Source organism: Athalia rosae, chromosome 8 (genome assembly GCF_917208135.1).
Source record: "Athalia rosae chromosome 8, iyAthRosa1.1, whole genome shotgun sequence".
NCBI lineage: Eukaryota > Metazoa > Arthropoda > Insecta > Hymenoptera > Athaliidae > Athalia > Athalia rosae.
This window is the reverse complement of record NC_064033.1, coordinates 3339562-3411650: the sequence shown is the minus strand read 5'-3', so window position 1 is coordinate 3411650 and position 72089 is coordinate 3339562. Positions and strand designations below refer to the sequence as shown.

Here is a 72089-nt window from a genome sequence, read left to right as displayed (position 1 = left end):
TCGAGGGCCCGAGTATTCTTCGGATCTACTTCCGGTTGATAATTTTTTCCTCTCCACCATTCCGCATCGCGTCCTCGTCCTCCGATACCCTCCATAGCTACACGTGTGTACAAAAATCCCTTTTCGAGGCTTCGGAAAAAGGGTGAAAAAAACTTTTCCCGTTCTCATTTATACCTCGGGATACGCCGCTCTTCCAGGTCTCTCCGCGTCTCTTCCAAGCGTATACATATATAGGTATATATTTTTTCCTCAAACGGAGGTCTTCGTCGCGTTGGTGGTTGGGGCTCCATCGTCATTCGTATCACGCGTGTCGCGCGTGAACACGAGGAGGACTATACGATGGGGGGGGACTCTCGGATTGTGCGGAAGGAGTCCAGCGGTAAGCCTTTTTTCGAGAGGACTGCGAAAAGAGGTAGAGAAGAAACGTCGAGTGGACGTGGTACGTCCGTGGGGCTACCCCGTACCGCCTCGGTTTCGGTCCCGTTCCAAGTTCTCTGGCTCTCCCCCCCCGGGCAGGCAACGCCGTGACTGCTGCGGCATTCTCCACGACCGCTACGCATAATCCTGAGATATGAGCGCGCATTATGTGGAATTGTGCGTCTCGCGAGTACCCGCGGGAACTCCCGGGGGGATATATTCCAGAAGCGGTGTGAACTCGCTCCGAGACTCGAGACTCGAGACTCTCGTCTCTCGTCTCTCTCTCGCTTCGGACGTCGCTTCTCGAAAGGGAAGAAGAAAAAAATTGAAATAAAGTAACGACAAACACAAAAAAAAAAAGAAAATGAAAGAAAAGGACGTCGCCGATCGTTCCCAAGGTTAGACCGATCGGGGATCCTTGGAGCTTTTTAGCGACGAATCGTTGGAGCTTAATCGAGTGCGACGTATAATACGGGTGATCCCGGAACATTTATCGCAACGGAGATTGATGGGGTTGGTAAGGGCGAAGAAGAAAAAGAAAAGAAAAAATAAATAAATAAATAAATTAACAATCTACGAGTTCGGAGACTCATCCCGTATAAAACAAAGTATGAGATACGGCCGCGTATAATAATTCGCCGTCTTTGTACGGGGTCCCGAGGGGGTTGCGACGTCTCGTACGTTACGTAGCCGTACGTACGTTACGTAGCCGTGCGCTCGCGCGTTCACCGTGAATGAAAATCCGGATAAGGACTAGAAAAAAAAGCCCCTCAGTTGTCGGGGTATGGGAATATTTTCTGTGACCGCCGTACGGGAAGATAGTCGTACACGGTGCACCTGGCGGTAGCCCCGTAATACCCGGTGAAACCGACTCCTACGATTCGAATGACCGCGGTGCGCGTTGCCGCGCGGGCGAAACTCTCTTTTTGGAAGGATGCGGTTTTTTTGAGCCGGGAAAAAAGACTCCCGGTTCTCCTCCGTTCCCCCCGTATCCCTCCTCCACCCCCTCTTTCGCCCCCGGGAGCGTCTTCGGTCTCTCCCTTTCTTCCCGTAGGACGAACGGTAGATAATATACGAGATAAAGTATCCTCGGGCTTACGCGTTAGCTTGGGTTGCTACCGTGATGCGCGGGGCTCTCTACGCGTACGATCCCTTGTATAGAGAGCGCGCGTAGGTAACGCTCTCGACCTCCACCGTCGATTTCAATGGACCACCCCAGCTGCGCCGGGGATCTTTTCATCGGTTGCTTACCGGTTGCCAGATACACCGGTGTGCGAGCTCGAACATCGCGAGGGACCCCCCGTAGTCGTCCCTCTAGGATTACCACTTTCGGGTAGCGGTGTGTATATATACCTATGTATATATATATATCGCGCGCGCGATACCTGCTGGAATTATCGCTACACAATAGCGCGCGCACTCCTACGCACCCCCCCTTCCTCCTTCTTCTTCTTTCCTTCGTCCGACTCCCGACTCTTCCCGCGGGATGAGGAGGAGGAGGAGGAGGCTCGGGAATCGCGTCTTCGTAGGGATGCGTTTGTCCCCGTTACCTCTCGAGGGGTGGGGGTGGGGGGTGGGGATCCGGCGGGTCCTTAAATATCACTCGAAAACGGTGTTTCTGACGTTCGTAGCCGGTGCAACAACCGCGAGAGTCGAGAGGGGCGAATATCGCGTAGGAAAGAGAAGAAGCGAGAGAGAGAGAGAGACGTGGGGGGCGAAGAAAACTGATACGACGGTCCGAGTAAACGCCGGAATATGGTGTGTTATATCTTAGGGGGGCGGGGGAGGGATGAATAATGCAACGGCTGCGAAAAGGACGGACGTTAGACGGTGAATCGTTTTACAAGGATGTCTCAATCCCGTCGGACATCGAACGGACGTATGATAAAAGCGCGAGCGGTACGATCGTTTTCATTCCTAGGAAAAATGAGGGACGTCGAAATTTTTCCAAAGAGTGGATGCGATTCGGGAGAGAGAGGATCTCGAAATCGTTCCGTCCCGCCTCGGCGAACGCTTTTAGCCGAAAGTGCTTCGACGAAGATTAGAGAGAGAGAGACACGCTCGTCCCGCAGCCCGGAAGTGACTCTGGAGAGCCAGCCGGCGATACCTAGCCTCGGAACGAACCGTCCCGCCGGACACGCGCCCTCACAATTTCCGGTACCGACGGAATATCGAAGGGGGCCCCGTTTGTCGACGAAAATTCCGCAACGCGGGATAGCGGCGAGAAATTTCATTTCACCGCTACTCCGCGTGTAACGTCCGCCGACGGAATACCGTGAACACGGATTTGTTTCTCGCCACCGTTGAATATTTTGCGAAACGTGTACGATTCGCTTTCTACTACCACCACCACCACCACCTGCAGCTGGAGCTGGAGCTGGACGGACTTAGGGTAGACGCGTAGAGCGTGTAAACGTATTTCTGGGGGCAGGGGGGGTTACAGCGAACGTCGAAGGATAGGCGGCGAGATGCGCTTCTACCGTGTTCCTCGTCGCGGAACTCGTGACGCGTCCTCGTCGTGGAAGGCGGCGAGCTCGATTACACAGAGGGAAGTCGAACACCGTAGCGGAGGGCGGAGGGCGAGGGCGAAGGGGGAGGAGGAGGAGGAGGAGGAGTGAGAGACCGAGGAGATGGGAACGCGGGCGCGGACGTGTAGCGGCGGCTGTGCGGTGCCGCGACGGCACGAGAGAAACGAAACCATGCGGAGGAGCCCGCAGCTATACGGCATAATGCGTCCCCCTGTCCCCTGCGACGTCCCCGTGTCCTCGCGTTCCCGTGTCCTCGTGTCCCCGTGTCCCCGTGTCGTCCTCTCCTTCTGACCCGCCGCCCGCCGGGTTAGATTCCTACGCTAAGGTACACAATGCGAGTTATTGCCGGATCGGACGGAGTCCTCTGGCGCCAGTCCACCGTGGGCGCATAAATCCTAACCGCGGAGCCGCGGGGCACCCTCGTCCCGCCGCCGACGCCGACGCCGACGCCGACGACGTCCTCCTCGAAGGGCGTCTTCGAATCGTGGCGGGCGCGCGAAAAACGCCCCGGTGATTCGATGAGGAGAGAAAGAGGAAGAGGAAGAGGAAGAGGAATTATACGCGGAGAGGTCGGGAAAAAAAAAAAGAAGAGAGAATCCCCCCAGGTAGAAAGTTATCTTGGCAGAATAAGTTTCAGCCTAGCCGCTAGCCTCATTTAATATTGGCTTGCGAGGTTCGCACTGCGACATTGGCTTTAGGTTGCTGCTAGGTACAATTGCAGTTCAGGATTTCGAGATATGTTGCTTGGTTATTACCTTTGCATTGTACCTATAGCCGCGACCTAAGTATACGTGATAGCTTTACTTTTGCGAAAAGTGGGGTTAGGCTTACAGTGACATATATGTTTATGTTTAAAATGTTCAGTACACACGTGGTTCATCGATAAAAGTAGTATACGTACGCATCTCACGTATTTATCTTTTTCAATTTTATTTTATATGATTCGATTTATAAAGGTATATGGATGATACTAAGCAATAACGTCTTAGCCAACATTTTGAAAAAAATCGAATTATTATATGATGAACGTATCCAGTGAATGTTAAAATGATAAAATAACGTTAAAGACTCAAATTTGTATTTTTGTTGGTTAGGACGGTATTGGTTAATACCGTCATACACGTATAGATCTTCTATATGAACCATACAATTATATCGCAATTATAAATTTTCCATTGTTATATACGGTGTGTATCTATGCTATGCTAATTTGCGCGAAGCGAATGCGCAAGCGATGGGTATGTTACGCACGTTTTCTGTGTTTGTTTACTTCATATTCATATTTATATTGTGGATATTCTTCGTTGAACGTGATTAACGACCAAATTTAAACTGGTAAGTAAAAATAATATTCACTCTGTTATAATTACTAGTGGAGAAAAGTTTGATAGTTCATTATTCTTGACTTGTAATTCGTAACAATAATTTAGAGGTTAAGTTCAATGATTTCCGACCGGTCTGATTCATTTTTCCATGTGGTTCTTTCTTAAATGTTTTTGTAATTATTGTAATATTTTCATTTTTACAAAGTAACTGTAATTGATACAACTTCTGCGTTATGTCTTTTCTTTAGATATTTCGCTTTTGAAAGTGTCTATAAACTTTAAACAATTTTACTTTGACCTGCAGAAACTTTAACATCCCGGATAAATGCAGTCGAATCGAAAGTCTATGCCGCACTAGGAACAGTCTTTACCAATTCAAAAGATTGGGAAGGTTACAGAATAAATCGGACCAGAAAAGAGAAGATTGACGAAAAAAGTGATATAAGCGAATAAGACATTTTCTTCACAGTTTAAAAGTTTATTGCAGTTATATAATACCCATAATTTATTACTTGTTACTCCACCATAATATTCTTCAGTATATTTTGATAATAAACGTTAATAACATAAATGATAACTGTATAGTGGATTGTTAATACTGCAATTTATTTCACGTTTACCTCTAAAAATCCCGAAGCCTGCTACAACCTGAATTGATCATATTGGTACTAGCTAAATTACGAAGGTTGGCCCAAGATAAGTAATTCAACCTGCTGCTAGCTAAAATGAGCGTTACAAACCGAGCTTGCAGCAGTATAGTTAAGCTATGCCGCACCAAGATAAGAACTAGCATAACTAGATCGCGGTTAGCTTCTGCCAAGATTAAATTTCTACCTGGGCCGCGGGAGTAGGAATGACGATACCGCGGGCGCACGAACGTTGCCACGTTCGGGGTAATTGAAGATCGCTCGGAGTCGGGGTTGTTATCGCGCGGTGTTACGAAATTGTTTTATCGGATCCCTCGATCGCTCGGCGATTGTTAGAGAGGAGGCGTACGCGCGTACGGAGAGGTAGGATATGTTCGCCGGAGAAGGAGATAATGAGCGGCCGCTACGCGGATATAATGGCGATTTCGCTATCGCGTTGACATCTGCTCTTAACGAGGGATCCTCGTCGTCCCCGTCGTCCTCGTCGTCCTCGTCGTCCTCGTCTCCTCTCTACCGCTCGCTCTCGGGACTTCGGAGTAAACGCGTGCGTGACACCTCCTGCAGGACTCCCGTCATAACAAGGAAGGACTCTCCAGGTCTCCGCTTGTCTACGGAATAATTTCGGACTTTCGTTAGCGGTCGGTGGAGCGCACCCGGTTACCGAGGGCGGGGGGGGGGGGGGGGGGGGGTGGCGCCGAGATCGAGACAAACCGATTACGAACGGCGAGCGCCTACGGCAATTAGTGCGGACCCCTCCTCGGCTACTCGACGAACCCGAAGGACCGCGGCGAAGAAAAGGAGAAAGAGGAAAAAATGTAACCGATCCCCGCGCTCTGCACTCGGCCCCTCGGGGATCGCCCGAACGCGGGGGCGTATCTCCGAATCTACCGGCTCGCCGGGCAGCGGCATAGTCGTCGTCGTCGTGGTCGTCGCGGCAGTCTCCCGAAAAAAGGTAGAGAACGCCGCACCCTCGTCTCTTCTTTCTCACCTCGTCGTGGTACTCCGATGAGTTATAGCCGGAAGTATTATATCGCTCGGGTAACATCGGCTTGTTATAATTTCGAGGCATTAACCGAGGCTTATGTCTCGTTGACTCGGTCGAACGGGAGCTTCGTTAAAAAAGGCCTACGGACGAGGGGGCGAGGGGACGACGGCCTTCGAAAATCGGGGTTCGACTCTGAGCGATTATTTCGAGGGTTGATAAAATTCACGGCACTATGGAACAGGCTAGAATAATAAGAGGTGAAATGTAAAGTCTGAAAAGTGCACGAACTACTCCCTCCCTCCCTCCCACCCTCGTTCCCGTCGAAAGCTCGGAGGACCGAAGCAAATTCTCTCATTTCGGAGAAGCGCTCGATTCCCTCCCCCTCTTTACTTATAAACGTGGAACTCGGGAGTGGGTTCGTCGTCAAACACAAGCCGGGATATATTAGGATGCATCTCCATAAAAGTTGGAATCGAGCAGAGGGTAAACATCGTTTCCGGTCCGCCCCGCGTAACGCCGTACGGTATATAGAGAGAGATACCCCGGGTTGACTCTCCTTACGCGAGACTCAGACGATCGTCTTGCGGTGAGCAATCACCGATATTGAGGGTTTCATTTCATCCCCCCCCCCCCCTCCCCGAAAAGCTCGGGAGGAAAAGGTAGGAGGAGATACGGAGCACCGGGGAAAACGGAGAAGAAACGAGAGCGAATCGCTAGTACGAGCTCAACGTTTGCCGGAGAAGGAGAAAAATAGCGACGCCCGAAGGGAGACGGGAATTTGTCCCGGGAATCAGTTCGGAAAGCCAAATTCCGAGGAGAGGGAACAATTTTATTTCTATTTCAACGACGCTGTACTCGAGGGCGGGCAAAAAAAAAAAAAAAACCCAACCTCGTATACCCGAACTACTTTCGACGTCGCGCGAAACTATAAGACGACGTACGTACGGACGGACGTCGACGAGACGCGACGTCGCGTTTCGGGTTGAAACTGAATTTAGCGACGCCAAACCGAAACCGAAATGACAAATTCTTATCACACTCTCGACGATCTTTACCGTTATTTTGTTATTTTATTTTTTTTTCTTTTTCTTTCCGCCCCCTCTTCGTACGTCCGCGATTCAGCTCCGATCCATCGGAACGTGACCACCGGCGGACTTCGAGGTTTCGAAAGGGCGTAAAATGTTGTTCTCAGCTGTGAGTCGGCTTACCACCGAACACACCGATTAATAATTAGTAAATCTACGGTGTTAAGTAGGACTCGTGTTAGTCTCCTCCCGATATCCACGGGGGGTGGGGGAGGGCCCCCGCTGCTTCGACCCGCTTCGAAAACTCCCCCGTAGCCGCAAACGCCCCGTTGTTTACCTTCGGTAAAACGCACTCTGACTTTTACCGATCGTGTACCACAATGGGGATGATCTCGGATTTTTCGTCCCGCCGTTCACCTGTAACAAATGATCGCCGCTTCTTCCGGTCTAACGAGACTCGCCCCACGCGTCCCTCCCGTCGTTCAGGTATAAATATTTTCACCGTAGTCCGAAACGCCCCCTCCCCCGTAACTTAGGGGATTTTTTTTTTTTTAAAAAACTTGCCACCGGATTCGGGGAAAGATCGAAAGAATTTGACACGGGCGAATCGGAAGAGATCCTCTATTTTCTAATCTATATAATAAACGAAGAGCGGCGAAAACTTATGTTTACTCCTAAAATGGATTAGAATCTTATTTCCCGGTGGACGAGGAGGGGACCGGTCGGGTTAATGCAGCGGAGGGGTGGGGGGGGGGGGGAGGGGGGTTTTAAAAATCACGGTATAGCTTTGCTTAATCTGCATTCATCAGCAGTTATAGACATCCTAGGCACAGGGTTAGAGGATAAGCCGGCTGATCCTCGGCTCATCCCCAAAGCTCCGCCCAACAGTTCTAGGTCATCCTCGATCCGCGTATACCTCGTAGCCGTTACCTTCAACCCCGCAGACCTTTACGCCATGTTTCCTCGGCAGTCGTTCGCCTTACGCGTTACCCCCTTTTTGTTTTTTTTCTTTTTTTTTTTTCACCGCTTCGCGACACGAACGGCGACCCCTGCGGAAGTCCTACCGGTCGCCAAGTTCGCGACGTACAGCGTACGCGGAGCGATGGCGGATTCCTCGTATAAAAGTTTAATCATTCTATATATACATATATATATATAACTTCGTTCGAAAAACTAAGCGAGAGAGAGAGAGAGAGTGGTACGAAGTGGACGGAAGAAGAGCGTAAGAGCGATGATCGATCGACGCGACGATCTATAAATCACGTTTGCCTGTGTTGCACCAGCGACGCACCGAGATCCAGAAATCACCCCGGGGAAGGGGGGGGAAAGAATCCCGTAGGATGTCCTCTCCACGGCGTGGTAATTTTCCCCCGCCACGTGTCCAATCGCAAATCCATTTAATTCGTTCACCGTATACCGAAACTATTCGTAAGTTTAATCCGAGTTTAAACTGCGCTCTCTATACTCTCCGTAAATTGTATGTAACCCGGCTATCCGGAACGGATGGAAAATCGCGACCGCCTCGAATTTCTGTACGTGGTACGAAAAACGAATCTCTCACAGAATCGTTGCGATCGAGAACCGGGTGATTTAAAAAATATGTATTTTCCAAAAAATATTAGGGGAGCGTTTGGCGAAAAGTTTTTCTCTTCGTCGATTAGGTATAATTGCGTTTGGGGAAATGAAAAATTGGAAAAACTTCCTTCGAAAAAGAGGAAACGAACGGAGCGGAGAAAATCCGCGTCCACACCTATAGGGATATGCATTCGGTCACGCACAGGCGACGAACGAACTCCCGGATCCAACGTCGCGTTATTTATTTCTATGTATTTCTATGGTACATAAATATATATATATATACATATGCACATGGGTATTTACTTACGTAGAGGGAACTCCGAGTCCGTTACCGATCCGGAAGATCTATAGCTGAGCGGTCTCCATTACCTTTGCGTTCTCTCGTGTCCAATCGCCGCCACGGTAGACAGATAGGTGCCTGGCCACTCCCATTTCGAACTTGATTAATGTTCGCCTATATCTATATCCTTTGGTCTACGTAGATCGGGGATCACGACTAGAGGAGCTAGACGCGAGGTTTTTTCGATTTTTTTTTCACCCTTTCTTCAGTTCGATCATTAGTCGTTCTTGTTTTTTTTTTTTTTTTTCTTTCTCCTCATTTCTATCGCCTCTTTTTCTATCCCAAATCGAGTGTTTTTTTTTTTTTCTTTGCGGTACGCGTGCGAAAAAGGGATAAGAAAGAAAAAAAAAATAAAATAAAATCGGTAATCGCGGTGGATCTCGTACGACATTGAGATTCCGCTGAACGGCCAGCGAAGATTTATGCGTACGGCTGGTTACCGTACAGGTATACATACATACATACGTTATATACTTATCGCGAGTACGGGTAAAAGCGCCGTTGTTGCTCCACGCTCTAAAGTCGCCTTTAACTTCTTCGTGTGCGGCGAACTGATAGCTGAAAGTTTTACGGTACTTTTACTACCCGATGAGCGTGCCGCCGCCGCGCGCGATTTTCTTACATCGCGCTTTGCGAACCGTTTGTGTCAAAGAAAAAAAAAAAAAAAAAAAGGAACGAAACCAAAAGACCTAATAACTGACCGCTCGTCGTCGGTCGCTATCTTTGCTCGTTATCCTACCGAAGTTTGGATACGATTGATTGAAATTTTTTCCAATTTTTCTTTCTCTATTTTGTACAATCGCAACGATCGTTAATCGCGATGCGTAGATTCACGAGGTGTTTGAATCTATTTATTTATTTATTAATTTTTTTCTTGTCGAACGCCGATTACGAAAAACTGAACGTTGATTCGTCGTCAAGTTTTACGTACCAGGTATACACACGTACACGTATGTATTGCCGTTGACCGGAAATTGTGTAGAACTCGCGTCGTAACACAGGTAGATACGTGATACTTCGAACAGGAAACAGCGTTGCAAAACGAGCATTCGAATTACTTATATTACAACTAGGTAAGCACCTTGTATATATACGTCCGTACGGCTAACCGGCTATCATTTATTCACGTGTACAGACCGCGTCGCGGACTCGACGAACTCCGTGATATCGCGGTTTTTTATTTTATTACGTTTCGAATTTTTTTTTTTTCACCCCCGCTCTCCGCGTCTCCTATTACCGATACCGGCGTGCCGATAGTCTCACACCGTCTGTAATCGCGTCGTTTTCAAAAAAATTGGGAAAGAAAATAAACTGTAATGTGAAATCGCTGCGCACAAGTGCGACGTGCGTTTTTTTTTTTCTTTTTCGCCGACACCGACCGATCGCGAGAAATCCTCGTGTGATTTATCGGGGGTTGAATTTCGGTAGTCGTCGACGCGTGGAAAACGAGGAGCAAACAACGCGTGCACGGCGTTCTTGAATGATCGTAAATGAGAGGCACGCGCGTTCACGCAAACTTGTATTACCATTACAGTTGCCGTCGTCGTCGTTATTATTATTATTATTATTATTACCATTACCATTACACACGTAAGCGTGTCCATCTCTATCGAGAGACGGTTTGCAGTTGGTAGCGTAACGTTGCGAAGAGCGTAAGTTTCACAGGGGAGGGCGGTGGTACGGCGGCGCGTATACGTACGTACGTACGTGTGTCCGTAACAACGTGTGGAATTTGGTAGGATGACTGAGCGTGAACGTTGTACGGGGCTTTGTGCACTTTATGGGCACTGCAACGCGCCTGTTATAATTATAATTATTCACGGGATTCTGTGTTTTATTGTTACGATGACGCGGAACCGTACGGATCCGCAAACGTACGTTGCTGGTCGGGAGGGTTGGTAAGGTTTTGTCGGAAGAGGAGAGAAGGGATCCGTGCTCTCTATACGGTGATTCGAAAACCGTGTGCAGCACGCGCGTCGGTGTCAGAAGGAGAGGAGAAATCGAATCGGACGATTATAAAACGCGACGGAGAAAGAGATCCGAACGTATGTACGTACATCCGTGTCGTGTAACTCAAATTTGAACCTTTTGTGCGGCGTCTCGCATACATAGATGTACACGGCGTGTGTATATATAATGTCGCACAATGGCTAATGCTAATTTATTACATTAATTGTTGCGGTAAGTCGACATAAATATTCGACTCGGCGTTCCCCCGCAAAATCCGTGAACTATATCATCGCGGGGAAGACACGTGTATGGGGAATTCAACGTCGAAAGGGCCACTTCTTCTGAAATACTTTGTGAACTTGATCAATTTTTTTCGACGTTTTAGCTGATGTTTGATATTTCTACCCTACAAACAGACTCGGAGAAAATGTTGTTCAAATTAAGAGTTCAATAAGATTTTTTCTGTACTTTCACGCGAGATTATCCTTTTTGTAATCCTTTACATTTTTCGATTTTTGGGCCAAAAGTGAAGTAGTTTGAGAATTGATTGTATTACACTTTTCTGACGTATTTTGACCTCAGGAATCCGAATCTGAAAGAAAAATTGACCTATCTACAAAATTGACCGAGTTATCGCCAATTTTCAGCTTTTTGGGGTCGAAAAAAAAAAATTGAGTTCTTGATGTATTCTTATGTAATCTGAGCTCAGGAATCCGAATCTGGAAGGAAAAGTGATCTATTTACAAAATTGACAGAGTTATCGCCAATTTATCGCATTTTTTTGCATAAAAATGGGGATATCTCGAAGGAAAAAAATCGTAGCTCAATTTGGACGACGGATTCGTGTTCCTGAGGTCAAAATACGTAAGAAAAGTGCCATACGATCAATTTTAAAAAATAAAAATTTTTGGCCAAAATTTGAAAAAATCGTAAGGGGTACCCCTTGGAAAAATCTCAAATTTTGACCAAAAATTTTTATTTTTTAAAATTGATCGTATGGCACTTTTCTGATGTATTTTGACCTCAGGAACACGAATCCGTTGTCCAAATTGAGCTACGATTTTTTCCCTTCGAGATATCCTCAAATTTATGCTAAAAAATGCAATAATTTGGCGATAACTCGATAAATTTTGGAGATAGATCAATTTTTCTTCCAGATTCGAATTTCTGAGCTCAAATTACATTAATATAGACTAAAAAAGGAATTTTTTATTTTTGACCCCAAAAAGCTGAAAATCAGCGATAACTCTGTCAATTTTAGAGATAGATTAATTTTTCTTTCAGAATCGGATTTCTGAGGTCGAAATACGTCAGAAAAGTGTAATACAATCAATTTTTAAACTACTTCACTTTTGGCCCAAAAATCGCTATAAATCTCAATCGGTTTACCTTGGATTCTTTGGATTTTTGGGCCAAAAAGGAAGTTATGACACTTTTGTAATGTATTCTGACCTTAGGAATCGGAATCTGAAAGTTAAAATCATCCAATCAAGCAATTGATCGAGTAATCATCAATTATTCGCTGTTGGAAGCAGAAAAATTATAAGACATATCAAGTGGTTTTAGTCGTAGACCCACTTTTACTCGTCGCAATCCATGGATGGGTCGAAATATTCGAATTTCTCAATTTACCAGCGAGCCCGAGCTTAGCTGGAGTCAGGTAGCCACGAGCGAGGGGGTTTGTTGTGGGGCGTCACCTCTGCTCAGCCCCCAAGGTGACGATTCACAACAAAGCGCAACGCTGCTGGCTGCGCTGACTCCAGCTAAACTCGGGCTCGCTGGTAAATTGAGAAATTCGAATATTTCGACGCAAAGATCTCCTCAAATTCATGGTAAAAAAAGCGAGATAGATTAATTTTTATTTCAGATTCGGATTCCTGAATTCAAAATACGTAAGAAAAATGCCCTACGATCAATTTTAATACTATTTTATTTTTGACCCCGGAACCGAAAATATCAAAGAGGTACTCGCCCCCTTCGAGAGGCGTCAAGTTTTTGATCACCCAAGGCTTGTAAAAATCAGTGGGGTACCAAGGGCTCGAATCGTACGAAATCATTCGGTGATCCGTCGGCGTACGATAGCTCAGGGTTTCCCGTACTTTATCTTCGCCTTCAGTGGAACGTTCGAAACGTTTGTCCGATCGGAATGACGGGAAAATTCTCCAGATATCGAACAGAGTTTAATATCATCGTTCGTCGACGTGGTTTGTTCGGTCTACGGAAGAAGAAAAGGAAGAAAAGAACGTCCCGCCGGTGTTCCCGCGGGATATGCGGCGGTAAGGAACGAAACTCGAGGAATTAGGAAAGACATCCTTTATTGACGATATATATCGGGACGGCGATACCTCTTCGCGGACAAACATACCAATCGGGGGTGGGTGGGGGGGGTTGGTCGGGATCTCGACGTTCGGTCAATTGGGAACCTTATTTCTCGCCACCCAGCCGTCGGGAATTTCGGAATGCGGAACATCTTAACTGATAGGGAGACCCGCGGAATATCGTCCGTCGCATATCACCGATGTCCACTACGCGATATGAGATATACTAGTATTATTGCCGCCATACCTCAAAGCCCTCCTGACATACCGAATGACGCCACTCCCGAACCATTAGTTTTCCTCGCACACACCCCACCCCCCCCAAACCCCGTTTATTTTTCTCTCTCTGTCTCTATTTTTTTTTTCTTTTTTTTTTTTTTGCCAACCGTCATTCCGAACCACCCCTTCATTCTCGAAAGAACGAAGAAAGAGGAAAAAAAAAACAATTCCCCACATTTCTCTGTAGCTGAAACCACAAAAAAACTTCCGCACGATTTTCAACCCCCTCGACGATAACGAACGACGATTTCTTCGGCGTTATTCCTAATTCGCTGCTTGTCTTTTCTCCGAAAAGCTTCCGAGATCCCCGATCGAAAGTACAAGACATACCATACATCGCGATCGGCTTGTAATCCGCTCTCGCGCGCTGAGGGGTGGGTTTTCGGAAATATAACGCGCTTTCGCTCGTCGAGCGAGTAACGTAAGCTCGGGGTTACGGTGCGTCGAATTTTCGGCTGTATCCTGAGTGCGGCGGACGAGGACGGGGGGTGGTGGTGGTGGCGGTGGCGGTGGTTCGGGGGTTGGTTTCGGTTCGGCAGTCGCTGGGCCGACGTCCTATTAATATCGCATATCGGACAGCCGGGGGACTAGCCGGCTCTGTATACCGCGACCAAAATCGACCGATGCCGTCAGCGGCATCACCGCGTAAAATACAACGACCGGCCGACGACGACGACGACGACGACGACGACGACGACGACGCACCCCGTCTACACTCCCGACGCGGCAACGATCGCGCGATCGCGAGAACGCGTACCTACACACGCGCGCACGCACGCACACACTCGCTCGCGAAATCATACCGCGAGTTTTCATATACGCCGAACGCGATATAGGAAGAGCTCCGCAAATATAACGGGAAATAATTGAAATCCCTTGAGCAAACACCGTATATACCATACCACGCGATATACGACCGCACATAATACGGAGACCTCTAATCAATCCACCCACGTCAGATATATGTACATATATATACACATATATATTTCTCTACTTATTATATGTCCACGATTCTTTGACAAACACGATCTCTCCTCGACGTCGACGGATGTAATAACTTCGCCGCGGATCGCGCGCGCGCGGACTATAAGGAACTAAAAATCGAAGGAAGTGAGGAAAAAAAACGTCGATTAATTTTTACCGAACAAAGTTCCACGAGCCGCAACGATCGGACCGGGAAAACTGTATATAATGAGGGGCGGCGGTGATGGGGGGTGGAGAGGGGGAGAGCGAGTCGGAGGAAATTCTTCCTTTCTCAGCAGAATTTCGGAAATTAATAGCGACCTAAGTGGCGGCTAAATTATTACCTCGTAAATATCTCCACGCCCCACGTACGCGGTCCCGTATACCGCGCTCCGCTTTCCGTCGTCCTTACTACGACGTCCCTCCTCCTCCTCCTCCTCCTCATCCTCTTTCTCCGCAACGTCGACGCGGCCCGGTCTATGACAAGTGTACGGGGAAAAGTCGCCCCTGCAACCCCCCCTCCCCTCCTTGTGTCTTTATCCTCTCACGATTCGGAAATGCAACAGCGTTTTTATTTCTCTTTGAAAACGATGGGAAAAAAATTTTCACAAATCGTTGCGTCCTCTTTTTTTTTCAATTTTTTCCATGACGGGGTGTCTTTTTGATTTTTTTCTCATGCGCTCGGACGGACGTTCGTCGTCGCTTATCGAATATCCGATTACCGTGGCAATAATTAGATAGTCGAGTTGAAAATGAAGGTATTTCGAGGGCCCCGAGCTAACCTCGGTGGTGAGTATAGGTACGAGAGGTATAACGTAAGAAAATACCCGCGGTGAAAAACGCTATGACCGTTTTATACATTACAAAGTAAAATCAGATCTTCGTTAGGCTTGCGGAGTGGAACGAGCCGTGCGCTATTATATATACGTATAGGTATAGGTGGAGCCGGAGTTACTCGATTGACGGGGTAGTCGCTAGACCGCGACTTTCCAGCGGCATTTAGAGTCCCTTTATAGTACCTACTAATAGGTAGGTTGATGCATAATATATCTCATTATCGACTGTGGAAACGAGGGGGGAAGAGAAGAAAAAAAAAATAAAAAATATAAGAAGGAGAATAAGAATGAGATTCAAAAAGGAATCGAGTTCCTCGGCTCCTAGAGCTTCTTTTACCGCCGCACACCGTCCTCGTCGTCCTCCTCGTCGTCGTCGTCGTCGGGAACGACGGAAAAGAAATAGAGAAAGAATATCCACACGGATTGAAGCGATGCTCCCGGAGAAGAAGACGAGGAGGAGGAGGAGGAGGAGGAGGAGGAGGAGTAGGAGGAAACGAGGCACGAGACGAAACCGTAGGAGTAAAGAGACCTAGAGACAATACGCTCCAGAAGCGCATTGTATTTAAGATAATTCCTGGCGCCTCGACGGCGGCCATTTTCTCGAGCGTCGCGAGACAATAATTCCAACAATTAGATCCTCTCTCTCTCTCTCTCTCTCTCTCTACGCCGTGTAACTCGCACACGTATACATATAAATATTACCGCGGCGCGCACAACGAATCGCGCGACTTCTTTCCAAGGGTTCGCCGCGCGGAAGGTACCCCGTCGAAGGACGAGGGGAGGGAGGGAGGGAGGGAAGAAAAAGGGTTGCCGACGAGGGGATGAGATCGAAAAAGGGGGAGGGCAGGGGGTTAGCCAGGAATCGGAGGGGTATGAGGAACATGGCCGCACGGCCGCGACGTCTCCACCTTTTTATTGTTGCGTGTGCGAGCGCGATATATACACTCCCTCTCGCCATTGGTATATATATATATGTATTATATGTACGTATGTACACGACGCTGCCGGGTGTTTAGCGAAAGCATAGGAGAACACACAAGCAGAAGTCGCATCCTCGGCACACTTATATTTCGCCTGGACTCGCGGAGGCGCGAGAGAGCGAGAGAAAAAGGGAGGAGGAGGAGGAGGAGGAGAAGAGGGGCTTTATTTATCGACGGTTGTCTCTGAGTGGCGCTAGCCTGGCATTTTAATTGCGCTCTTTATACCAACAACCAGGATCCACGTATACCCGTGCAACTCGAGCGTATATATATATATATACACCTATATATCTATAGGAAATTCCCTCGCCACGTATACGGCGGTGGTGTCCTTCGCAACGGCTCGCATCGCTCCTGGTGGGTGTATATATTATAGTATGTGTTTAAAATTACCTACGGGCTTCAACACTTCCAACTAGCGCTTCCCCGCATGTACATACGACGGATATACGTATACGTACGTACGTACGTGTAATGTGCGCCCCCGAACTCTTCTCGCGCAAAATAAGCGTACGTGTACGTATTTTGCGCCTGACTCCTACGCGCAAAACACCCTTAGTTTTGACCCGGAGGGTCCTTTAGCCCGCTTACGGGGGGAACCGACGGAAAACGCGAATAAGCCGGTGTCCTTATACGTACGCTCCGTGTTTGCGCAACCCCGAGGAAGCGGGCGGCGAAAAAAGGAGCAAAAATTCGTACGAAATAAACAAAAAACGAAAAAAAAAAAAAAAAGAGGAGAGCGAGGGGGATGTACTCGTACGCGTTTTCTTCACCCGCGCGTTCATTTATGTCGGAATCACGTATCCTCCTCCATATATATATATATATAGGTACGGAAGGTACTTTGGCTCGAAATCCCAACACCCCGACCCTTAGCGCGTTTAAAAACAGGAACGCGTATTTCAAACGGTTATCATCAACAGATTTTCGAAGCGAACTTAAGAGAGAAATTTATTTATTTATCCCTGCATAGAATCCACCCTCATTTATTACGACTAGCACCTATGGTGTCACGGGGATGAAGATGTGCTTTGGCTCAGGTACTGAATTTCGTCATTTTTCGAGTAGAGAAATTTTCCGATTTCTGGGAGGAGAAATCCTTGGTCGAATTTTCGACGTTCTAAGATTTTCGATGCAAAAAAATCGAAATCCACGCGTATCGGCGGGTCTCGTATATTTGACATCCGTCTCGTCGGTCGTGTCTATTGGCCAAAGTTTGGGGCGCGAGGTCGCGTCGGCCGAGGGTTGGCGTCGGTCCGTGACGGGGCGCGCGTCGGTACGGAGTGGTCGTCGTCACGCCAAAGAGGTGACAGGAATTGTTTAACGCTGCGGTTTCGTCGATTGGTGAACCTCGCCGAGGCGTCGGAGAAGGTCGGAGGGATCGGAGTCGGAACGGGCGAGAATAGGACGGCGGAGAGGACGACGACGACGACGACGACGAGTGCAGGGGCCCGGGAGAAGAAGTAGGAGGAGAGGAGAGGAGAGGAGAGGAGGGGAGAGGAGGAGGAAACGCGAGGCGCTGACGGTACCGGAAAATAGGTGTAAAGGTGCGGTCGGGTAGCTCGGCGAGTTGGCAAGGAACCCCGATAATCCCGGTGGGAGCGCATTACCCTCCTGGAAACCCCTTTAAAATTTTCACCAAAGAAAATATTTGTCGGGCGTGTCGGGCATTGTGTATAAACAGATTTTACCGCCAGAACCGGCCCCGAGACGTATACGCGCGCACGCACACACCGACGTACTCGATCCCCCGGACTCTTCTTCCCTCCCTCCCTCCCTCTTCTTCTTTTTCTTTTTTTTTTTTACTCTCAACCCCCTTCGAAAACGAGGCGCGAAAATTATTATTACCACCTCTCGGGAAAAACGGAGGTAAAAAAAATTGACGTTCTTTTGTGGGAATAATATTCCTCACCGATTATCGCGAGACGGAAGGACTCTCTTCGAACTGAGTCCCCAAAATTTTGGGTTCATTTTTTCCTTACCATCCATCTCAGGAAGAAATCGAATCTGTTGGGAGATTCAGATTCGCGAGTCGCTCTCTACCGAGACGATTTTATTCCTCTCCCTTTGGATTATTTTTTTGTTTTCTTTTTTTTTCCCCCTTTGGTTTCCTTCTGATCTTCATCGGGCGTAGAAAAAAATGTGCCTTTACACGGCGCAACGGCAGCAGCAGCAGCGGGAGGATGGAAGAAAGGAGCGACAGAAGTGACTGCATGTTCGTTCGTTTAGTTGGCCGGGGGTCCGTCGTAGCTAGGTGATGTCACACCGTCGGCCTGTTCGATCCGCTATCGCGAATTTTAATGATGGTGCAAATGTCTCGCGGAGAGAACTTCTCGCCTCGGTTAATATTATCTCGGGGTTTAGGCCGGATGCGCGGCCGCCCACGCTTACGCTATACATATATGGCCCCTCGCGGTAGTCAACGAAGCGAACCGACCCGCCGGCTAACCCGATCTAAGCTCGCGGTCGCACCTTATAACCGCGACCTTTGCACGTACGTGGATATTTATTTAACGTAGGCTCAAAAATATATTTATAACATTTTTAATCTCGCACTCCGCGGTCGGATGCAGTTTTTTTTTTTTTTTTTTCTCATTTTTTCATTTCTCTCGTTCTTTTTTTTCCTCTTCTCGTTATCACCGGTTTTCGTTAATTATTCGAAATGAATAAACAAATAGATTGCTCGAGAATGTTGAAGGGGGGGGAGAGAACGGGGGCACGTGATTTACCGTATATATTATTTAACAAGTACTTTTACTGCCTGCGCTTGACTTTTATTACCAACTAAAAGATATACTTTAGTAGTTTTCAACTTATGCATGTTTCTCATGCGCAGTAAATGTAAGCAGCTTTTCTTCACTCTTGTCTTATCGTTCCCGGCTATAATATCCGCCATTATTATATATTCAAAGGTGTAATAATAACGACCAACTTCGCGGACAACTAATATAACACGTAGCTCCACCGATAAAAATAGAAAGATAACGAGAGCTTGTCTAGTTCACCATTGTTTTCAACACCTCCGAGGGTTCAAAATTCTGTAAATCACGTAACTTCGAAACCGAAGTAACCCAGATTGAAAAAATGGGTATTCCAATCAGTTCTGAATTACAACGTTTTTTTTTTCTTCCCTCTCTCAGATTTTTTTTCTCCCCGTTTTCAATCCTCGGCGAAAAAAAGCGTTAAAATTCTCTAAGAATTAGGAAATGAGGTGATAATTGTTCCATCGAGGGACAAAACGCATTCAATCGGTGCAACCAGCTCTGTCAGCAGGGTCGACGGGCGCGACAGAAATTGCGTGTATTTTGACGCGCGTATATACGTTTGAATTCCGTCGCGTTGCGTAGCGTCGGACGCGGACTTCGCGCGACATATTCGCACCGGTGTACCTGTGCCGTGTGGGTTTTAGTGCACGCGTGTTCGCGGAATAGCTATAGGAGACACGGAGAAACGACGGCGGTTAGTATAGGAGCGGGGAAACTCGCGTGGTGCGACTTGTTTAATCAGAGTTGAATGTTTTACGTTTAGTCATTAAAGCGAAATGGCTCGTGTAATACCTGAATACATAAACCGAACAGTTAATATCGAGTTTACGCCGCTTTTATTTAAATAAAGTTGCCTTTATCCCGTCCCTCTGCCTTCAACAGCGTTTCGACCGACTCGACGACGACGGTCGGTCGTCAAGTTTCTCGGATTCTCTCCTTCCGTTCGTTCATCCCTGAAAAATCGCGAGACGGACGAACTTCGGGAAAAAAAAAGAAGACGGTGAAGTACGGAGAAACGGGTGGAGAATAGTCTGAAAAAAAAAAAAAATCATCGAAACGGAGTGAATTAAAAATGGGGAAAATGAGAGACCGATAAATTCGCCATAACTCGAATCGCGCGTAGGCCGTCCTAACGAGCCCTGCCGCGTCGAGGTGAGAGAGAGTGCCGGTCTTCTCTTCTCTCCTGTCCGTCCGTCTTCCTCTCGATTTATTTCCATTATTTTATTCGTTTCGTGTGTTCGATTTTATTCGATTTTTCATTTTTTTTTCTTTTTCTCTCGCGTCCGAGTTCCTTCTTGTTTTTTTTTTCTTTCTTTTTCTTTTTTTATTTTTACTTTTATTCCCGTGGCCGAGTAAGAGGGCGAAAGTAGGAGGCGCCCGCCTCTACCTACCTACTCGAGATATCTGGTTCTCGTTATATTCTGTCGTTGGAACAGCCGGCGCTCGTGCTGCGCCTTTAAACGCCGTTAAGGGTGACTCGATCGCTGTATCACATCTCGAGATCCGATGAAAATGCATTATCGTCCAAAAAAAAAGGAGTAGCCAAAATGAGACGAAAAAGCGAGAGCGATCTACAGAACCGGATGTAAATTTGAAAGTAGTTGTAACGCGCACCTCTCACCCTGTACGTAGAAATTTTCCAAAATCTTCAACGACCGACGTCACGCCGTTTCAGGAATTCAAATAACGAAACGAAATCAATCGATAAAAAACGTCGTACGCGATTATAGTATATCCCGTCCAGGCGAATATGTTTGCGAGGTAAAGGATAATTTGAGATTGAAAAAAATGTGGATTTCCAGTCCGGTAACTGTGCGCGCAATATATATACGTCTCAAGTCATTGTCTCGAGTTTTAATATCAAAAGTTGGCATCAAACTCCTTTGAATTTTTGCGCTCTTATATATTCGCCTGACTGTCTGTCCGTATCTCCTCATTTTCTGAAACCTTCAACGATCCGGAAAAAGAGGAGTATTAACGAAACTGTGAAAAAAAAAAAAAAAAAACTTCGAGAGAAGAGATACGACGTCGCGACGTACTTAAAAATCAGATGACGATCTCAGGGAGTATACAGAGGGGCGTGGACTTTCTCAGCGTCGGAATACAAAATACAAGAATTCTTAGCCTGATATTCGAGGCGGAACCGGAAGCGAGACGGAAAATTATAAATAACGATCAGATGTGTACGGATAAAATTCGTTCGTTCATTTTGTTTTTTCCTCTCTCTCTCTCTCTAGCCATTCGAATTTTCGCTTTATGATTTAATTCTTACGACGGACGTATTGTATACGAGATCGTTATGAGATAAACCTCCGGTGCCGGTGTGTGTGCGTGTGCGTGGCCTCAAGATTACACGTACATACACGTCGAGCCGCGCATCGCCAGTCGACTCGTATACAAATGAATATAAATATAAATTATCGCTTAGTTAGCAATGAAAGCGAATTAGAGTTTATACGGTGCTAGCGCTTACGGGGATAATACACACACTCGCGGAGTTAAATTATTGTTTAACGCTCCGTCGGAGATCCAATTACCGATTAGCCAGACAATATTTACTTTCTCGGCTCGGCTCATCAACGGCGAATTACTTCATCGAAATTGATGCGCCCTCCCCGCCCCCGCCCCTCCCCCTTCTCCACCTCCCTCTTCTTCTTCATCTTCATCTTCTTCTTCTTCTGCTTCTCGTTTCACCCCCTGCGTCCCGCTCCCTCTGCTTCTCGGCGCACAACGAGGCGCCCTGTCTGGCGTTACGAATCATTCGCGGCTAATGTATCACGAGAAAACAGCCGCATCCGGTTCTAACCCACATTGCGTGGAATTCTTATCTGACAAAATACACGAACGTATTTATACACCACTCGCGCACCTCGCAACGTCGGTCGCGTCTTCTCCGTGACCGAATGAATCGCCAATTCATCAATTTTTAATCACTCGAACCGCTAGGATAAAAAACGAAAATAAAAACAACATACAACACTCGCTCGTATACACTCTTCTTTGAATCACTCGTCGCGCCTGGTATCATTCTCTCTCCATCGGCTCATAACGATAAAATTACACCTACCAATCGGTGTATCGGCTCACCGTTCAATTCTCTCTCATTTTACATATATGTATGTATTTCGCTTTCGAATCAGATCGATCGTCGCGAGGGAAATGCCTTTTTTTTTTTTTAAGCGAGATCGGCGATCGCTCATTTCGCGAAAAATAATTAGCCGATTTCGAATCGCGTTCGCGACTCACAGGCGTCGCGACTTGTTGCCGAGGATGAATGAAATCTTCGGAGTGACGAGGACGCTTCGCAATTTTTTCACGTAACGCACGCAGAACACCGTATCGCGTACGCGCGTTTCGAATTACGTTATACGGTACGACGTACAGGATTTCTGTTAACACAGATAATTATACGTACGAACGTACGTATATATATATATATGTATATATGTACAGCGAATGGTATAGTTCACATATAGTTAGGGGAAGGTGTAGGTGTTTGTTTGCACCGCACAGTTAATGCGATAACCATGCGTAATATGGTTAGTCGCGTAGCGATAACATGAGATAACGTAGTCGAAACGATCTAACGCAATAATAGTTACAATGTTATACCCCTGTTGGGAACAGAACCAAAATTGTAACACAATACCCGACTACGCGCGCACCAATACACACACCTACACCTACCGCATCCACGCAACGTGTATATAACGTGGGTCGCGCTAACACAAGCGAAGGGATGATACAAGGACTCCCGAACTAATTGCAAACTCCGACTGTATTCCTTGCAGGAATATAACCAAGAATTAGTCTATCGATACACGCGGATTTTCAATTTTTTTCAGAAAAAAAAAACTTCATCCCCCCCTTTTTCCCTCCGTCCGATCATCTTTTCATCTCCGCTCGTCGTAGGGCGAGAAACAAAAAAAGAAAAAAAGAAGGAAATTCTCCGGAGTGAGAAAACTTGAAAAAATTCAGGTGCGCGTACAATAAACGCGGATAAGCGACGAGAGTCCGGTGTTTTAGGTTTTAGGTTTTAGCCATACACGGGAACGGGGTGGAGGGAGGGCGAGGGAGGGCGAGGGGTAGGGGGTGGGAGGTGGGAGGTGGGGGGGGTTCGCGGTTGATGGGATTCGTAAAGAGATTGGAGTGATCGTCGTTTGAGAATTCAAAGGTATTCGAGATCCTTGTATCTGTCCCCTGGGGAGGGGAGAGTCGGTTTCGAATACGACGAAAGGACGTCGCCGTGTTCGGCGTCGCGGTGCCATCAAAAGACGCCGACGGTTCGGATATAAGGTTACACTTGCACGGGTCTAACATCGGCGCTCCGGATACCACCACCCTCCCCCTACCCCTCCCCCTCCCTCCCCGCCGCCTAATAGTAGTCGAGTATTAGGTGTGTAGCTTCGCCGAGCTTTTCTACAGCTCACGTTTCTCACCGAGATTTTTCAACCGTCCACCCCGGCCTCCCCTCGCCCCCCTCGCCACCTTGTAACCCACACACGCTTCTTCACACTCGAAAATTTTTACACGTTATCCTCCCACGCACACGTACCGACGAACGTGCACCGATACGATTGAACATTTACGAAGAGGAGAAAAAAAAAAAAATGAAAAAAAAAGAGGTAAAAACGAAGAGAAAAATAATATCCCTATTCAAAATCGTTCGAGCATTACCTGTAGACACGAGGGGGACTCGTTCGATCGTTAATGGAAACGATCCATTGAAATCATCTTCTGGATTAACAACAAGACGTTACATCGTTCGGACTCTGTGTGCGATTTGGAGCAAAAAATAAAAAAAATAAAAAGAAAGAATTACGAATTTGATTGATAATTTCTTTCTCAATTTTATTCACTTTACGTGTGTGTCACTAATTCGATTGGCCCGTAGTCGGAGGTTTGGTTTGTACACGCCGGTGTGATGGGGGTGGGGGGGGTGGGTTTCTCGTTGGATAGAAATCTCGGTTATTTAGCGCATCTAAGATCGCTCGAAAATCGGCTCCTTTAAAAGACCGTTCGCCAAACGGTCCGGGGAGTCTTTAAGATCGAACCATCGTCGGTTCGGTGTGTTAGAATGACGGATTTCTTCGCCGTCCCATTTAGCCGGGAGATACCGATCTAGATTGCGACCGTAGGAATCCTATCTCCCGCGTCCGTGCAGGCCCCGAAAAAAAGAAGAAGAAATAAAATCGAACGGATAAAAATAATATCGTCAAACGAGCGAACCAACCGATTCCAACGCGGAGAAACGATAAGAAAATCTTGAAAAAAAAACTAGTTTTTCAGTTTCACTTTTTTAATTCTCAATCGAGCGAAAAAGAGTAAAAGAAATCAATCGGTAACGGAATCGATTCACGTGGCTAAATTCCGTCAGTATTTACGCCTGAGATTCCGGAATCGAGGAGTTGCGCGCACAGCGTAGGTACGGTAGAGGGCGAAACGTTGTATGGAAAAGCGGAGAAGCTCGGTACTTAGGGTTGAAAGGGGGGAGGGAGTGGGGAAGGTCGGGGAGATATTAGCGAGACAAATAGCTGCTAAGGTTGTCGCCATTCGCAAGTCGGTAGGTACACAGGACGAGGATATGCTCCACGGTAGCTGGTCGTATAAGGGTGCCACGGGGTTGTCATCTGTATAGCTGTACGGGGGCGCGAGGGGGGTGAGGGGAGGGGTAGGTGGCTCAAACACCCGAGTAACTATAACCGCACGAGCGAGCAATATGCATGTACGGTGGCTCACGGCTGGTACCGTTGGAATAAACGGAGCTTAGTCCCCATATTAGCATATGAGCGTCGCCTAATTAACACCCCAAAACCTGCGCAACACGCCCCCGCACCCCTGCCCTCCTCCCCTCCCTCTCCCCCGCCGTTAACCATTGTCTTAGATAAACCCGTTTGTAAAACTTGGGTTAAACGCGCCAGGAACTATACAATTATCTTCGTATTGAATTTAATCTGCAAAAACTTGTACGAGATTACCTGGCGCGCGCCCCCCGCCCCCCGCCGAGGCGGAAGAAAATCCGCCCCGAAAATCGAGAGGGAACGGCAGCGGGACGAAAAAAATAGAAAGCGATCGATAAATTTGTTGGGAAGGAAAAAAAAAAAAAAAAGAAAGGAAAAAAATTTGAGAAATTTTTCACAGAACGATACGAACGATACGTGGGGGCGTAATTTAAGAGTCGATTAGGAGGCGAGCGCGTTAATTTTTGGAGGGCGACCCCTTCGCGCTCGTTCGCTGTGAGTGGTTATGGCAGGTTTGCGGTGAGCGGATCTTTCGGGCGAATAAAACAACGCCGGAGGACGAGGCGGTCGAATAAATTTTCTAAATGCTGGCGGTAGCGGAGGCTGGCTGCATTCCACGCGGCTGTGCCCGACACACGGAATTGTCGCCCTCATTAGCGAGCGGGTCCGTTCGTTCTTTGGTTCGTTCGGGTTCGGTTCGGTTCAATTCAGCTCGTTCGTTCGTTCGTTGGTTGGTTCGTTCGTTTCGAGCGAGCGAGGCGATTGATATGCGGATCGTATACAACGACGACGGCATCGGGAATCCATTTCCAGAAAGTCCACGCACTAATCAGAAACGTTAATGAATTTTAATCACCACCAGAACCAATTCCATCAAACGATCTCCGATATACGTACGCGCGCCACTTTTACACATTATTTTCAGCGCGAGTTCAACCCTTTTTTCTTTTTCATCCCTTTTTTTTTTAAAGTTTCTCTTGTCTCTCCTAACGCGCACCTCGAAAGGGCGCGTTGACGAATTCTCGATCCGCAGGACTATCCTAGTCCTGAGGATCCAAATTGAGAGAATAAAAAATAAGATACAACTAGAGCCTCCTCTTTTCTTTGTCGTCCTCTCGTGCGGAGGGATAATTTTCAACAAATATCTCACGTACTCCGTAAGGATCCTCGATCAGGCTCGTCGAAGGATCTGCAATTGCCGGGGGGAGGGGGGTGTGTACGCGAGTTACGGTGGGAAAGGACCTTTAAATTTGTCGTCGAGAGTAGCCGGATAGGTGTGACGTATGTGCGGAAGATAAGAAAAAGGAATCGAATCTTTTTTTCTTCTCATCGCGATTCGATGGACCAAAAATACGATGAAAAAAATCGTGGGTCCAGCAGAAAAACAAACAAAAAAAAAGAGAAAGACGGTAAGAAAAATGATGAGAGAGTAAGAAAAAAGAACCAGCGGGGAGGGCGGGGAACGAAGAGAGCTATGGAAAAGCGTCTCCGTTTTAAAACGCATTTGGCTTGGAGCGTTTGAGGTAAGAGAGAGCAGTGAGAAAACGTAGTGGTAGGAGGTGCCGCCGGCACGCGGTAATGACGCGTGTATTAAAAACTCAAAAAACTCCGCAGGGCGACTCAAAATAAACGTGCGCACGCTGTTGGTTCCTAGGTGATTGATGACTAGAACTCTCGCACGCGCGTTTCGCTTTGTGTATATATATATATATATACATGTAAACTATATACCTTTACGTATTTGTACACGTACGTACGTACGAACGTAACGTAACGTACGTTCTACACACGTGAAGAAATCAGAAACGACGTTTCATCTCCGAGAAGACCCACCCAACCACCCCCCGCCGCATCGTGTCCCATGCACGGAATTTCTCGATCCTCCAGAGACAAAAGATAATTTGAGGTCCGCGGCAACCTACACTCGTGAAACATTCGCGCCTCTCTCGTCATCGCTCGAGAAAATTTCGACGATCTTTCCCTCTTTTTCTTTCAACCGAATCTGAAAAAAATAGTTTTTGAGAAAAGAAAAAAAAAATGGAAATTTTTGAGGATGAAATCGTGAACGATCCTTGGAACGAATGGAATAAGTTTTTTTTCGTCTCTCATGTTTCTTCTCGTTTTTTTTTTTTTTTCTCTGCGGTACGTGTACGCGTATCGGTTGGATATAGTATACGAAACGGAGGAACGAGTCGGTTATAAATATGTCCTCGTGACTGATGACACCGAAGGTTTGTGATCGATGATTGACGAGGATAAAGTCCGAGGACGTCCCACGGCGAGAGTAAGTACACGTCCGACATAGGAGAGCGAGTAGAATCGTACGTATAGTTTCGCCGCGGGACACGGGCGAGGTAACGAGGACGTCCGATCGAACCACCGATGCACCGGTTATTTCGCCTCCTTCCACCCTCTTACCTTACCTTCTCGTCGCTTCGCGTGCCCCTTCGGCGTTGAAATTCCTCGCGACTCGAATGATTAGGCGCGACGAAAAAAAGGGAACGTTTTTTCATCCACCCCTGTCGCGAAAAGAGAGAGAGAAAATGAAAATGAAAATCAAGAATTCTCTCAGTTTTGGCTTTCGCTTTTTCGAAATGTGAAAAAAAAAAACGAGCGGCTAGGGCTAATTGGGATCGGTGGCTCGGAATTTTTTTTCGCCGGGGCCCGCGGGAAGGGAGGACAGGAGTTTCCATTCCGAGTGACTTCCGGTCTCGGAAAAGCGGAGGCGAAAGACCGGGGCTCCTCCTCACTCTCGGATTCGTCAACGTAACGATCTTGGTGACGCGTCGTTTCCTTCCATGAAACGTCGTACGTACGTACGTAACGTACGTACACTGCAGCGCGTATAAACGTATAAAGGCGAAATAGATACGCTTTCTGTTGGTACTTTAATGCTACACACCGCGGTGTAAAAGCCGACGACGCCTGTAGCGTCGCGACGCTGGTAGCTACAAAAGCGGTGTAGCCGTCCGACGTTTGTATATATATATATATATATATATATATAAAGTTAATATATGTCCCGTAGTCATACTGCAAAAGGAAACCGCGGTGAAACCGGTCGTTTGTCTAACCGAGATCGTTACATCCCTTGCGCCAAATCCCACGGAATATATTTTAACGAATTGCTACTAATTATTTATAATTAATTATCAGCGCTACGACGATCTCTTTCTTTTTTCTCTATATATTATGTATTTCGAAACTTTTTCTGTTTTTTTTTATACGTCGTTTCCACTCGTCTCGAAAAATAGGATCCGAGGATGAGGAGCGAACGCAAAATTCGAGCTGCTTAATTTTTGAATTTTTTCGTAAATCTTTTCGTTCTATTTCTCCATTCGAACATCACCGACGACGCCTGTACAAGACGAACTCTTGTATGTTGTGATGTTTTTTTTGAAAATATCTGGTATATATATATAATCTATAATATATATATTTCGGAGAACGTTGATCGTCGTTTTGTCGAGAGACTTCTCGAAGATTTTTCTCCTCTCTCGTTCGCTTTTATCGCAGCTTCTGTGTTCTCCGAGTTGATTGAACGTAGGCAATATATATGAATTGCGATCAAAAGAGCGAAACGATTTGTTTCGCGTAGTCGTACGTACACCGCCGTCCACAGGTATATGTATATAAAGTCACCGCGGATTTTCTAATTTATTTCTCTCGCTAAGTAAGAAATGAGCGACCCACCTATATATATATATTTATACGTATATCCAGATCGCGATCGTGCGAGAGGAATGGAAAAAATGACGGAGGGGTGCGCGGGCGCCCGTAACCGCGCGTGCGGGTAGACCGAAAACTTCAAAGGCTCGTTCAACGAGCACCCCGCGATACGAGGACGCTGGGAAAATATCATAAATCCACTTTGACGCTTCGCGCCTCGACGCTGTTGTGACGTCTGCTTACCGCCCCTCTCATAATAAACCTTATACACCCGGCCGCAAACTTATTTATATCACACGTGTACCCTCGAAAACCGCCGTACAAATTATACGGCGGATACACATGAGTAATCGCGTACTCTACGCGAGCGAGATCCACGATCTCCATCAATTTCATTCACATCGGGGCGAAAATTCTTCACTTTCGTCCTTTCGTCGGTTTTTCTTTTTTTGCTTTTCTACTTCTGATCTACTAGAGAAGGTTTGGAGGGGTTGCGACGATCAAAATTTATGTTTTTTAAAAATTGTCAGGAAAGTTGATTAATAATTCTTTTTCTTTTTTTTTTTAAAAAAAATTGACCCGATCCAGTCGGATGATTTCGTCCCCCCGCGTATTACAGTAGAGGAAGTGTATTAGCTTCGGGAATCCCCGCTGATTATACACTTGCCGAGAATTTCAATTTTTGTTTAATTATTTTTATTTTTGTTCTTTTTTTATTTTTTTATTTTTTTTGTTCGCCGAGCTCGGAAACAAGGATCATCAAAGGAGGATGAGTATGTACCGTGTGTGTGTATAGAGGTCCGGACGGTGGGCATCCCGCTGGCGTAATTAACATTCGGCACATTTAGTTGAATTCGATGGGTTTTTATGGTACTTTGAGCGAAGATCAAACCGCGGGAATGGCAGCTGGGGAGACGCCGATCGAGAAGATTCGTTGATTGAGACGCGAACCGCTTTCATGACGTCTCTCCATTCGGCCTCTTACGTATATTTCTCTTTTATATGTATACGTATATCCCCTCGCGTATCCCATACACGTACGATCTCCACAAATACATACGTGGAAATCGCTCTGTAAAATCGCGAACAACTTTTCCGTAAAGAAGAAAAATTCTGAAAATTATTATTTCATCGTAATCCGGACAGGAGGGGTGAAATTTGTCTGTCGATCGATGGGATTTTGGATATTCGGCTCGAATTATCGCAGGAGAATGAGATGGTTGCGGAGATGTGCGTTATTGTGTGCGGTTAGCGCGGTTGATTGATTCGTCATCTGACGCTATACGCCGGTGAAGATCGGTGGTGAGGGGGGGGGGGGGGGGGGGGGGCAGGGGGGGCGAGGGTTTCTTTTTGCCCGGAGTCTTTCGGCTAGTCGAACGATGCCTGCGGAGCGGTGTAGGGTAAGGTATACACGTTGTACGCGGTGGGCCGTCGTCAGTCGTCCACCTTTATATATTCCATCGAGGCCGGTAATCGATTCGCTATATATTTAATTAAATACACTTTTTCATGCGACAGATGAAGAAGGATCCCCGGCTTGAGTTATATCCGCTTTATGCCGTAACGGGCATCGGCGAAGACCTTGCTCGCCTCTCTCTCTCTCTCTCTCTCCGATCCCGATCCCGATCCCGATTCTCGTATTCCAGCTCCTCTGCGTTCACGTTAAAACTCTCGAGCGCGTATCGCGTTCCATATATACATACATACGGGATAATCGAATATAAATCAAAGAAATCGTATCGGAGAGCGTTTTGCGGGCACCCCGGCGGTCACGTCGGCTTCCTGGAAGTCGGACCTCGCCGCCTGCGCATGCTTTTGTGCCTCAGCTCGACGACGATGTTGCCCCGCGGTATCCGCGCTACAGAGTCGACGATATAATTAGTAAAACGCGTGTCGTGACCACCGGTCCCCGAGGTAAGTCAGCGGGGAGTCCCGCGGGGGGACCGTCATCGCCGATGCCTGTTATTTCTCTCCTTCCAACTCGCCACATTTTTCTATACTTCCTTTTACTCCGATTCGTCTCCCTTCCCGTCCCAGCGTACGAATCTCGTGAAACTCGATTGCAAATTATAAGCGATATCGCGCTTCGTATTTTCAAAATAACCGATTCGTTCCGGCGCTCGGAAAAATTATTTTTACACCGAGAAGCCGTTGCCGAGAACCCGGAAAGAAAAAAAATGTTTCGTCCCTCGATCGGTGAAAATCGGATCGGCGGTTCGACGATCGTTACAATCGCTGGCGTGGGGATCGGATACGGGGTGGTACGCGCGTCTATTTTGTAGATACATTTGTACGTGCGTACAAGTGGAGGTATTATAACGGGCGGTTGTCGTCGCGCCGTTTGAAAATAGCTCACAAGAAAAGCATGTCGCGTGGCGTTCGGAATTCCTGGTCTCTCGTTAATACCTAATCTATAAATAAGATTCTCGCTTTTGCTCGTATATATATTCTATAGTACGCGGTCGTGTGGTGCGACCAATCATAAGAGCGGAATTCCTGGCACGCGTATATCCGATATACCGAGAACCCACCGGTTTCTCTTAAACCAGGGGGGGGGGGGGGGAGAAAGACCCCCGCCGAGCGGTTGCATCGTTCGGATAAAAGTCGAAGCGATTTTTCATCTCTCTCGGGGGAATCGATTAAATCCTAATTAAGCGAAAATCAACACGTCGACGAGCGGACCTGGTCCCCCTGGTCCCCCTGGTCCCCCCCTCCGCTATATTTACGATCCGAAAATTTGAGCGTCAAACGAATCTATTCTCGATGATAACTTCAAAAGCTCGGAGGTGCGAGACGATGACGCAGCGGCATGTCGTAACCGCGTTATACCGCCGACTTTATAAACCGCACTTTTGGCCGACCCCGGAAAGTGTGTGAATTATAACCCATTTTCTAGGTCGCCCGTTCCCGCGGACCAGAGCAAAAAAAAAAAAAAACATAAATGAATTCGGGGCGCTTTCGATGCCCGCGAGGAGTCCCTATCGGAATTACGTACGTATCGGACGTACGTTATACGTAACGGTTAGCTTCGTTCGCTCAATTAAATAAGTCATATAATTGCCGTCGCGGATGAAGGAGGAGGAGGTGCGCCACGTATATCGTTAGCCCTAACGAACCGAGGTGGCACTTGCCCGCGTCTGTCAGCATCCCTAAGCGCCGACGAACGCGTCGGTACGGCGCTACACAAGAGCGGAACAAAATTTTCTCGCGTATATACCACCGTTCTAACTGCGAGAAACTTCTTCTTCTCTTTTGCTTTTTTTGCTTTTTTGCTTTTTTCTCGAGAAAGAAAGAAAGAAAGAAAGAAAAAATTCCTCGTATATATTTATACGTCCAGAGGCCGCATTTACGCTTCACATTTACACACGTTCGCCGTTGTGTAGCGCGAACACGAGTAAGCGACACCCTCGAGCAAATGCGAGACGAACGAAAATTTTCTATCCCTTTTTTTTTATTTTTTTTAATTTTTTTTCTTAGGTATTCGCACGCTCGTAACACTGTAGCGAGTTTTCGCGCGTTGCGCGTGTACGCGGTACCTGGGGTACGTGGAATAAATGGTTATGTAGTTCGCGAAGCAGATGCGTATGGATACGTACACCTAGTAGTTTCCAACAAGTTTGCGACAGGACAGTCTCTTGGCGTGAAAATGGTCGCCAATTAACCCGTGGACGTGAATAACGCGTCGCACGTTCAAACGGGGCGAATTTTCATCGGCGCAATTTAGCGTCAGATGCGTCGGTTTCCCGTGGAGCGTATGGAGAAAAAAAAAAAATGAAAAAAAAAAAAAAGAGCAGAAACTCTCTTTTGCGGGGTGGTTTAAAAACCGAGAAAAGCTCATTATTATCGCGTACGTGGTACGGAGGAGGAGGAGGAGGAGGAGGAGGAGTGGTAAGAAAAAAAAAAAAATAGGGATCGGTCTACGTACCCTGGAGACCGCGGTGTTTTCTGCAGCCGGACATCCGCCTCCTCTTTGATGTCTTTTGAACCGTTCGAGTCGCGGCAGCGTCGAATGAAATATCGCTCCAGCGTTAGACCGGACCCCGCGCGCATTTACTCTCTCTCTACTATATGTATATATATACCGTGCGCGTATTTTATCTATACGTAACGTACACGCGTACAACCGCAAACAACTATATACCTACTCCGCGAAGAGGAGTCTCTCGGGGAATTTATTTCGTCGAGGGTTATCCCTCTTCTTTTTTTTTCTTTCGTTTCGATATCTATCTAATTTTCGCTCAGGTCTCGTTAAGCGTTTGTTCAACTTCCGTGGAAGAAGGGTTCGGTTCTCGACGAAGGTCGTTTTGAACTTGTGGGACGAAAAAATGGGGGTTTCGATGGGAACGGGACACCCCGTATACGTATGTATTGTATGTATACGTGTACGCGAATGCTTCGGTATCACCGAGGTATATATATACACATACGTTCCCTGACCACCGCAAAAGCTTCTACTTGAAGTACCGATAAAATATTATCCTCTGCCCCATACACGCCACATAACAGTCCCGGCAACGCGTAGCTGTATTATATATATATATATAATACCAAAGTAAAAGACAGATGGACACTACAGTACCGATTTTTTTACACTTCAAATAATACCAAGGTGATTTAGAACCGGCAAGGGACAACTCGCGGATCTCAAGATGCGCCGCGTAGAGTACAAGTACCCTGAACGTACGTATATATTTAGAAAGAAAATTATTTTCACTCGCAGAAGGAAGAGTTTAGTTTTTTTTTTTTGTGTTTTTTTGGTTTTCATTTTTCTTTCTCTTCCCTTCTCTGGGTTTTTCCATGAGACGAAAAGTGAAATCCGTGGGATTTACTCTTTGAGAAAGACGGGGATTTGATTATTTCACTTTTTTTTTTTTCTCTGATGTAATTTACGTCATTCGGATGCGACCAAAGTTTGACGTGGTCCGTCGAACCGTAGATCGGGTTCGGGGGATGTGGAGCCTCTTTAATTTTTCACAACCTTCCGGATCCCTTCAAAAAGTAACTTTTTTTTTTTTTCCCCCCCCTCCTACGCCAAAATTTCAAAACTCCAATTCGCCGTTGTTAATTTTCCACGTGTCGGGTGTACGTGTGGATTTTACTATGTATAGACACGGCGGAGGTGCAGGTGTCACGAGAGGTCCGGTGAGTCGTCGTCGTCGTCGTCGTCGGAACGTCAAATTTATAATTCAGTATCTGAACAGAGGTGGTAGTACCCGGTGTGACACGGTCAGCCGTCACACCCAAGAGAGCTCGGACGGACTTTTGAAAATCCTCGTGAATTATCAAACTACATTCACTGCGTACTACTAATAATCCTTTAAATCGGACCCTTCGTCAGGGGAAACCTTTCAATGATATCCTAATTTTCCCGATCGTCGGGTTTATCCGTTAATTGAATCGGATTAATTACCCCCCCCCCCCCCCCCCCCCCCGCGATCGATAAATCAGGACTTCAAACGATCGACAGTCGTTAGAATTCCGCTCTGTTCGTTCGTTCGTTTGTTTCTTTTTTTTTTTTTCTTCTTCTCTCTCTCCTCACTTTTCCCTACCGTGATTTCGGCCAGTTTTTCGAACGAGGGGTTCAATTATTCCGGGCGAAATTAGCGCGAGCCTTCCGAAAAGCGTGGAGAAAAAAAGAAGAGGTGAGATGGGGGGGGGGGGGCCGCGTGATTTAGGGGATGATGATGATGATGCGCGTCAAACGAAAACTTGTATTTACGAGGTAAAACTTTCCCTCAACGGCCCGCAGGTGTTTTAACTTTATCGCAACTGAAGTGTATGATTTTACGATGCCTATGGTGGTTCAAATATATGCCTGTATACGTCGTTAAATTAACAGCATTTCCATAAAGGAATCCGTTGTTACATTAAAACTTGATAAAAGCCAATAAAGCATCGGCGTTATGGTTGCTTTATTACCACTACTACTCCCGTGAGTTTTTCGTCGCTCCTGATTTTTCAGCCGAAAGTTAGGCGGCAGCCCATTTTCGTTATTATCGTCGTCAGACACCGTCCGCGCGATCCTCGGTCCCGAGATCCGCCGAGTGCGCAAAACGAGCAAAAAGAGCAAAAATCTTCGTTAATTTTTCTGATTCGCTCGCAGATTTTTCTTTACCCTTTCAAGGCTATATATATATATATAAATAAGTACGTGTACGTGTGTAAGCGTGTAAGCGCGAATGCGCGATTTCTTTGGCAAGAGGAGTTGTCGTATACCGGCGAGGAGCAAAAGGAGGAGTCCTCGTTTTATGCGCTCTTGAGAAAAGGAATCAATAAAAGGTAAATAAAATGAAGCGACCCTAATGGTTTATGTTAATGCGCGGGGATGTCTCCTATATATACATTCCGACTGTCCTACCGATTCGAGAGAGTCTCGCGTTCGCCGCCTTACTCTCCAACTAAACCGGCCCCCTCGCTGCATCGCCTTCGCCTTCGCCTCGATGTTCTCTTTCCTCTCCTTTCGTTGTCAACGCAAACTGCGGCCCGATATGACAAAATCCGCTGAAACTAAGTGCCGTTCGCTCTACGATTTGCAAAATCAATTAATCGTAGCTGAAAAAAGATCTCCGATTTTTTTTTTTGGTTTTTCGTTTTTCGTTTTTCTTAAGCCCAAGATTCTCACCACCGACTCACCGGAACCAAAATCAAACGGCTGAGATTATAAAGTTAACTACGAAGGAAGCGAAAGTGGAAAGTAAAATGATTGAATTATTTTTTGCTCCCAGAAAATCAGGTACCGAATTTTCGGTATTTTTTGGTCAATTTCGAGGACGAGAGGAAAGAAAGAGAAAAGAAATGAATTTAATTTGTCGGAAGTTTTTCGTCCGATTTTTTTTTATTTCATTTTTTTTTTTTTTTCGTTTCTGGAAAAAGAATCGGGCTGGGGGGGGGGGGGGGGTCGAGTTTTGGAATTATTTGACGGTTTCGTACAGTGAGTCGTTTGGTCGGCCGAGTTGACCGGTAGTCGAAAGTTTAATGCCGATATTCAGGGGACGAGGTTGATTCATGAAGACGTCGGGGACCTCCGGTCTCCGGTGCGCGGGTCGACCCACGCCCCCGGTGGTCCGCCGCTTGATTTCTTGTTAAGTTAAATCCTCGCTGCTGCAAACCGCGATCCGTCGTTTTCTGCCCGTTCGTTCATCGTCGACGACTTCGGCGCAACGGTCGACCGGTCGGTCGCCCATCGCCCATCGCCGCAGTTGAGGTCGTACCGCGTTCGCCGCGTTGTTCTCCGCGTTCGCCGCGGTTCACCGTTCTTCTGTCTCCTCGGGGGCCCTCTCCCCGTTCCCTCTCCCCTTCCCTATTATATACATACATACACACACGCGCACACAGGACTCGCGCTCACCCCGCATTCCCTCCAGGAATATACACCGCCCGTCCCATCGGAAGACGCCCGGATGTATTGTACGTCCGTTGAGAAATTTATGTATACCTTATATACATACGGTTGCATACCTACCTACCTACCTACCTACCTACCTACCTGTGCCTCGCACACGGGAAAAAGGGCACGCGCGCGCGCGCCCGCTCTTCGACATGAGAATACCGCGAGGACGACGTTACAGTCGTCCGTACGTAGGTAGTTATATGTATTTTTTTCAATCCTCACGATCGCTAAATGAAATCGGAGCGGGCACAGCGTTGTTTCGGTGGGGGATGAGGTAGGGTATACAGATCTGTATAATATGATCGGAGTTATATGTATATATATATATACGTGTAACGGGTGGAGTAAATGCTTCGGTGTACATATGTAGGAAATATGTACGTCTGTATGGGACGGCGATTGTCGATTTAAATGTTTACTAATAACCAAGCTTGTCCGGCAACCACCCAGAAGCGGTCGCTTTGCATTTTTATAAGTACATACTCGGTCTCATCTCGGTTCCCAGAATCTTTCATATTCATCCAGCGCCCCTCGATCCTCCCGAGAGTCAAAGAGAAATCTCTCGATGATAATAATACCGTGGAGTAGCTTCTGTACGTCCGAGTATAATGCCACTGCCGTTCGTAATCTCGAAGGCCCCCCCTTATCCCCCACAACCCCCCATGGGTATATATAAGGTACTGCGATTAGTGACAAGACTCGATAAAACTTGTACTTTACAAACAGCTGGAATACGTATATGTATATATATACATTAATGCGTGTACATATTTCTAAACCATATAGAGATAAATCGGAATTATAAATCTCAGAAAATTACTACCACAATGAATGACGGGGTTTGCAATAAATAAATAAATTTACATAATATTTTTCATTTATTATTTCGATAATGATTCGTTTATTGCGAAAAGACACAGGTCTGAAGTTCAACCCCAATGTGGCGTTGTTCGTTCATGTTGTTCTCCTTTTTTTTTTTTTTTTCTTTCATTTAATTAATATTTATTATTTTATTTTATTTTTTTCTTTTTCTCTTTATCGTGTGTTAAGTGGTTCTCGTTCTCTCTCTCTCTCTCTCTCTCTCTCTCTCTCTGTCGCTCTCGCTCTTTCGCTCTTTTTGTATTAGGTATATGTAGGTTTCATATTATATACTATATATATAACGTCAAATTTATTGTACAGAAATGATTCGAAGAGAAAGAAAAAAATGTGAGGAAAAAAGAAGCAAAAAAAAAAAACGCATTACAATCGACTCGACGTAACGTTTTTAATGACGTGCGATAATTAATATATGATATGTGGTTGTTGCGGCGCGTTCAGTTTGTATCAATTGATTCGGTTTTTTTTCAAACTAATTATTAATTTTATTAATTAATCTGCTCATTGATTGTTGGTTTTTTGTATTCTTTTTTTTTTTTTTTTTAATTTTTCTGTTACTCATTGATTTTGTTCGCTGTTCTTTCTTTCGCGTATATACTTATATATTTATAGTATATTAATATATCAGCTTATATACTATAAAGTTTTAAGGCTACACTCGTACACCTTGTCCGCGCGTTCAACGCTCGCTCGTCAATTATGCGATAGGAATTCGTAGGAATAATTGTTACGACGATGCGACGTGTCTTTGAAATTCGATTGAAATTACGAAACGTAAAAAAAAATTCAGAACGTTAGAAGAAGAGAGAAAATTTGGGGAAAAACTGTGAGGCGACCGGTGAAGGGTTGAAAAAAAAAAAGATAGAAATTTTGAGAAAAAATTAGCAACGTGTATAAAATATCATTTTATTTTGAATTCATTTTTCATTTCCGAAAAAATTGTGGAACTGGAAAATAGAAAAAATCAGAGAACAAAATAAAATTGAAATAAAAATAACAGTAGGTATACTTAATATTTAAAGCCCAGTACGATTTTTCTTTATTCATTCATATACTGTACACAAGAACAGTTCGCAAAACGCAGGTGCAAGTAAATTTTCAAATAAAATTTCGACCGTCGAAGATTCGAGGGAGGAAAGAAAAATCAGAAATCAAAAATTCAAAGTGTTGTTTATGAATATCGAATTGTTTTTTTTTTTTTTCAAAATCTATCGCACCCGCGCAATTTGATCCACTCGTTCTCCTTGAAAATTGTGTTTGCTCGTCGTCGTACGTTTGCATATACGCGAGTGTGTGTCTCCGTGTAACGTGTACGCGTGTGTTAATTTTTTACTTTTCGTTCGTCCTTTACTTTTTCCTCTTCTCGTTCGTCATTATTTTCTTTCGAGTTTGACTACCGTGTAATTAATTATTCATCATTCATATACCTACTCGCGCTTAACGACGTGATCATTTTCTTCTCGTCCGACTCGACGATATTATATATATATAATATAATATTATTATATATGTATAGGGTCTGTATATTTCAATTATATTTCAAACATTGGGATAACAAGATAATAATAATATTAATAATAATAATAATAATAATAATGATAATAATAATAATGCTAATAATTATCAGAATAATTTTAATTATAATAATCACCTTCGTTCATGTGAATTATGATTAGAATCCGATCGAAATAATAATAGTAATTATTATTATTATTTTAATATTATAATAATAATAATTATATACCTACTCTACATACAATACATATACATTTGCCGGATGCTCGACCAGCCCTCGACGTTACTATTTACAAACGCATAAATAATTTTTAAAATAATTATGACAATGATGATAATAAGTACGATAATAATTATGATGATACTAATAATAATGATGAGATTAATAACAATAATAATAATAATAATAATAATAATAATGACAATGATAATGATAATAATCATGATACTAATCAGAATGATATAACTTTTTTTTCATATATATATATATAATATATATAATATAATATTTATATGTATAGTGTTAATTTCAATTCGATAGAGTGATAATTGTTATTATGTATTTTATTTATAATTTATAACTGTAGCTATAAAGTATTCAGGTATATTTATATATATATATTTTCATATATATATATGTATATAGGCTACAATTTTTTTCTTTATCATTTCATTCAATTTAATTTTCATAATGATTTTTCTTCTTTCTTCCATTTTTTTTTCTGAATTTTTGTATTTTTTCTTCGTTCAATTTTAGCTTTTCAATTATCTCGGTAAAGTTGTTTTTTTTTTTTTTTTTTTTATTTCGTTAATTATTTTTGTTCGTTCTGCCAATGGTATTTGATCCAGGGGTTTCGGGGAGGATGTATCGTTATCGTTATTCTTATTTGTTCGTTAATTTGTTTAGCTTCTTATTTCTGGAGTGCGAAGAAATACGAGGAGGAGAAAACGGGGACAGAATTTCATACGCGGTAAAATGAATACTATGAACGCGTGTCGTGTTAATTATAACGTTCGGACGAAATGGGGGTGAAATCAAAATCGACAACGTTATCTCGCGAATAAAAAAATCTGGAATAAAATCGTAGGGGTTACACGAGATTTGGGGGATATCATTTCCGGATTGTGGGGGGAAAAAAGCGAAATTCTCTCAATGGGGTTCAGTCTCTCTCTGTACACTAATTTACAATAATATTTGAAGTCTGTTTATTGTCAGCCACACACTTTTCGTTTCTCGATTGTTCGTTCATTTATTTAATTGGTATCAATTAATTTTTCTTAAGTTCTTTTTCTCCTTCGTTCCAAACGTTTTGTTTTTCATCTCTTTTTTATTTTTTTTCATATACTCTATATATTAAAATAATCGATAACTCGCGATGCGGTTCGCGTTGCCATTGGATCTCGAGGTTCTTCACGCAGTTCTCAATTTATTCTTCACTCGATTTTTTTTTTTTTTTCATCCCTTTTCACTTCCTACGATATTATAAGCAATGTCCGCATTTTATCCTTATCATTATCATTTTTTATCCATACTTTTACTATTACTATTATTATTATTATTATTATTATTCATACGGTTACCGTTATTATTGATATTGATATTGTTGTTGTTATTAGTATTATTATTATTGTTGTTATTATTATTATTATTATTGTTATTACTATCATAATTGTAATAATAATTATTATTAACGTTATCAGAAGAAATTCGCGTATTTCGTGTTATATCGAGGGATCAGACTCTGCCGGGAGATTTGAGCTCCGTTGGCGCTAGGGTGTTACCTGTGGGATGGGGTGACTGTTCCGAAGCACCGGACGACGCCGTTGAGGAGGACGAGGGCGATACACCGGACGTCGACGTGAGAAGAATACCGGAACCCGGACCGGGTGGACCGGGTACCGTGACACCGCCGTTCATAGGAAACGGTTTGGCCGTACCGGACGACGAGGACGAAGAGGAGGTCAGTATGCTGGGTGCGCTGACCGCCGCCGGCATAACACCGCCGAGGCCACCGAGCCTGGAATACGTCTCCAGGAGGGACATGTCCGAGGAGCCGAGGTGAGAGGCGCCGTAGAAATTACGGTAGAAGTCGGGGTGAGGACGAACGAATTGCGAACCGGGGTGCATCGCCGGGTGAAGGGGATGATGGGGCGGTATTCGACTGGCCAACGGACTCACCAGTTTGCCTCCACCGCCTCCGCCGCCTCCTCCCCCCCCGCCGTTGCCGTAGGGCGACGAAAGACCCGATATCGTTTGATTGGGACTTTGCTGTTGTTGTTGTTGTTGTTGTTGCTGTTGTTGTTGTTGTTGTTGGTGATGGTGGTGGTGGTGGTGGTCGCCGTCTTTACTCGCCATGTCGGCCAGCGACCATATCCGCGGTTTGACCGGACCACCCCCCGTGGAGGAGGCGCTGGTGCTGGGCGGAAGGTGATGTCCGCTGGGCGACGTGCTCTCGGGGGACGGATGGTGCTGCAAAAGACGACCGTGGGCGGTGGCGAGGTAAGCGGGATGCTGCAGGTGCAACGGATGCCTTGGCTCGCGCTGATCGTAGAGGCACTCGGGACTGTCGGGACCGCTGTCCGCGCGAGATTCGCTCCATTCGCTCTCCGTTCTACCCTGATGAAGACCGACCGGCACACCGCCGCTTCCGTGGAGCATGTCTAATCGGTGGGCCGGACGTTCGCCGTCCTCGCTCGAACCCGTGCCAGAATCCTTCGAGTCTGCGGACAGACCAATTGGATTTTGTCAGAATGGTTTTGAAAACGACACACCCGATTCGAAGCTCCCTTTCGTATACAAGGATCTTTTCTTTCCTTCGCTTCTTCTCGTTTACCGCGAAATCGATCGAACGAATCGACGATGAAAATGGGAGGGAGCGCGTACCGCGAGAGTTTGCTCGGTTTTTGTGGTGATCATTTTTTTTTTTTTTGTTTTTTCGTTCCTTCGAGGCGCCGCGATTACGAATTTTTAATGGAAAGAAATCGGTTGCGCGGAAGAGCGCTCGGATCGGATTGGATAACACTTACCTAATCGGTCTTTTTCGTCGACGCTTTTTCTCCCGCTGTCGTCGTCCTCGTTATTGTTATCCTCGTCTTCCACCCTGTTTCTGGGTTCCCACGTCATTTTATTCTCCTTCTTCAGTCGTCGCCTGGCGTTGGCGAACCACGTCGATACCTGTGTAAGGGTCATTTTCGTGATGATAGCCAGCATAATTTTCTCGCCTTTGGTCGGATAAGGATTTTTCTTGTGTTCGTTGAGCCACGCCTTTAATGTACTGGTCGTTTCACGGGTGGCGTTCTTCCTCCTCGCTCCATTTAGGTCCATGCCATAACTGCAACAAAACCCAGGAGGGGGAAAAAAAAAAAAACAATGGTAAAAATAAAATCGAGAGAAACTTCTTTCGCAATCAGTCGCAAAAAAAACCGATTCTTAATTTTTTCTTCCTCTCTTGCTTTTCAGTCAGTTTTAAGAATCAGTTTTTTCGGTTCACTTCAATTTTTTTTTTTTGGCGGAGAGACAAAGACCGTAGCTGCGTTGACGTTGGGGAATAAAAATCCAAAAAGAAGAAGAAGGAAAGAGCGTAAAAAAAAAAAAGGCAAAAAAGAGGGAGGAAAAATTGGAGACCGCTGTCAGAAAACTTATCCAATCACGGGATTTCGGTGTAACGAGGAGCTTTGCCGAGGGGTGGGGGTGGGGGAGAGGGGTTAAAATTCGCAGTTTTCTCGCTACCTACGGCTAACCGTCGGGCTCGTCTCGACAATCGGAGAGACCGGCTAAAAGGGAGTACGGAATCGTACGGGTGGTGCCAGGAATCGCACCTCCGCCTTCCGACTCTCAGTTTCCAGTTTCCCGAGCTCCCCCGGCCTCTCTCGCAGCTTCAACTGCAGATCTCTATCTAACGGTTTAAGCGCTTTCCGCCCTGCGACCCTCGCAGCGCCGGGGACCCTCTAGGATCCCATTACTAAAAGACTAACCCTTATCAAAGATTAAACTTTGGTATAACTGCTGAATCGACGGGATTGAAATTAAATTTCCTTACTCGCGGGACTGCCCGGAGAGAGAAAAAAATTCCACCCTGGTTAGGTGTACGATTATTTTTCTTTCTTTTTTTTTTTTTTTTTCTCGCCATCCACTTTATCCTTACCCTTTTTTATTTTTTATTTTTTGGCTCTCTTCCTTTTCCTTTTTTTTTTTTTTGTCTTCGCTCTTCCCTCTAACCGAGACTCCCGGATGCGATGGAAATGCAAAGGTGCACGAGTGAAATGAATGAATAGAAGAAGAAGAAAAAAAAAAATAAAATAAAATAACCGAGCATGAAAAAGCTCACTGTCGCCCATGTTTCAGCGTGCTTACCGCTGCTTACTCCTTATAAAGATACACCCGTATGTATAAAGTTATACGTGACGCGGGGCAGAGCGACTTTTCCGTTTTTTTTTCCTTTTTTTTTTCTTTTTTTTTCTCGACGGTGGTGTCGGTGTGCGAGAGACTCGCGTCACGCGGATATTGGCTTTTATTTCGCCCCCTGCCGAGTTCGCGTCGCTCTAAGGACGTCGGTATATGGAGTACGTCGTGTGCGTGTGTCAGTGTGAGTACACGGGGATGGAAACTTGGTGGAGAACGGATATGGGACGCGTGGACGATCGGTGCGGCGGCAAGCGGAATAAAGAAAGAAAGAAAGAGAAGGAGTGAGGGGCGGGGGCGGGGGTGGGGACCGGGTTGGCGCATATAAACCCGAGGGAGACGGCGTACGGGAGATGGGAAATTAATAAAACTGTCACTTATCTGCCCTTCCCGTGCATGCGGGATCACAGCCGCTGAAACGGAGGCGCTAAACATTTCAATTTGGCATCGCGCAGAGAGTTCTACAGGGTTTCGCATACCTCTATACACACACACACGTACACGTTATACATACGCGCTTACAAATCCTATGTATTTTTCATACGTGCCCCGCGTTGGTACGTACGTGTGGGGCGCGACAACGCGTCACTCCGTTAGTCCGTTCTTCTATTTTGTCCTATTCGGACGCGCGGACCGACCGACCGAACGGACGAACGGACGAACGAACGACCCCCCCGGAATGACAGACGGAAAAAAGAAGGGACGGTAAACCGGAGTGAGAAAAAAAAATGTGGACGAGGGAGGGGGTGGCTTAACCCCCGCGCGGGTGGCTTTCTCCATTCCGAGGAGCAAATGGCGTTCTGCAGTTATTTTAAAATTCAACACCCCGGATGGGGGGGATCGGATTAAAAAATCAGAGTGGGAACTTGTTACTCGTGATAACGGGCGGGCGGCGGCCCGGGTGGGTGGCTCGGGCGATTCGGACTACGGCCGAGCCGACCCGAAAACCGGCACCCCGCACCGACGCGTTTCCGTTGCCCCGATGCAACCGGTACGTTTCTCACCGTTCTACCCGACGCCTCGCATTTTTTTTTTTTTTTTCAACCGGCGATCGAATTCGCGTACATTTTTCTCCACTCGCCTCCTGCGAATCCGTTCGCGTCGCAGGGGTGAGAACGGCGTCGGCCGACGGCACCGGTGCGAACCACAACCCTTCGCGTTCTACGGGAATTTCAGCGCGAGATATACGTACGTAACTACGTGGGAGCGATCGGGCAACAACCCTTTCTATCACGCGCGAACCGATCGCGTATCGGGTACCACGTTTGTTTCCATGGTAATCGGTAATCGCCACCCACCCCCCCCCCCCCCCCACCCCGGAGTCCAACCCCCGCGCGAACGAAATTCTTTTTTTCTTCGTCCGACCATCAATCTCCCCGCGGGTCGAATCGAGCGAAATTTTAACGCTCCTCGCCTAATGGAATGAATTTTTTTTGGGGCGATCCTCTCGCGGCGATTCGATTTCTTTTCGTACAGGTGTGCGTCCGCGGGTACGCGTGACCTACGCTCGTTTTCCGTTCGGCGTAACAATCGCACAGGTAAGAGACTCCGCCTCTCTTACACCTCGACGGATCCGGTAACACCCCGTTTACAGCGTGGTTACAGCCAGTTACAATACGGTTCCCCCCTCGAAAGAGGGGGATGATATCCGAACGGCATTAGGTCGAACCAACCCTCGCTACGCGCGCCACCACCTTTTATCAGCTTCGGCACGAAGGGTGCCCGCCACCGGACGGCCCACCACCCGACGCGTTGCAGCCATTCGATACACTCCCCGACTTCCAACTGTGACGCCATCTTCTCAAAACGATACGTACGACCCGGCCAACGGGGTCATCCTCCTAAGTCCGAGCGAATGATTACCCTCGTACCTCCGAACAGCGCGACGCTGCGCTCGGAATTTTTCAGATCGGTAAAAAATGTCTCAAATCAATGGGAATTCAAAGTCCTACCGAGAAGAGCGGAGAGTCCGTTCGAAGGAAATCGAAGGAGTTTCGAGGACGTCGAGTGGTCGGTCGGGGTGTGCGACGGATCGGGTAGGCGCGAGGGGATGTTTCCGGTGTCCCGTGTATCGTTGGCTAACGACGACGACTATACGGGGATGACGTCGGGTGGCGACTGCTCGTTTCCGTCGTTACACGGACGACGTGCGGTGTGTATATTCACCGTCGGGTACGTTACGACGACGACGACGACGACGGAGACGAGCGGGCAACCCCGCTTTTCGTTACGTCTCCCACGGATGATGTACGGCCGTTTAATGACCCGGTTACTCGAGGCAGGGGATGGGTTTTTGTTACACCGGCGTCCCCGGTCCGCCGCAAGGGTTAACCTCGTCCTAGTCGTATAATACTAATGTGAAGAAGGACGGAGGGGAGGGGCGGCCGACTCCGTGACGTTGAAAATCGCTATAACCAGTCACTCAGTCATCCAGCTTCCGAAAAGTCACCGACACATTCTGCGGGGCGTGGTCCGAATCCCCTTTCCAAATCGTTTCTGCTCGTGACGGTACGAACGCGACGTCGGTAGTCGGTCCGCGTGTCGAGAGAAAAAAAAAAAAAAAAAAACAAGGAGATTTTTCAAGAAGAGGAGAGAAACCGAGATGACTTTTTTCACCCCGTTCCGCGCGAGGAGTCGAACCGCCGATCCGGCGAGGAAGAAAAACGAAAATAGAAAAATTTCGTCGACGCGCTACGCTGGAATCGCGTTACAGTTTCATTCTCCCTTTTCGTCGGTATCAATTCTCGGAGTAGCGCGGTGTATTTTCCGTTTCTTTTTCATTTTTTCCTTCGACGCGTCGTCGTCCGTCGAATGTATAATGAGGTGAGAATTAAGAGGCGCCACGCGTACGCCCGATGTCTGCGCGGCAAATAAATTCGCTACGTAAATGTACGTCCGCGTTGTTATTGCCGATCGTCGTATGAATCAGTATTTGTAGCGGTAATTATGCGTGTCGTATGGCCGCGTTTTGTTAACATACGGTCGGGGACATTGTAAAGCCGAGTACGATTTTTATTCTCATTCTATTTTTCGCTGTTCCTTTCTCAATGAAATTTTCTAGCGATCCACAAACGGAGGAAGAATTCCTTTTTTTCGCACAGCTTTTTACGTGATCGTTCGACAAATTTTGCTCGTCTCGGGTAGAAAAAAAAAAAAAAAAAAAACCAATTCGACGCGTATCTCGAACGTAACGATTTCGACGATACATCGGAGAAATCGGAACGGACGTGTGACCCAAGCGTGAATTATGGCCGAATGAACGATGAAGTGTGAGCTTGATGTTCGCCGGTAATAATCGGTCGCTCGACGGACGGATCGACAACCTTCCGAAAAACACTGGCCCGTACTCGACGAGTCGCGTCGAGCATTTTGTAGCTACGTAATCTATGCGACGTAGAATACGCAGAGTACGTTTCGGTGGAACATCGTCACCCGCGCACTGGATGACCCGGAGAAAGAGAAAAAAAAAAATTACACTCGAATCGGGAATGAGAAAAAGCTCTCGTGGAAGGAGAAGATCTTTTCTTTTTTCGTTTCTGGAGGATTCGGGGCGGCGAAATTCATGCGTTTGCTGAGAGATTCGAGATTGACGGAGGAGAACGAGAAGGGAGACCGGAAGGTTTGAAATATTTATGGCCGGAATGACGAGACAGGTGGTGCTGAAGAATTTCAATCTTGATCGCAGAGTCTAAGACATTCGAGAAGCAACTATTAGGAGAAACAATTAATGGAGCTTCGGAATGAGGTGAATTTTGATCCAGGGTGGACAGACATAGACCTCCGCGTTCTCGGATATTCCTATTTTCCGAACTTCCGAATATTTGGAACATCGGATCGCAAAAATCTGGATGGAAAGAATACGTCGTTAGAGATTTTTTTTTCATCACCGACAAAAAAAAACGAAGCGAAACTTCACGTACTCCTTTTCCCGTTCACGTTTCCCTCGCCGTTTCGAACGAATGGGCCCATTTTATTTTTCGGACCACCGTGAGCCACCGCGTCAAACGTAGAAATAAATTAACCGACGATCGTATACGTTCGATCGTAATACGATTTCCCGATGGGGTTATCCAACGAGTTTTGTCGGATATGTCGTCATTAGGACGTGTTTCACGAGCCGCTGGTTCATTGTCAGTTGTAACTCGAAGTTAGTTATACGCGTGTATAATCGTGTAAGGAGCTGTCGTCGTTGGTTATTGTCTACCCTATATGTCTCCGGAAGTAGGGCCAATCCGGCGGAAAGGCGAGACCGTTAACCCGGGCGATCCCGACCTCGCGACCGCGCATGCCAACGTTACTGCTTCCATTTGTTATTTATTCTTTTCCTCTTTGTATTTCTTCGTCTCTTTCTTTCTTTCTCTTTCTTTCTTTCTTTCTTTCTTTCGTTACTTTTTCTCTCTTCTTCTTCTCCTTCTTCTTCGCTTCTCGTTCTCTCTCTACTTTTCTTTTTTTTATTCAATCTTTCTGCGCGCCTCCGCGGTGTATGTTAATCAAACCAGGCCGTCCCTCTATTTTACCCAATCATTTACCTACTATCCCGTACTGCCCTTGGACGAAAAGAGGCAAATTAAAATTAAAAAAAAGAAAAAAACAACGAATCTCCTCAAAAATCATTCGATCGTTTCTCGATTATTTTTCTAACCAAAAGTTCAAAAGTTTGCCGTGTCGCATCATTTCGAAAATGAATTTTTCCTTCGGTGGTTGAAAATTAGAAATTCGAGTTTGTTAGAAGGTGAAGTTCCGGTGCAGTTAACAAGGGAAAATGTAAAAGATGCGGACAAGATTTCCCGTTCGGTTTACACGAGGAGTTTTGTGTTAATGCACGCGTGTATAAAATTCGAATAGATCGGGGGAAAAAAAAAGGTAAGAATTGAAAAGACGGCAGGGGCGGCAGGGGGGGGGGGGGTGGGTTACAGGTAGTAAAGCTTTAGGAACTCGAGCCGACGCGACGCGACTAGTTCGTTCGACTGGATGATGATAACCTGCACCTCCGCACCGTCGTATGTACTACGCGATCGCTTCCTTGCATACAAAGTGAATTAACGAACGCGTGAGGCGGGAACACGGGGACCCTAGACTCCGTGAAACGTCGAACCGGAAGTGCGTCACCACCCCAAAGATTCCAACAAGCGAATTGAGCGTACGGAATTCACGTGCGCGAGGAAGGGAAAAAAGTTCCGCAGACGAATTTTCAAAACTATTCTCAGTCGTTTCTCTTTTCTCTCTCTCTCTCTCTCTCTCTCTACTCTCTTATTTTCTTCTCGTAGTCGAAAATCAATCGGCCGGACGATCGTTGGAAAAAGTGGCGAGAAAAATGTCAGACTGTTGAGTTAATGAAAAATGAATAGGAAAAAAAAAAACACTCGTCGTGCTCGTCAAGAGTCTGTAATCAATTCCGATGCACGGCCCGGTTCGGGTACGAGATGCAGACACCGAACGAGCGAGAGAGAGAGAGGGGTATAGGAACGAGATGAGAAATAAACGAAGGAGTAAAAAGAGGAGAGAAATAAGTTGTAGGGGTCAGTCGCGGGTCGATTATATCTGCTAATTTATTGAAATGTTGACGTTATACCAATCCCGTTCTCGTTTTTTTTTTTTTTTTTTTTTTTTTTCTCCATCTTGTACAAACGTATAATATGTGTAAATTCATTTCATTAGTTTTATTTCGTACGTATATTTCGTTCGCATTGGCATCGCATTCTGGTATCACCCACACGTATACTCGCTACCCCGGCTATCAAAGTGTATTTTATTAGGCCCTCTCTCCTACTCGGATACAAACGGCGATAAAGAATCGAATAACGTAGTAACTGGCGGCGGACGAGAGAGATGGATCGAAAGTTGAGTAAAAAAGAAAAGAAAAAGTGGAAAATAAAACGAGAGAGGGAGAGACAGAGAGAGAGAGAGAGAGAGACGGACGTGAAGAACTCATGGCAGCCTAACGACCGCTTATAAGTACGTACATTATTAAATATCGTATTATGCGGCGTGTGTATGTCGGTGTAAAGCTAACTAAGAGAAGTATCGAGTTGGTTTATATATACATACATATATATACAATGGAAGTGAATTATGGGGAGTTAATAATTTCAAGAGTACATTATACGATATTAGATAACGCACGTTGGCTTTATATATATATAACTTTCGATATCACTTTGTGAGATACAAACTTGTATCTAACATGCTGCACTTCCTTTTCTCTATAATATATACCGCATTAAATGCAATAAAATATATATATATGTATATATATATATACACGCAACCGAACGGGATATAATAACCCACACGCAACTCGCGTTCGGAATTCGTCTTTTTGTTTTTTTTTTTTCTTTTTCTATTTTTAATTAAAAATTCTATCTTCTATTTTAATTCAATTATTTTTCCTCTCTTCCTCGTCCAATCGAACGAGATCTCGAAGAAGAATGAGTAATTAATAGAATAAGAATTTAACAAAAGTTGAGAAATTTACGGCGACTTTTTTTTTTCTTTCTTCACTTCGACAAAATCGATCGAACACCCACCCGTTGCCCTCGACGATGAGGAATATCGACGATGATGAAAATAATAAAATTAACGTCGATGGTAATTGTAACGCGACCTGAAAGAAAAAAGAGAAAAAAAAAAAAATAAGGAAAACGAGCTGCACTAGGTTGGGCCGCGGGAGGATACTAGAGCGAGGTAAAACGAAGCCAACCAAGGATCGCAAGTTGAACGTGTGCGGTACCGCGCGCACACACACGTACTTAACATTAACACACACGAGTGTTCGAATAAGAATATATTCGTACGCGAATACGTCAAAAGAGAACTCCGTTGTGCGATAATGTTTTACGAAACTAAACATTTTGACATTTGAATATGCAAATCTGCGACAGTTTTACAACGTTCGGACGTTGTTGAATCTTACGCGCGTTAATACCCGTCGATATACAGCGCGGCAGCTGTAACGAACACCGACGCGGAGGAAAGAAGAGAAATAGAGAAAAAAAAAACCCTTGATTCGCGAATCGTCAAATTTTTGTCCAAAGATTGATTCGAATCCGTTGGAGCTTCCGAGTTATACGTTGTACCATCGAGTGCGGGATCTGGTTCGTCTCGTTGGATTAACAAAGATCCGTGTACCCCGTTAAGAAGGAACGACGAAGAGAGGGGAAAGTGGAGGGAGATCTGACCCTCGAATTTTTTGAGGAGAGATAGCGGGCTCGGGGGGGCCGAAAGGGGGGGGGGGGGGAGGGAAGAGAAGAGAAAGAGAGGAGACAGAGGTGCTAGGGTCCTCGTGTATCGGGACGATCTCTGGGTCGAGTTTTTATGGTTTCCTTTCTCTTCGTACCGAAAGTCGGGGCAGGGCATTACCGTACAGTTCGAGTCGAAACTGAATCCCGAAACTCTCGAAGGTGATTCTCTCGCTCTTCTTCCTCTCCTTTTTACCTTCTTTTTTCCGAGCCTCTTTTTTGCTCTTTTTTCGTATTCGTCGTCCCCTTTCGCTACGTAGTGCGCACGAGAAAAATATCAGAAGAGGAGTAGAGTGGAGTAGAGAGTAGAGCAGAGTATCCGAAAGGGAGAGTGGAATGAGAATATGGAAAATTCGAATCCGATTCGCCCGGGAGCAGCGGGAAGACTCTTGTTCTAATTTTTTCAAGTTTTTTTTTTTCAGATAACTCACCCGTTAAAGGGGTAGCCGAAGGCCGCATCGTAGGGATGATAGACGGTGGGGTAGGTCCACGCAGCAGCCGCACCAGCTCCGAGGTTTTCTTTCAGCTCGAGACCGGCGGCCTGTGAAAATCAAATCGATGAATATCGAAGGACTCCCATTTACCATTCGCCTCGATTTATTTCTAATCGAGGTAAAGCGAGAAAGGGGATCACGGATCAGATTTTTGACCAGTTCAGCTCGACGAACGGGTGGCAAACGCGTTCGCGGTGTAGAGCGCGCGCGCGCGCGTCTAGGAATTGTAATTATCATCGTATGCGGTCGCCGTGTGTGGTGCATGTTTGCTTGCTTAACCCTTGAACCCATCGCGTGGATTTATAGGCTGCATCGACACAAACGTGCTTATATATATATATTACACCAGACCGACCGTACGATACACCAAAGTATCGCTGTATTGTACCAGCTCCACGATCGTTGGAAAAAACGAAAAAAAAAAACAAAAAAAAACAACAACCAGCTTCACCAGCGTACGTGTGCGAGGCGTACACGTGTAGTGAAAAATTATCAAGGAAATATCTATGTCAAGTTTCTCGTAACGTCGCGCAGTGTCGAGACGTTCATCATCCGAACGGATTCGGTCTCCATTAGAAATCTATTCTATCCAATTATCAGTCGGAGTTCGTCACTCGGTTCGGTGTTGGAAATAAAAATTCACCTCCTCCGTATTTCTCATCCAAATTCGACGCGGACGTCACCTGGACCGTGTTTCGCGTCGGAACGCAACGGGAGTGCGATTTCACGAGTTGGACGTTTTATTTCCGAATCGATTGCATTATTTTTTTTTTTTGGTCATTTCATCAAATTTTACGTTCACGTGTTGTGCATTTCGATCGGTCAGTCGCATCGGCGACTAAAAAGCGACGGAAAACTCGTATGCGGGACGCTGAATATTTCGTCGAATGAAAAATTTTATTCGAGTAGGTAAGGGGAGAGAGGGAGCCCCGGACTCGCGGCTTTTACGGCCTGAGAAATATGTAAAACAAGACGATCGAATTACCGGGTATAAAAATGTCAGCTGTGCAGATTGTAACCGCGCGTTCCGCGTACCCCGCGTACTCCAGAGCGAGAGTGCGGACCGAATCCGCGAAACGTTCCGTCCGACGTCGTCGAAGCGAAACCGCGACGACGGTGACGGTGACGGTTGACCGTTTTGCAGAAAAAAAAAAAATTTCGGTTTCTTTTTTTATTTTTCTTCGATACGTTGAATTTTATTTCTCGGATAATCGGAACCTTGTACGGAAAAATGTTGTCGACACATGTTGTCGTACGTCGGAACGAAGGACGCGTTTATGTTCAATCTGCCAATAATCAACCTCCGCCGACGATGTCACGGGGTACGTAGATGCGGTAAAGTCGAGGTTATCGGACCACACAACTCGTTTAAATTAAAACGACTGGATCCGCGGAGATATCGGTCAAAAATAAATATCCGAAAGCGAAACGAATATTTCCATCTTGGGTTCCGAACGACGGATCCGATTTCGCGGTAATTCGAAAGAGGGTGGAACCGCGGACCCGGGGGGGGGGGGGGGGGGGGTTGCGAATCTGTCGAGTAGAATAAGAAAGCGAAAGAAAAAAAAAAAATAATAATTTAGAACATAAAAATCGTACTCACCGTGGGTGTGTAGAAGGGCGCCTGATCGGCACCCAATCCGGGAAAGTAAGCGGCCATCCCCTCGGAAGCGGCGGCGGCCGCTGCCACGGCGTAAGGTGCCGCGCTGTACATGGACAGGGCGGCCGTTGGAAGTGCGCCGAGTCTCTGATAGCCGCCGAGAAGTTCGTACTGGCAGGAGCACACTGTCTGTCCGGTGAGGGGATCGGTGAATATCGGTCTTCCGGTGTCGCAACATCTTCCGCCGGCGGAAGGTGGAACGTGCGACGGACTGACCGAAGCGGTGGGACTCCCAGGTGGACGTACGACGGCGCTGGTCACCGCCATTCTGCTCTGCAACGACGAATTTCCAAGGGCGCTCGAACTCAGGGACGACGATACGCTGCCCGAGCTAAGAACCGGCGCCGACGCCGGTGACGGTGAAGTCGACGATAGCGAAGATGTTGCTGTCACGGGGCACTGCGAAATTCCCCGGAAAAAACGGAGAGAGAGAGAGAGAGAAAAAAATTTCTTTGATTATTTCGAACGACATTGAGAAAAGATCTTCGTGAGAAGATCGTGCGATTCTTTTCGTGCGGCAGAAGAGAAATTCGTCGTCGCGGTACCGCGACGCCTCGGTGTCACCGGTGACGTGGCGAATATCGCGCGCATTGAATCGACGATGCGATGTAAATGAGGAACGTTACTTGTATCGTACGCTTACGTCCAGCGATGCGTTCCCATCGGAAGTTATTCGAGATATCGTACTCGTCGTCGAACGAATTACGCCCAGCGTAATTACGCGACGCGGTGAACGTCGATCGATCGCGAGTAGGATACGGAAAATTGGCAGCTTTTCATCAATCGGGGGGAAAAAGAAGTAACAATTCACGGATCGATCGACTCGACGAACGTGATTTCATTCGTCTGTCGTACAAACGGAGTCGCATCTCACGTACATACCATACGCTCGTTAATAAATTAACGGTTACGCCGCGGTATAATTGGCTATTTATAACTCGGTGTCGTAAAACGAGGAGAATATAATCTAGGAACAGTAATAATTAGCGGCACATGCTTTTTATAGAATAAAAAAAAAGAAAAAAAAAAAGAAAAAGAAGAAGAAGGAAAGAAAGAAAAAAGATGAAAATGAAAATAACCGACTGTACCAACGTTATCGAGTTTACATCGAATACCGAGACATGACATGTCCACGGATATATATATATATAAATGAAAATTGATATACAATCGCTGTAAATTTAATCAATTTTCAATGATTTATTATTATTTCGCAATCGTCGCTCTTACGCGGTACAAACGAGGGAGCCGACTATCGATACGCGTAATACAGCGTGCGCGAGTGCAGTGTCATAATCCGGAGTGAGATGAGAATAATTTTTCCAATTAAAAATCCCATCCACCGGACGCTGTGGAGTAAATTCTCCGCGAAACTGCAACGTGCGGCTGTAGCGCTCGTGAGTTGTAAAAAAGTATAATCGTAACTCCGGAGAACGTCGTGAAAATCCCGCGGCGAAGGACTCGGGAATCCGTTCGATCTGCGGGGTGTTACAAGGCGCTCGGGATGTGCCTCGCAGCGTGCTCGCCTCTGCGTACACGTATACATATACGCGAGGAGACGAAGGATCCGGGGGCCTCGTTCGTCGATCGCTGGGTTATTCGAGGGCGCGAACGAGAGTGGCGCGGCAGCTGCTTACGAAAAAGCTGCAACGTGACGGGCCCTGCGGTGGCAACTGTCACGAAGTGCGACACCATCCCCCTTTTCCCCCCCCCCCCCCCTCCCTGCCCCGTTGCTTATTTTCCCCGCGTTTTTCACCCCTCGACGGTGTGCGGCCGCGCCGGTCGTTCCGCTCGTCGGCCGGGCAGCCCTCCTTTTGAATTTTCGGAGTTCGGTAGGCCTAACTCAACATCGTTCCCGGCCTAAGCGGGCAAATATAATACCTGGCCTCATTAATTCCATATCAAACACTACGGATAAATAGATTAGCGGCTTGAGTGCCTTTTGCGTTCGGCCTAAACAAACCCCGGATCACCCCTCGGAACGCCCTCTCAGGGAGGAAGACAATCCATCCATCCATCTATCCATCCATCCATCCATCCATCCGTCTGTCCGTCCGTTCGCTCGACTGTTCTAACGCCGACTCGCTAACTGTGCATCTCTCCGGCATCCCCCGACAGGCATTGTACTCGTGCGACCTCGACACGTAAAAACACACGTACTCCGGGATTCGGTTGAATCGTGTTTCTCGTCTGTGGCGATGTGAAAAAAATTTTTTCAACCCCCCCCCCCCCCCCCGTTAATACGTGTCCTTGCATACGAATAATCAGGGCCGAGCCGATGAATTTATTCCGCGATATAGGATCGCCAACTGTTGCTTCCTTACCCCGAGACGAAATAATAGAGAAAAGAAAAAAAGAAAAAAAAAAAAAGGAGAACGCGTTTCGTGAATTTTTTTCCCCTTTTTTCACCGAACCCAGAAGAAATTACACCGCTGCGTATTCGAACGTGTCTTAAAACCGTGACGTGAATCCGAGCGAAGTGATAGTTTTTCAAACAAAAAAAAAATAATAATTTCATCACAGCCGTCGCTGCTGTTACGCGATACGCCATTAATGTGTATAAATTCCTCGATACGAACGTTCAACGTCCGTCCGAAAGTCTGAGATCGTATCTCACGTTAAAAAACACGTTCTTCCGAATATTAAATTTCTTCAACATCGATGAAAATCTACGGACACCTGATTAATTAGTTTCTATTTTTTTTTTTTTTTTTTTTTTTTCTTCGTCAATCGTAATCATATATCGGGTTTCGACCGAATGTTATTCTCAAAATCGAATCGCTCGTATCATTCGTCGAGATTTCTCGGCAAAATTCGAAAGGTGTAATAAATAAAATATGGAAAAAAATTAAAAAATTTCCGCCAGATTGATCTCGCGCGTATTATCGACCGATATTTTTCGTCACTTCGAATCGTTAGATAAACGAACGTGAGTAGGTATATATATACATATATAGGTGTGCGGTAACGATAACAGCGACGTTTTACACCGAGCGGTACGTTAACCCGTGCTACGACGAACATTTAAATATTATAAATATCTATATACACACGCATTACATAGGACATAAATATATAAGGTTCGCAGCAAGATTTAACAGCGAGGCAAAACCGATAAGAAATTCCCAGTATGCCGCGTGTGGTGGGCCAATATACACGGTATATAGCTATACCGTAAAGAAGTGTATACGTACGTTTGTACGTACGTACGTACGTATATAACCCACTCGTGAGTTACACCTTTGCAATCGCATTAGCACCGCTAAGTAAGCAAAGCAATAATTATTCTAATGAGCACGAACTCGACATATCGACGCATTAGCCGCTTTTATAATATACTCGCCAGCTCTTGCTTTATACACCACTATCGTACATTTTCATTCTATTTTTCTTTTTCTTTTTTTTTTCTCGTTTTCTGGTTTCTGGTTTTTTTCTGTTTTTTTTCTCTGTTTTTTTTTTTTACCCTTTTATCTCATTCCGTCAGTGATCGGAATAAATTTTTTTTTCTTCACCTTCTTTTCTCGTTTTTCTCCTCGTTTTCATTACTTTTTTTTTATTCCTACGTTTCACCCCCCCTTTTTTATTCATTTATTTATTTATTTTTTTTCTCTACTATCGCCCGCTAATTGCTTCTCGCGAGTTGCCGCCGCCGCCGACTACCGCTGTACCGAAACTGGTACTCCCGCAGTTGATTCGTCCGCGCATACCTATTCGCACGTAATCAAACTAGGTACAGGTACACGGAATACAAGGTGTGCAAGGGTATGCGCGTCCGCGTCGTACAGTTTCTAGGAGGCGAGTTAGCGACGAAGATGAACTTGAAATGTCAAACCGGTGCAGCTGCAGCTGCCGTTGCTTTTCCGTTCTATCGTATATTACCGACGACGAATTAAATAATACGAGACGAATACGAAGAAAGGAAGAGAACGAGCGATGGAAGAAGAAGAGAAAAAGAAAAAATGGACGCTGTGATATTTTCTACAATATTCAGGTTTTTTTTTTTTTTCAACGTATCTGAAATATTTCGTCGTTCGGTACGTATAAAGTATAGTCTGTTTCGTTGACCCACCCGACGTATCGTTACGGGCGGATCTTCGGCGTTAATAGATATGAGAGAAAGAAAAAGAAAAAAAGGAAAAAAGGAAATGAGATGGAAGAAAAGGAGCAAATTTCACATCGTTGAATTGTAAAATGTATCCGGAATGTCCGGACTACACGACCCGTCGAGCCTCAACAAAATTTGATATATTTTGTCGGGGAGTGTGTCACACACCTGGTAGCGAAGAGTGAATACGAAATAAAAGAAATTCCACCCGGGGTCTTCGGAACGAACGGGGAATTTTTTAGATTCTCAACGAGCGATTAAAAATACCGCGGCTATTACAACAACGATCCCTTCGAGTATCACCACGGCGCTAACGAGCCGAAATTATTATCGTTTTTTTTATTAATTATCGAGCTTCCGTGAAAATTGTCCGCCGCGCGCGACCGTAGAGGTTCCACGCGAGTTTCGATTCGATTCGATCCAGTTTTTTATTATTTCTCATTTTTCTGCAAACCCGCGAAACACGAGGAAAACCGTTTTTGGAAACCGATCGAAGTATCAACCCGCTTCGCCACGCTATTCCGCGCGAATTCTCGCACTCGACAAAATTCCCTTCGAAGTCGTACGCGAATCTCAATTGCAAAAATGAAAGAAATCGCGAAATCGACGTCGATTCGTTACCGGCATCGACACGACCCGATCCGCCTGCACCCTTCTGCCTTATTTTCCAACGCATATCGTTCTCCGATATTTGCGGAGGTCCCCTCTTTCCCTCCCCCCATCCTCCCCTCTATTATATTTGCGTCAAATTTCGCCAACATAAACAGCGATTAATGATGAATACCATAAACGGCTTACGCACCGCACGCACTATAGAGAAAGTCCTATTTCTTTTTTTTTTTCATAATGTGTACACAGATGCGATCCATTTCGCGATGATCTTTGATGTGCGGTGCTTTATTTGTCGTCGTAGCTGCATTTGTCACGCGTGTCCCGTTGTACCCCTCGATCTATCGGGGGGGGTTATCCGTGTGTACGCCGTCCTACGTCGGAACAGGAGTGTTACACGAAAAATTTGAACACGCCGCCGTTGAAAAAGTCGGTATGGGACATTATGAATCGCCCCGTGTACCGGGTAAGTGGGGACTTGCACACCGCGCGCATCCGTCGCGGTACCGTAAAAGGTCCCGACGACAAAACCGTCCGTAGGTTCGCACATCGCCACTATAATGTACACACATATTGTATACCGTAATAATAACCATGTACTCCGAATATCTCCCCCTTCCCCCCCAACCCCCAAAAGTACACGGAGGGGGAGGGGGATGGAAAAGTTTACACGTTGCAACCAGGCCCGACCGAGTCAATATTTACTTCTGACCAGATTGATGGACCCCGGAGAAAATTCCCTACGCCACACTTTTCTTCTCGCTCTTTTCCCCGATCTCTCGTGCGCTGGATGCCGTGGGACGACGGTCCGTAAATTATTTTATTTTAATTTCGTTCGTTTTTTTTGTTTTTTTTTGCTTCTTTTCGTTCGAGAATCCTTTTTTTTCGCGAGAGAAAAAATCCGACGAATCGAACGTTCCGTTGCGGGGAGAGGGCAAAAAAATAAAAATAAAAATGCCCTCGTAGGTTGAGCGGATGAGCGGGGTGATTTTTTTTTTTCAAAGATTTCGATAAGGTGAATGGAAGTCGAGTAGCTGCGGCTGTGTACGGTTTTAGCTTGCACCCGACGCTGACGGCGAGCGGAGAGAATTCGTTATATAGCTGCGGCAGCAGACGGAGGTACATTTGATACGCGAATTTCTGCGTACGAGATTCGCTGACTGCGAACGGTAGGCGGCGAGGATTTATCAACGGTGTACAAAGTCACATCCGGTATGGTATGAAACTTGATACGGAAACGCATCTTCATTGTTGCAGTTTTACCGTGCGTATATACGAATATCATAAACCGATTTCGATTACCCTCAACTTTCTCTCTGTATACCTCTTCCAGTTTTCTGGGAACGTTTTTTCGCGTATCCGCCGATCGAACGGACTCGGTTCGACGCAAATCCGAGGGAACGTAAGTCGGACCGTTTTTTAGCGACGATTTTTTTTTTTTTTTCTCTATTACCGATTTTATCATCAACAGGTAAAATCTCATCTCGAAAACATCATCATCATATAAACGATGTCAGGATATCGATGCAGATTTTATTTTTTATCTCTGCGATTAATCGATCGATCCTAAAAGGTATTCGAAAATTGAGAGGATCTTATTCTAATAGCGTTGGTAAAAAAAATAGAAATTTTTGTCCTTTTTTTTTTTTTTTCTCTCCCCCTCCACAAACGTGTAACGCGTGTTTCGCAATATTTCGCAATATTCGCGATACGGGCGAACGGAATTCTACGACGAGCGAATAGCGGAGAACGTGGCTTACAATTAGATTTAGTCCTTCGTCTTTGTTATCTGCAAACGCTGACCGCGCGCGGTGCAAATGATGCGGTACGGTGCCTACAAACCGTAAGAATTGCACCGCTGGTCGTAACGTAGATATGAATGAGAGGTATCATAGTTAAACTTGTCACGATGAAACTCGAGCACCGGAAGTCCTCTCCCAGGGTAAACGGCTAGCGTCAACTATAAACATTCGGTTCTCCAACAGATAATATGAGAAGCTGAGCAACTACGAACATTCCCATCCCTCGTTTCGCTCTTCATTTTTCTCGGTCCCTTTCTACATTCATTTTCCCACGCAGAAAAAATTCATACTTCATAGAAAAAATACGACGGGACAGCTTTTCAAAAAATTACCGGACACCGCGTTAGATAAAAATCGAGATGACGTCGATGAGGAGAAAAAAGAATCTATTCGAACGACGTTCGTATTCGCCATGTACATGACAGTGTACAGCCTGAAAGATTCGCGGTAGTGGTGATTTATTTTTTTTTTTTGTCTCTTTATCTAGAGCACAGCAAATATAAATGTGTGTACAGTTAACGAGGACATGTTTCAGTTTGTTCTACGACATGCAGAACGGAAATATTCCTGACTCAGCTCCGCTGTACGTACCCGGGCACCGTATACAATACACAATAACCAAGTCTGACGAATCTAGTCTCGAGAGATTTTCAGCGAGAATATTATTATCGTCGCGCTGATTTCTTACGACCCCCGTAAATATCGTTATTAATTGTTTTTATTTTTTATTTTATTGTTTTATTGAATTTGTCGTTGAATTACTCGGGAGGAGAGTCGTTTGGGGGGGGATGATGGATAATAATAACGAGCGTTTCGCGCGAAACGTTTGTATAATGACGAGGGTGGACTGGGTTCGTCGTCGTCGTCGTCGTCGTCATTATAATCGCGGTGATCGTCGCAGTCGTTTTTCGAGGCATCAGGTATTGTAGTAGGTTGCCCTTGTTATAAAAGGGCTCGTAAGCAGTGTAACCTAACGATATCGCGTTGTACCCGCTTACGTGTGTGTGTGTGTGTGTGTGCGTGTGTAAAGGTGATGCGCGGGTAATGGAAAATGTATGTTACACGATTGAGCGAGTGTAAAGGTATACACCTAAAACCCGTGTACGTATGTGTTTATACATATATCGCTGAACCCGTGCGGTTTAACTTTTAATTACAAGGAAATTGTTAATTAACGAGTTGATCGCTCTGGGCGTCACTTGCGCGTCCGTTCGCACATCTACAACCGATCCATCGCGATTTTCTTTTCCCTCTTCTATCCCACACCTGCGGCGTTCCGAGGAAAAGGAAAGCGATTTTCTCTCCTTCGTTTCGAGCGTTGTAATTCTTCCGGAAAATTTCCGCGATACGAAAAAAAACTCGCGATTCGTCGTCGAAAAGTGAGGAAGAAGGTGAAAACCGAAAGAAAAAAAAATTCAATTCGCCGACGACGACGTGAGGAAAATTTTCGTTAACACGTCTCGCGTGTCGTCGGAAGTTGTTACGCGATGCGCGTCTCAAAGATGTGGGATATGCGGATACGGTAAGCAACGTTTCTCGCGGCGCGGGCGCCCCGCGCGGATGCTGCGTGAGGAACGTCGACTGCAGGAGGGCACCGAGTGGGACGAAGAAAAGCACGTGTATCGAATCGGTGCGAGATGCGTTGGCGTTCGCACCCGAAATTTCTCTCCACAATCCTACCCGCGGAGCCGCCGGGCATCAACGGCAGCAACTCTACTGATGACAGATAAACTCTATAATCCAACTCCAATTTGAACGCCACAGAGACGACGATGATCGTTCTCGTTTTCGTGCCGCTGCTCGCTTCCGTAGCTCGAATACCTCGGATGAGTTGTCGGTTCAAATTAGTAAGTCGATTAGAAATTCGATCAATCCTTTCATCGCGTTTTCCTCGGGCGAGCTCGTTCTCGGTGTAATTTAATTTTTGAAAAACTTTTTTTTTCTCTTACCACGTTTTCGAGAACGCTAAACGTGCGGCGAAAGAACATCCGTTTCTTTTCCGTTCTGCTCTTTTAACGATCCGCTTTTCTGTATTTTTTATTCTTTCATCAATCTCACGCGGATTTATTTACCCGCGGGCGTTTATTATATTCCGGAGAGAGAGAGAGAGAGCGCCCCGTACGCACGTGCGTTGGGTACACACACACAATATGCGTAAGTTGAAATCGCATGCGTGTAATCTGCATTTAGATTTATTTGTGTTTGCGTTACGAGCGTCAAACGTTGGTACGAAATAATATAATGGGGGGAAGAGGGGGAGACCTTGATTCGAAATGTAGACTTCGAGGTGGCGGCAAGTTTTGATCAGACGAAACGCGAAGATTGGACAACGATCGTACATCAGTCGTTTCGCATGCCCACGGAAAATCATTACCGTCGACGTTATTAGGCCTATGTACGCTTCCAGATTACACGTACCGTTCGAATAGCTTCGTTTACGGTCAACGAAAAAATGGTAAAGGTCGCTTTGAATAATTTCTTTTCGTTTTTTTTTTTTTTTTCTTTTTTTTCTGCTCTGTCGTACGCTCGATTTGTTCTCGGGTCACCGGTAACGTTATTCAACGGACAATATCTAGACCGTACAGAGGGACGTATAATTCCGTAAGCTCGTGTCCCCAAAACTGTAATACGAAGTTATACCCAAATGGCTTACGTTAAGAGCTTTAAACATTCCATCTTATTTCTTTGTCTCGATCGATCAATTTGTGTCGGTCGAACGTTTCCGATAAACCTCCGACGAGAGATTCACCGTGAAAACGGTGGATGAACGAACGCAGAGATAATTGTTGTAATTTTTTTTTTCACCATCTGGTGATAATCAAGCATAGTGAAATCCCCTCCTACACGTTCGTCGCTCGTGGAAAAAAGCATCAGGAATAAAAAGAAGATGGAAAAAAGAAAGAAAAAAAAAAAAACAACAAGCAAATGAACAAATAAATTAAAAAGTGATAATTAATAAACAGATATACACGAATTCGTCTAACGCACAATGTTTTCCACGTCGCCGCTCTCTATTCCCAATTAAAACTTTTTCCCCAATTAACGTTCCTTCGTCATTGTATATCAGCTTGTATACGTATCAAACTGACTGTATATAATACGTATATATCTCACGAATATAATTAAGCAAAGTACGTACACGACGAGTTCGTACGTAGTGCGGCGGTGTCCGTTCGGGCACTGTGTGAAATGTAAAATAATTTTTCGTAGTTTAAAAATTTCTATCCTTCAATTTTCGCGTTTCAATGTTCTGTCGAACACGTACCTACGAATACGGTTGTAATAATTGTTTTCTCCGTATGGGAAAAAAAAAAGTAACCGACCTCAATTCGGATCCGGCGCGTACATCGCGCATTCGCACATTATACGTTTTATATATTATAATTATATACACAGTCCATGTATCGAATTATTATCATCGCACGAAACACACGTGTGCAGGTAGAGAGAGAGAGAGAGAGAGAACCTAACTCGCGTCTTCGCCAGCGCATGTACGTACATATTATACATATACACACGTATGTACGCCGCTACGTACACGTACGTAAACTTGTAACGGTATGATGTGAACACATCCTTGCGCCACCAAGTATAGATAGTCGCACTGTCCGTATATCCATATGTGTGTGGGTAGAAATATCACGTGGTGCTTTCGCAGTTTTGCTCCTTTGCGTCGGCACGATTTTGCTTTTTTTTTTTGTTTTTTCTCAGAGTACAGATTAATTTGTCGAGCGAAAATTTGTCGAGTTTTCTTCGCTTGATTTTTGTTTTTTTTTGTTTTTTTTCTCTTTTTTTAATAATTATTTCAACGAATATTTAATTTGGACTCACCTGCAAATTGGGTGATCCTCTAAAGGAGAACTGTGACATGTTGTGTCGGCCGACTAGGGCCGTTTATATTTCACCCTTCGCTAGGCCAGCGTCATTCTTTCACTTCCTATTTTTTATTTTATTTTTCTTTTCTTTCTTTCTTTCTTTCTTTATCTCCCAACTTCACACGCTTTTCACTTTATCCGTATCCCTCTGTTTCTCTATCTCTATTTCTCCTTATGTTTCTATTCAGTTTGATTGGGATGAAAGAAAAAAAATTATTTAAATAATAAATATCACACAATCACACGCGATTATCTCGTAGGTGAAACACACGCGGACGTACCTACGTGTAACATCGCGATACTCCTAAAGACCATAAAAACCGCTGCTTAAAATTTAAGCGACGGTTGAAACTTATGGATGAAAATTAATTACGATAGCGACGACGACGACGACGATGATAATGATGCACCTTTAAATTAGGAACGCAAGCCCTTAAAAGGGCATGTCTGATTATTATCGCACTGCGGTATACGCCGCCGAGTCAACCGGGGTAAGGGGGTTGAATACTATTTTTCCAAATAACTCGAAGACACTTTTTTTTTGAAAGAACGAACGAGAAAGAAAAAAAAATAATTCGATCAGTCACCGTTGCACTGTAAGTGAAATTGTTTGCTTTTTTTTTTTCTTTTCTTTATTCTCAAAATTTCTTTCAGATCATGAACACACAATTATGACAAGTGATACACAAATTCAGGAGTCTCCACTTCGTTACCGTCACAGTAAACACTTTCCATTGACGACGACATCGACGACGAATAGGATGATTTCGGAGCACAAAAAACCAAAATTGTTCCTTCTATCGGCCGCACCAAAAATTACAATCCAACAAATTATCGCTACCGAACACTTCACACTTCAAAAAGTCCCATGACAACGTTCGACGTGTTGTTAGGGGTACGAGGTCTCTCCGCCGTATTTTGACTTTGACGAAGACGGAGTTCCTTATTGAATAGAAGGGGTCGCGGGTATGCAAAAGTTGGCGTTGGTCCCAGTAGTGAGTCGGGGAATAAACTGGAGGAGTTCGGGTAGGAGTTACCGTTGGTCGTTGCTACCGTTTCGATTGGGGTGGCGAAAAGATGGAAGTCACATCCCTCTCTTCTCTCCTTCTACTCGTTCCGCAGGTGGCACAACACTGTTCCAGAATTTCCGTACCAGTTTATTTTTCACGAACACTATTTTACAGGCGTATCACGTGTATCAATTTTCATGTCAGTTTAATCGTATCCTGGACACTCGTTTTTTGGTCTCGCGTTATTTTATTTTTTATTTTCTTGTTTTTTTTTTTTTTAATTTTCGTGGAAAAAAAAAAAACACCTCTCCAAGGCAGGAACCGCGAGGTTCCCTACGTGGTGCGGCTGGCTTAGTGTCCGGACAGGCAGCAGCAACGGCAGCAAACCAACCAACCAACCAACCAACCAACCAACCAACCGACCGACCAACCAGTACCTCGTCTCTCTCTCTGTGAGTTGTCGTCGTCGTGTGGTGTAGTGGCACCACTGTCTCGTATGTCCCGTGTCCCGTGTCCCGTGTCCCGTGTCCCGTGTCTCGTGCTACCCCGCGTGTCTACCGGACTAGGTAGAGAGAGGAGTGTAGTTGGGTCTGTTCCTCCGTGACGGTGGTTGATTGCGATGGTAGTCGCGTAGTGGTAGTCGTGAAGAATGAAGAGGGGGAGGAGAAATGGGAGGGGGAGGGGCAGGAGGAGGAGGTGCGGAGGCGGAGGAGGAGGAGGAGGAAAGGGCAGTGGGGGTGGTGATGGTTCTTGGTGGTGGTCGAGGCACCGCGCGCTCGTCGTCGTTGCCCACTCTTCTTTCGGTGGTAGTTCGGTCAGAACCGTCTGGAGGTCCGATGCTGTTGTATTGGTGACGTGTCACGATGTGTCGGTGACTAGTGGTGGCTAAGCCAGGACAGCAGCAGCAACAGCGGCGGCGGCAGCAGCAGCAGAAGCGGCAGCGGCAGCAGCAGCAGCAGCAGCAACAACAGCGACAGCAACAGCAGCAGCAGCAGCAGCAGCAGTTGTCCCCGTGGTTCTTTTCTTCCTCGAAAGGGGGCGATTTTTGCGAGGTAGGTACTTTGCCCTCTGGGTGGGAGGGGCCTGGCTAGTGCACCCCCCCCGAAGTGGTGGGGGAAGGGTGCAACCTCTGTCCTCCGAAGCAGGAGTGATTTCCCCGCGACCACCCCGCGGTATTCGACGCGTATCTCTCTCCCGTTTCTTCCTTCCGTCTTTCCTTCCTCCCTTCGTTTTTTACCTTCGATATTTTCTATTTTCACGCTTTTTTCATTCCAGAATTCACGGGGCACAGCGTCAACGTTTCGCTTGCGGAAGACACCTTTGTTCGCGGGGAGAGTGCCGACCGTTTCACGGTTGCGAAGAATGGACGTCGGTGGACGTCGGCGAACTAACGTGACGCGATAAAGTATGGAGAGTCGCGAGAACCCTTCGGGGAAGCCGATCCGAGTAGAGCGAGAGAGAGAAAGAGAGAGAGAGAGAGGCTGCGGCGACGTCCCCTTTTTCCCCCCACCCCGTTAGGCGCCGGGGATGTACCGTCCCTTAAACTGCAAGGTAGTCGAGTAAAATCGAGTAACAGCGAACAAGTTATCGTCGGCAGCTTCGGAGAGGTGGTGGTGTTGGGAGCCAGTGGTGGAGTCGACGGTGCTCCGACCGTTCCCCGGTTAGCTGCTTCCTTTTTTCCTCCTTCCTTTTTCCGTACGAGAGCTTCTCCTCGTTCGGATCGCGGCGGTGGGGATAGGCGAAACGACGCTCGGAGGGAGTGGGAAGAGGAGAAAAAACTACACGACAATTTTAGTTCGATAAATCCAAAGAGTTCAACCACGGCGGCGCTACTCTCTTACAGCTTTTCCAGTCGGTGTCGGTAGTCAGTTTAGTTCCCTCCCGCTCTCACCCATTCCGATATCAACTGCAAGTGCTGCCCTGACTTCTTGCCGGTAGTTTGTACAGCGCCACCTCCTTCCTCGTGGTTTATCGCGTCCCGCCCCCTCGTCCCGACTCCGTCACTCCCCCGTCCCCCCTCCCGACGCGACATACGCGAGGAAACTCGCGCCTCTCGGACACAACCGCACACTTTGACGTATCCCCTCCACCTCGGGAAACCGACTTCTTCGACTCCCTTTTCCCCTTATGTCCCTCCGCCCTCCGCCCTCGCCTCCCCTCCGCCCTCACCCCCCCAGCCCCCCTACCCCCCGACGGAGGAATACCCGACACTTGACTACCGCCAACTTTCACCCCCCTCCCCCAACCCCAAGCCGTTCGGTGAGCAAAACGTATGATTGCTGGCGACGGTGCGTTTGCTCATAGAGCCACGCCGACAATGCCGATGAGGTATAATACGACGGGGATACCGTGGAGAAGAAGAGAAGGACGAAGAGGACGAGGCGCACGCACCACTTGTTCGACGAGTGGAGTTCTCTGGTACATGTTTCCCTTACATAATTACGTAGCTTTTTTCCCTTCTCACGTTTGTTTGTCCTTTTCTCGAACGGTGAAAAACCGAAATTTCCGATATCTCTGTCGATCGTTGGGTATCGTTTACGCGAATATCGATCGCGCGAGAACCGTACGAACCGCGACCGACGATACCGCGAAATGATATTTCGATGGCGCGTTCCGACTCGCAGGTGCGAATGCGACAGAGACTTCGGAGCCACTAAATAACATGCGGGGTCGACGAGAGGCGGCAGGCGGTCGAAAACGGTGTCGAGGAGGCGGCAATTCCCGTATACCTTACGTACATGTACACGTACACGTACGGTACGTGTGCATGTATAAAGCTGGATATCGCTGCCGTTGGTGGCGGAAACGCCGCGGACGACATCGGGGTATATTACGGTAGAGCGCAGTCGACACTTTAACAGTGACGGTACAAAAGTGTTGCGCACTTCTTTCGACGATCGTCGCGCTTCACGTTTACTTGTCCGACGCGAATCGTCCGTCCGTACAACGGGCGGGGGAGGGGGCGGGGGAGGGGGAGGGGTACGGGGGCGAAAAAGTGGCGGGGGTCCGCCGAGGGGAAACGCCGTCGAGAAGGGTGGGGACCGGGGTGGGGATTGCGAACCTCCGCTAACCGTGATCGCTATTTTTCTTCCCCTAGAGAGGGGAAGGGGCTGGGGGGCTCGGGGGGCGTCGGTACGAAACGACAAGGGGAAGATTTCCGTCGCTCGAGCAACCCTCGGCTACGTAATACGCGCCGTCGTTGTTATCATTGTTGTTGTTATTATTATTATTATTATTATTACCATTATCGAGATTGTCGTTATTTGTTTCTCTCGCACGTCGTTCGATGCAAATTTTTTCTCTCTCTCTCTCTCTCTCTCTCTCTCGTACAGCTCCGAGAGTCCTATCGAATTTTTTTCGATCCGAAACATCTACCTTACGGGGGGGGGGGGACGGTGAGAAGGGGATGACGAAATAACCGACGAACGAGTAAACGGTAGCATCCCTGCGCTATCACCCTCCCCCCCCCCCCCGCCCTCCTACCCTTGACAAAGCTTCGGGGTGATTCTTTCGCCCCTCCGCGACAGTGGGAGGCTCGGTTTTCCGTTTTTTCCCCTATGTGGGCGCGGCCTGATTTGCCTCGCTCCGCCCCCCTACCTCCCACCCACTTTCCTAACGTCGAGTTCCCCCCCCCCCCCTCCCGCCACCGCCACCGTCGGAACCAGGGACGGATTCCACGTTTCGTAGAGGGATGGTTGTAGAGCGACGCTACTCATCGCACTCGACACGACCGACAACTAATATACAGACGGTACTAGCCGAGACCAAGGCTGAGAAGAAGTAACATCGGGTATGGGCGGAAGGACATTTGCATACGTACGTAAAATTTGTCTGTCGCACACACACTCGGTGTGTTCTCGTTGTGTCGTTATATGCGGTATATATATATGTATAGACGATATTCACAAAGGAAACCATCGCGTTGAACTGCGACGGGAACTCGACAAGATGTGAAACATCGTTGTGTAGTCGTTGTCGTCCCCCCCCAACCCCCCGTTTGTTAACACCAACCCCTTTGGTTACGTACCGAGGATATCGAGGTGTGCGTGAAGGGTAACGGAATACGACGTACGTTTTACACTGTTCGGGAAAAAAAAAAAAAAAAACAACTATCTCTTCTCAACCGTGGTAAGTATAGGTACGAATTCACAGAAAAGTGTGCGGAAAGAGTGGACCGCTGCTACGCGATGAACGCATTCGACGAGGTGTACATCTTCAGCTTCGATCCACGAGAAGTTGGTTTCGTGAATCGTGACGCACACAGTTCACCTGAAATCTCACAATCGGGGCTGGAAAACTTCGAGCAAGTTCGTTTGGGCAAAATTTCGCACGTTCTCGTCAACCGCTGCCGCGGAATCATCGTCATATACGTGCGTTCCAGATGTGCGACGACGAGCTCGAAAAATTACAGCGACTTATTCGAGGACGGGGGGATGTAACGAGAAGCAGGGAAGGTGGGTTACCGGTGTCCACGTTGTCGCTAACTCGTGGTTAAACTAACTAGAGAGACTCACGTCAGTTTCGGAGTCCTCCCCGGAATACGGTCGGACTTAAACACTTTCGAGTAACGTGTACGGGGAACGAGGTGTATTCTCGGGTATATCGCAGGCACGGCTCCAACCGACCTTACGATATCGTTAAAAGCTCGTTGGCACTGCGCCGCTCCGGTGTATCTGGTCTTTTCTGGCGGCGACGCGTCCGCGGACGCGCCGCCGGAGGGGATGGGCGGTTTTCATCTCGTTCCCCGTGGTGGGGGTCGAGTTACCTTTTTCCCCCCGCGTCATTTCCCACCCGGGAGAGGGGATGATACGTAACGCGTAGTCGTCCTCCACCCTCCCTCCCTCCCTCCCTCGTTCGAAGGAAGGGACGCGCGACGACGCGAGGGGGGTAAGGAGCGGCGAGGCGGCGCCTCGGGTCGCCGCGAGTCGCCTCCTCGTTCGATTCTACTTCTTATTTCTTTATTCCGACGTCTATAGTCCTATTCTTTGTAACGCTGACGTTGCAGCGTAACGTGTTGCCCGCGGGGCTTTTAAATACATGTACTCGGCACACGCGTGTGACAGCACTTCGACAGGTTCTCATCGTGAGTGAGACGTTCGTCTGAGATATCGCGGGGGAGGGAATGAGAGGGAAAGCGGGCTGCGGGAGAGGGAGGGAGAGAGAGAGGGTGAGAGAGAGGGAGGGTGAGAAGGGGTGTGAGCGAAGGTACCATTTACAGATGGCAAGGTTCTACCCTGATTCACCAGAGAGCGCTACTCTTCGGTTAAATTCAACCCCCCCTCCCCCCCCCCCCCCTCGCCACTCGATGAATTATTTTCTATAAAAATCCTCCACGCAAGCGCTGATAAGGCTTTATCTATTACAAACATTTTAGATACATATACGCAATTCGGACATTATCTGGGATTTTCGGTGACATGAAAAGCAAAATTCTGTACGATACCAGCCTGCCGCCTATCGAGATTAGTCGAGAGATTACGTCCCATATTTGATCGTGTCCGATCCAACGGAGATATGTCTCAACGCGATTCGACGTTTTTTGAAAATTTATATTTTTTTTTTACCCTCGAAACGTCATTTATGCCCCCCGATTTCCGTAACATATTCTCTCGGAAGGAAACTACCGTTGTTCGCTCAGTTTTTTTCCAATCCGTTTTTCGCCAAAAAGTATCTCATTATAAAAGCGGAGCAGACGTTTTGACAATTTTTCGAAGAGGGATGAAACTGAGTGTATTCAAGATGTTCAGCCCTTACTTCGAAACGGAGTAACTTAGCGAGCGGAAATTGGTAGGCTTGAACTCGGCGTTGCACGCGTACACGAGCATAGTAGTGGTAGTAGTATAGGTAGAAGGGGTTGAACTCGAGTGATTAATCTCCTCGGATTGATAGTGGATCGCGGGGGGTTGCTTTTCCTACGTTCTTAACCAGCCCCCCCTCTCGCGAGACGTCTCTCTTCGTTATAATACTTCCATAAATAACCGGAGGTGTTCGGTGTGTACGAGTTTGTATACGCGAAGCCGGTGAGTTAATTAATATAATTAATACACCCCGCATGTGCGTTAATACCGTAGTCTCGAGTCGTCGTTGTCTTCCACCACCGAGAGATACTCGCCCCGCGATCACAGCTTTGCTTTCGACGATAATTCATCCCAAGTATAACCGACGATTTATCAACGTCGTATATCGTCACTATGTAGTGTAGTAGAAATAATAAACCTGCATTGTATCGCGAACGCGATAACGAACCACCGGTATAACACTCACCTCACGTACGACGTGCATTATTTCATACGTACAACTTTTTTCTATTTTTTTTTCTTTTTCTTCTTCCGTTTAATTATTTTTCGATTCATTGTAAAAAGCGCGATGTATAACGCGCGCGCGCGCGTTGTAATGGACGGTACTGTGTTTCTCTTTGTACTATAATTAGTCTAATACACGTTCGGAATGATAACGATTGCAAACAGCGATTATTGTTACGCTGATATTGCATGAGTGCTTAGCGAATTATTATCGCGTGTGTGTGTGTGTGTTTGTGTCCGCTGTGTATCGTATAAAGCGAGAGCGCATCGACGGTATCAACCCTGCGTACGTGCGATGCACGTAGAGGTACGATATATTTACCAGTTTCGGATTCACGTCGCCGTCGCGGTATCTTCGAAGGAATTGAAGAAAAAATCGAAAAAAAAATATTGAAATTACGTTATACCTACGAAACGGGAGGAAATAAAAAAAAACCGCGCGGTTTTGCTCGCGTTCTACTCGTACGTACGTACGCCTGACTCCGTTAAAAATCGCGACGCGTATCACGACTACGTGCGATACGATCTATCGTCGATCGAAAACTCTGATCTTAATTAAAGCGACGCACAATGACACAGGCTACGTACGAACGATCGAACGATTCGATATTGCGCGGCTTTTGTGTGGATCGAATATGTTTTCCATCGATGCCGCCATCTAATCTTCGTTTAATTCGATACGCGAATGGATTCATAATTGTGCAAAATGAGGTCGGGAATATCTGCGTAAAAAATGCCGATTCATTCAAGATTATTGTAATTTTGTAGAATAAAAAAAAAAACAAAAAAAAAACTTTTCGTCACTCCTCTCGTTCACGGGTGTACGGATATCGATTTTATCGGTATATATCTGCAGTTCGTGGAAGAAAAAAAAAATATTTTTGCTACAAAAAACCTGTCGGAGTTTTTTTTTGTTTGGTTCGTCGAGTGCTTACCTATCGTCGATGTGATTCCAAGTTCAACATTGTTTATCGGTCGATCGAGGCCGCGATCGAAATCTGGTATGGAAGAGCGCAGGGAAATTATTCATCACCATACGACCATCGAAACGTGTAATCTGTATTGATTCGACGCCGATACGCCTTTCTGGGAAAATCGAAATTCTCTCTCGTCGGAGCCCGGTGACAAGTATTTTTTTCAATGAAATGACCACCGCAAAAATTGGTACGCAATGAAAAGAAAAATGATAAAAATTCCGTAAAAAAATATCCGTACACTTTCGTCGGAGGTGGAGATCGTTCGATTAATTAGTCGAGAGAGAAGATAGGAGTCATCGGAGAGTGAAATTCTAGTCGAACAAAGTTCTAATGGGTGGTGAAGGATGGGGGGCGGGTATGAGAATGGAGGTGTATAATTTTGAAGAGCGGGGTTTTCAGGATCTGGTCGGCAACATGAAAGATCGGGTTGAACCTCGCGCGGCTTTTCGAACTTCAAGGTGGCGTCGTCCGGAGGGGAAGTATCCGTCGGTCTAGAACGAGACGAGGGAGAGAGAAGAAAAAAAAAAATACGGTCGAAAAAAGGGACGAACGAGTAAAAATCAAAAAAAAGGTAGCACGAAAATAAAGGCGATCAAACCTCCGAGTTCATTAATTAAGCGAAGCGTGAGATTTCCATCCCCCTCACCTGCACCTCGCTTTCCTCTTCTTAGCGCCCCTCCGTCACCCGGGCATCGCTTCGTTTGATCCAAAGGGAACGCCGACAGGACTGACGAAATCCGAGTAGACGAGGCTAATACCGGCCCCCATACCTCCACCCCCCTCATTCGATCGCCAACCCGACGCAATTCGTCCGAAAAGCAAACCTCTTCGTTTCAGTTTTATATTCTCCTTCGATTCGCTTCTTCTTCTTTCGTCAAAAACGCTACCTGTATATTCACCTGCGTTCAAACCCGCTCGCCCAATGATCAATCTCTTGTCATTTTTCTCTCGAAAAAATTTTGAGATCTCTATTCCATCAAAGTTCAAGAAAAAAAATTACCCCAATCTCGCGTACTCCTCGAAAATTATATTCGATGTACGATCGAACCGATTTTTTTTTTCTTTCGAATTCTGCTACGTTTCATCTGATCGCGTATCGTCCCATCTTATCTACTTTCTCGATAGAATAGATTGCGCGAAGCGTAACGTACATAATATATGTACAGACGAGTGTATGTATGTATATGGAAGTTATGTGTACAGCCTGTATGTTTTCTAAGGGCCCCGAAGAGGAGTGGCAAAAGTTGCCGTTGACGAGGATGGCCGCTACGCGCGGTCGTTGATTACGGGAAGACAAGTTATATAGGGACCCCTTGCCCCGTCGTCCCCGTTTTCATCCTTTTTTTTTTTTTTTTCATCCTCTCAGCGTTGCCCTAGGGTTCCCCCCGCGTTGCCCTTGCGTCGTATTGCTCCGGCGATCTTCATTCTCGAAGTTGCTTTTTTTTTTTCTCTTTTTCTTTTTCTTGGTTCGGTGGTTTTTTT

At 46.2% G+C, this 72089-nt stretch overlaps 1 protein-coding gene across 2 annotated transcripts; it reads right to left on the bottom strand.

The window, feature by feature from the left end:
- Positions 1 to 38837: 38837 nt before the first annotated feature.
- On the bottom strand, positions 38838 to 69723 carry LOC105684970 (homeobox protein caupolican). 2 transcript variants are annotated; one of them, XM_048659258.1, is made up of 5 exons: positions 69593 to 69723; positions 51871 to 52326; positions 50205 to 50314; positions 41161 to 41465; positions 38838 to 40854 (listed from the first exon to the last, which is right to left on the bottom strand). In XM_048659258.1, exons 1-5 carry the CDS (start codon positions 69608 to 69610, stop codon positions 39869 to 39871), a joined length of 1875 nt encoding a protein of 624 aa, XP_048515215.1. In that variant the 5' UTR covers positions 69611 to 69723; the 3' UTR covers positions 38838 to 39868. The 2 variants fall into 2 exon arrangements, with proteins under 2 accessions (XP_048515215.1, XP_020707438.2); XM_020851779.2 differs by lacking the exon at positions 69593 to 69723 and adding an exon at positions 62275 to 64122.
- Between the last annotated feature and the right edge of the window lie 2366 nt (positions 69724 to 72089).

Coding starts and splice junctions, on each gene's coding strand:
- LOC105684970 (XM_020851779.2), bottom strand. CDS start 62,313: ATGTCACAGTTCTCCTTTAGAGGATCACCCAATTTGCAG. Junction 50,315..51,870: donor CGCCCTTCTACACACCCACG/GTGAGTACGATT, acceptor TGATTTTCACAG/GCCGCCGGTCTCGAGCTGAA. Junction 40,855..41,160: donor CGACGAAAAAGACCGATTAG/GTAAGTGTTATC, acceptor GTCTGTCCGCAG/ACTCGAAGGATTCTGGCACG.